The sequence below is a fragment of the Leptosomus discolor genome, chromosome Z (genome assembly GCF_034619465.1).
Source record: "Leptosomus discolor isolate bLepDis1 chromosome Z, bLepDis1.hap2, whole genome shotgun sequence".
Classification (NCBI taxonomy): Eukaryota; Metazoa; Chordata; class Aves; order Leptosomiformes; family Leptosomidae; genus Leptosomus; species Leptosomus discolor.
This window is the reverse complement of record NC_141419.1, coordinates 65,380,119-65,441,066: the sequence shown is the minus strand read 5'-3', so window position 1 is coordinate 65,441,066 and position 60,948 is coordinate 65,380,119. Positions and strand designations below refer to the sequence as shown.

Here is a 60,948-nt window from a genome sequence, read left to right as displayed (position 1 = left end):
TTCACCATTCTTGCACTTTGTGGGATGATCCATCCCACTTTTCACCTGCCACTCTTCATTTCCAAAGTGGTGTCGTTTGCATGCAGCTGGCACAGAGATCTGGCAGCTTATGAGATAAAAGGTGCTTTCTAGCTAGAAAATATTAACCTTACTTTCGACCGAAAAAAATTTCTTCAGCTATGTATACCAAGGTATAGATGTGACGATAAAGAACAAATGGGGGTTTTGTGTGAGTTACCCAAGGCTAATGCTTCTGATAAATAATGTAATGCCTTAAATTTTTTTAGCCAATGCTTGCCAAAACACATCCATATTATATAAATGTTTTTCGGATATATTACAGTCTATTGTCTATTGTCTGACCATTCCCGCAGTTTGTGGCAAGACGGAAGGAAGCAGAGGAATGTCACCAGCATTCGCAAGCTTCATGGAATAGCACTGTCCCCTCCCCAGCGTGCTAAGAGGACAGCCCCATGACACTGAGCGGGTGGGCTCCCTCTCCCCAAACTGCTGAACCATGGGCTGGCAGCCTGCTCTCTCAGGCAGACCAGGAGAAGACAATCCCTCCGGGCCCAGTGCCCCCTCCCCAGATGGGGAAGAGATGTATATGGAATGGAAAGTGGGGCTACTGACCCCAGAAATAGGGCTGGAGAGGGTCATTGTTGAGCACACGTGAGAAAAGAGCTGCCTGAACATCAGCTCTGCCAAAAATGCCCTGCCTGGTTTGCTCTGGGCAGAGTCTCCCCTGACGTTAGAGACGAAGTTGATTTCCCCCCAGCTTGGTTCTGCCCCAGGACAAGCAGAACTTGCAATCATTTCCCAAAGCTGCAGAGAAGGCTCAGTCAAGGAAAGATGAAGATGGTGTAGAAAGAGCTAGATGATCTTCACCACCAGCCTCTGTGACCCACAGGCATACATGGCTTTCCTACCTTCTTCACTCCATTGTTTCTACTAATTAGACACATCTTCCCACAGGGAGGATCAGCCAACATACCTGGACAAAATATTTGCATTATTCTACATTAGATTTAACAATCATGTTGAGAACTCAGCAAATGTGCATTAAAGGCAGCTAAAAGCAAAATGCTACCAACCAGATCCCACATCCTAAGTACCCTCCAACTCTAACGCTCTTCTCACCTGCCCACAACGATGACTCAAAGGCTGTGCAGATTGCTGTCAGCAACAGCCTCACAGGTCTTGTCGGATGCCTTGTCACACATGTTATTTTTATCACCTCCTTCTCTACCGAAGATCTGAGTCCTTCTTATGAAATTTTATACTGGAATAGTCAGGAAAAATTTGCCACATCACTATTCCCTCCCTCTCCCTTTACCAAATCACTGATGAACCGATCATTGAAAAACACAGAAGCAAACCCAGATCCTTAAGATCTTGGCAGATTACCTCCCCTACTTGCTTTTATGATCTTCCCTATTGTTAAATTTCCAATGCATTCAGTTTAGGGAACTGGCTCATTTATTTCCTTGTTTTGTGAACAGACATCTGTTGAGTCCTCCCACAAGCAACACAGCAGTTTGGGATTTAAACTGTTCAGCAGTGGACACCAAAAGTTCCAGGCAGGCACTCATTGCCCATCACCACTGCCTAAAGTATGACAGGATTTGGTGGATCCTACCTCTCTCATTAGCACTCCATGGCGGGCTCCGCCTCTACCTGCAGGGGGACTGGACTGGGAAGACGAGCGAGCAGGGCAGGCGAACAGTGAGTTTCTTGCACTGCACACCTCCCATTGCAAACAAGCCTGCTTTCCACCATTTCAAGCCCAATGGAGCCACAGCTTTCAACACAGTGAAGGATCGTTAGCATTCAGCATCGCGGAGCATCTTCCTCCCACCACCAGTTTAAAGTGGCAGATTTTGCTGTCCCACAACAGCTTAGTCCTGGGTTAATTTAGGTACTAAACCTAGGCACATTCTGACATGAGATTAAATGTCCCTGACACCCCCAGATCCCAAACCTCATGCTCACACAAACCTCATGCAGGTGTTCTCCACTCTTCCATTCAATCAGCTGATGACAAAACCCACCCACACTAGAGACCCCTTTTCTGTAACAAATGTCTCCTACAGATGCTGTGTAGACAAGTACCAGAACTACTAATGAAAAATACAAAATAAAGACACAGCACTATAAATTTGGGTCAATTTTTCATTGACTTATTAGTGCAGTTTCCTGGACACTAGCCTGGAAATGAACAAAGAACAGCTGCTGCCTTCACAGACACCTTGCTGAAAGCAGCAGGCCACCCTACCCATCTCTGAAAAGACTGTCCTACACAGACCCTCAGGTTTACTGAAACACTGCGCAGTCATGGCAGGCTGCAGGATAAGCAGAGTCAATTTTTGTGTACTGCTTTCTGGATTGCTTTAAGCTACATTTCCAGCCCAAGAGTTGTTACGCTGCACTGCACTTACTTCCACATGGATATATCCTTTTACCAACTCCAGATAGGGCACATGGAATCACAGGGCTGCTGCAAACCATCCATAGAATCATAGAATCATTAGGTTGGAGGAGACCTTTAAGATCATCAAGTCTAACCGTCAACCTAATACCACCATGCTCACTAAACCATGTCCCAAAGTGCCACATCCACACATTTTTTGAACACCTCCAGGGACAGTGACTCCACCACTTCCCTGGGCAGCCTGTTCCAATGTTTGACCACTCCTTCAGTAAAGAAATTTTTCCTAATGTCCAATCTAAACCTCCCCTGGCTCAACTTGAGGCCATTTCCTCACACCCTGTCATTTGTTACTTGGGAGAAGAGATCGACGCCCACCTCACTACAATCTCCTTTCAGATAGTTGTAGAGAGCAACAAGGTCTTCCCTCAGTCTCCTCTTCTCCAGACTAAACAACCACAGGCTGAAAAGAGACCATGCCATCTAAATTTATACCTAAATCCTTACTATTCCCCTGCAAGTATATTTCTAATCACACTGTGAATTATGAAACTAATTTTTAAGGCTGCTTTTTTAATGTTTTCTTTGAAACCAGGGTGACAATGACAGTTAGGACAGCTATAACAAGAGTAACACTTTCATGCTGAAAATATCATGTTCATGATATTCTATGAAAGATGCATTATCCTACAAAGAGCTATTAGCAATATCTACCTCTTTTGAAAAGCAACTGTTTGTAAGTGGTGGTACTTAAATCTTGTTTCTTTGATAAACTAAAGCAGCAATGTACCTTTAAAAATTTAAGAGAAACAGCTCTGCATAAACTATACTAGTACTATACTATACTAGTACTGCAAGATCCTTGGCCAATACCCACAAGATTGGGATGAAAGAGGGCTCAGAGTTTTTACACACACTGGCTAAAACATGACCTCAGTCCAATCCTGTCTCAATGTAGCTCCAAAGATCTAGCGCATTGCACATTGCGTTACCTTGGGCTTTGTCCCAAACTCTTTGTGTTGTCCTGTTCACTGTCCTGCTGTCAGGATTTCACAGCATTCTTCCAACTCAGACCTTTCTGATATCTGATTCATGGCTGATTGCAGATTTTTTTTTCCTTTTTTTACCACACCATTCACCTGATGTGGTTTAGGATAACAAGCTCAGTTTAGAGTAACAAGCTCATTAATACTACTTTCACGTGACAGCGGTCAGTATGCCCTGACTCTTGAAACAATCACTAAGCACTTCCAACACAGTACATAAAAAGATAATTTGCCTAAATGCCCTCCTTGTCCAGTATCTATTCACATCAAAAGACTAGCTGGGATATGCAGTACAAAGCTGGATGGAAAGCTCATTGCTTTTTGTCCTGTACCCTGATGAAAAGCTCCCTTGAGTTTATTTGCAAAAGCTTGAGAACTAAGGGCTAGAGTCAATAAAAATTTCTTCCTGGTTTCAGCTTCACAGAGGCCTGTGCAAGCCCCAGCAACACAGAAAGCACACATGGCCTCACATGAAAGCAAACACAAGTTTGACTTGGACCTCGCTCCTACTGAAGTTTCGCCAATGACTTTGTTGTTGAGCCTACACTTACACTGGCAGGCTGCACCGCCAAAAACTTCACCAAAGACCCATCTCGTTAAAAATCCAATTTTCCATGTTTCAGGAAAGACTTCAAGGGAAGGACTGCCTCTTAAGGAGGAAGAAAGCTGAGAAATGTGTTCATGTGTGCACTTTCAAGACTACAACTGTTCTCTTCACAATGTACTTCTGGATTATATTTCGCATTTAAAGAGTGACTTGACATTAGATATACCCCAGATTGTTTATTTGTGTTAGCATGAAATGAGACTGGGCAGAAGACAGGCAAAAGAGCTTATTTAAACATTAGGCAAAAGAGAGCCTCTTTTTTGAAGGGTTATTTTGTTCAACAAATTTGTTTTGGATTTCAGGCAGAGAAGGAGGACAAGTTCTGGGAAGCCAGACAGCACATGTTTGTAACTTGTTCATTTTTCTTTCTGTCTTCCTTTTGAGGTTAACTTGAATTACAGTGTCTCAGAAAATCAAGAGTGGAGGAAACTCCAAGAATCAAGAACAAGCTCGTTTTAGTGCCTAATGCTGCTTCTTCCAGATTTCTCCATGGCTTTTTAATTAAACTCTGTTTAAGCTCGCATCCCAGGAAGATTTTACTTCCCACATCTTTTGTAGCTCTCAACTATTCTGCAGTCTTCAATATTTAGTTGTTTGTAGACACTCCAAACAAAAAAGAATATGTTTTATCCACTAAAATAAACTACTGCCATGTTTAAATGTTGTTTAAAGGTTGTTTCTGGCAGGACTCTGACAGATCAACCCCAAGTTAAGCCTCACTTCTGCAAGTTGCAAGGAACCATGCAGAAGTTTTGCATAAGCAGCAACATAAAGCTCTCTGAAAGCTGTGGCAAAAAAGGGCACAGCGCAACTGCCACAGTCATTAGCTGCAGCAATAACTCTGCAGTTTTCTTCAGCTATTATTTTTCTCTGCAATTTTCACACCACCTACCTTTCGACTGAAAATGAGTTTTTAAAAAGCCTCCTTTACCACAAACTGACCTTCCAGAACTTCAGCACAACCATTCTGAGTACTTGCACATCTCCAATCATCCAAGTATTGCAATGCCTTTTTCTCACCTCACTCTCTATGGTCTTCCTTGTTTGATGTGAACAACTGAGACACAGGTAAGTGACATGCCCCAAGTCCTAAACAGAAGCAAAAGTCTGCAGTTCCTGGACTAGAGATGCTATAGCAGGACTACCCAACCTCTCGCAAAGCATACATAAGGGAAAGACAGGATTGAAAGCTGCCAGGAAAAGATAAATTACCACAATCAGAAAAGATGTGCATAGCCTTAATCACAGGACTCTTGTAACTGTCTCAAATAGGCAACACTTAACATTTAACTTTCACTTTTATCTATCAATAACTATAAAATTATTTCCTGTAGATCAAACATCAGAACAGGCACACTCGCCTCAAAACACTTTCAAATACAAACATTCTGCCCACCAAAAACCAAAAACAAATGCACACTAAAAAAAGAGTGAAATCTGTGACCGCAGTAAGAAGAAAACTAACCATTTTACAGACCTAACACAAATGGCACAAAGGCAGGACTCCAGACAGCAGGACCATGCTTTTTCCTATATTAAAAACCCCACCTTTTTAAGTCTTACCAACCGCTGTAAGGAATCTAATTAAAAAAGAACAAAACATCAACATTGAAACCAGCTTTTTCTGCAGATTACAGTGCAGGAAGATCGTTATGTTCTCTTCCTTAAAACTGATCTGTGGTTAAACTGGGATTTCTGTGGAACCATGAAAATCAAAGGGCAGACTCTACTAAAAATGTTTTATAGCTGCCTGGTCACATACAGTGAACTGCCAAAAATTTGGCGTCAGTATTTTTATCTCTAGAAGTGGCTTGCAGAACTATTTCACTGCTAGCAGAGCAAACAGAATAGATTAGACAGACATCACTAGGTCACTGGCACTGTAACTAGGAGAGCAGGGAAAATATTTTGAAAAATTAACATCGTCCTGTCTTCCTGAAGTTTAGGAGAAAAAAAAAAAAAAGTATTTCCTTGGAAGAAAAACTGGGGGTTTGATTTTCCTTATTGGAAAAAAGAAACTTTTGCAGCTTTATAAATGGCCTTGTGAACATTTTCTTTCCAAACCAGCTAGGCAAAACAGGAAGGAATTAGAAATGTCTAAAGACACATGCCCAGCTAACATTGTCACATGCCCAACAGTAACAGCATTCAGCTCCTAGACTCTCTCCCAAGATGTACCGGGTTGCTGACTCTGAGGATGACAATGACTGGCAATAATACTTATGCTTAATATTGAAAGGAAAAAAAAAATGCTTTTTTGTTGCTTTCCATTTTGTTTCTTTCATTCATTCTCCCCAACTCTCAATTTTTTCAGTGTGTTTTCATTCAATGAAAAAAAAAAAAAAAAATGTATTGTAAACACAAAACAGAGCTCTCACAATTTCCAGGGGAGACACAGAGAGGAGGAAGAAGACTGGCAGGTGTGACTAGCACTGAACTCAAGAGTCTCCACACAACCCCTTGTTCAGTCTAGTCTAGCATCCTGTTGTACCCCCCAGTTTCCTCCTATTCCTTCAATTCTTTAATATGGCAAACCCAAAAACCATCACCTGTAGTTTATATGGCTTCTTATGGGGCCATCCAATAATAATGTATTTCTATAAACACATTAGCAACAAAAGGAGAGCTAGGGAGAATCTCCAGCCCTTATTAGATGAGGTTGACATGGGAAGGATGAGGACCATAGTGACAAAGGAAGGATGAGGAAAAGGCTGAGGTACTTAATCATAGAACGGTTCAGGTTGGAAGTGACCTGAAAGATCATCTAGTCCAACCTGCCTTCTTTGACTTAGTGTTTAATAGTAAGACCAGATGTTCCCCAGGTACACAGCCCCCTGAGCTGGAAGACGGGGACAGGGAGCAGAATGAAGCCCCCATAATCCAAGGGGAAATGTTAGTGACTTGAGACACTACTTAGACACATACAAGTCTAAGGGACCAGACGGGATCCACCGAAGGGTACTGAGGGAGCTGGCGGAAGTGCTCACCAAGCCGCCTTCCATGATTTATCAGCAGTCCTGGCTAACCGGGGAGGTCCCAGTTGACTGGAGGTTAGCAAATGTGACACCCATCTATAAGAAGGGCCAGAAGGAGGATCTGGGGAACTACAGACCTGTCAGTCTGACCTTGCTGCCAGAGCTGGTTATGGGGCAGATCATCTTGAGTGCCATCACGCAGCACATACAGGACAACCAGGTGATCAGATGCAGTCAGCATGGGTTTACGAAACGCAGGTCCTGCTTGACTAACTGGATCTCCTTCTATGACAAGGTGACCCACTTAGTGGATGAGGGAAACACTGTGGATGTTGTGTACCTAGACTCTAGTTAAGTCTTTGACACTGTTCCCCACAGCATCTTCCTGGAGAGACTGGCTGCTCATGGCTTGGATGGGTGTGCTCCTCGCTGTGTGAAAAACTGGCTGGATGGCTGGGCCCAAAGTGTTGTGGTGAATGGAGGTAAATCCAGTTGGTAGCCAGTCGCAAGTGGTGTTCCCCAGGGCTCAGTTATCTGGGCCAATTCTGTTTCACATATTTATCAATGACCTAGACAAGGGGATCAAGTGGTCCCTCAGTAAGTTTGCAGACGACACCAAGCTGGGTGAGAGTATTGATCTGCTCAAGGGTAGGAAGGATCTACAGAGGGATCTGGACAAGCTGGACTGATGGGCCAAAGCCAACTGTATGAGCTTCAACAAGGCCAAGTGCCGGGGTCCTGCACTTGAGTCACAACAACCCCATGCAGCGCTACAGGCTTGAGGAGGAGTGGCTGGAAAGCTGCCCAGAGAAAAAGGACCTGGGGGTGCTGGTCGACAGCCGGCTGAACATGAGCCGGCAGTGTGCCCAGGTGGCCAAGTAGGCCAACAGCATCCTGGCCTGGATCAGCAATAGTGTGGCCAGCAGGAGCAGGGAGGTGATCGTGCCCCTGTACTGGGCACTGGTGAGGCCGCACCTCGAATACTGTGTGTGGTTTTGGGCCCCTCACTACAAGAAGGCCATTGAGGTGCTGGAGCGTGTCCAGAGGAGGGCAACGAAGATGGTGAGGGGTCTGGAGAACAGGTCTGATGAGGAGCAGCTGAGGGAACTGGCGTTGTTTAGCCTGGAGAAAAGGAGGCTGTAGCAAGGTGAGGGTCAGTCTCTTCTCCCAAATAACAAGCGACAGGACATGAGAAAATGGCCTTAAGTTGGCCCAGGGGAGGTTTAGATTGGACCTGGAAATTTCTTCACTGAAAGGGCTGTCAAGCTTTGGAACAGGCTGCCCGGGGAAATGGTGGAGCCACCATCCCTGGAGGTATTTAAAAGACATGTAAATGTGGTGCTTAGGGACATGGTTTAGTGGTGGACTTGGCAGTGCTAGGTTAAGGGTTGGACTTGATAATCTTAAAGGTCTTTTCCAACTTAAATGATTCTATGATTCCATGATTCCCACTCCAACATTCACAGGGGCAGGACCCTAGTGACTCTCCAGTGATCCTAGAGGAGAAGAAGACTCTTGCACAAAAAATTGAACTATAATTCTCAAAATTGAACTACAAGACTCAAATGGTGCCTAAGGCAGCCAGGTCCCAACTCAAAGATGAAGACGACAAAGAGCAAGGAGAGTTGGTACCCTTTTAGCATCCTACCGACTGTTGCAAGCACTCCTGCAAAGCTACTCCCAAAACTTCGTTGTGTGTGGGGCAAGAGCCAGAATGGTCAATACCTTTGAAAGGTGAGGCTGGGGAAGAAAACAGAGAGCAGGAACAGCAGAGCCCTTCCAGGAGCCACCCGTTCTTTAAAAGGTCCCTTCCAACCTAAAATATTCCATGATGAGATTAATTTTTAGTAAAGGTTTCTAAAAGCAAGAACCACGTGGAAAAAAAAGTGACAAGTGGGAGAATTTGTACCCATTCAAAAAGCACTCACATTCTTACTCTTAGAAGTCCTCTTTGATTTACGCATCCAAATTCCCAGTGAGATTCCAGAGTTTGCTCATTTCTATTCATTCTTCTTCACTCAATCCCCTCCACTGGTTTCCCTCTTCCTCTCCCCCACTGACAACCATTTCCATTTCTCTCTTTACCCCCTACTATGCGCTTTTCCTGCCAAAAACATTCCCATTTAACAACATTGCCAAGCAAACCATTTTTTAAAAAGTAGTTTAAAACAATCCAGGGTAATAAAACTATGGTATTTAGCCATACGGTTATATGTGTCAGGTTAGAATATATACTGAATTTTACATTCAAACAAACAAATAAAACCAGCTTAAGTTAAGTTATAGATTTCTGGATGTCACCAAACTATTTCCACCCTCCTTCGTCTCTCCCCACTTCCACCTTTTATTGCACACCCAATAGCCCACTCACTCCCCAGCCTGCACTTCAGCCCCTTCAGACCTCACACATGGTGCTGACTGGAAGGGTTTCAGCCAACTCGAGTATGCAACTGGGAGATGGGCAAGGAGAGCCCATGGTGCAGCTGGCAGCAAGTTCATGTTCCAGTCCTTACATAAAGGAAACACATTCTCAATTACAGTGACTTACTTATAAAACAAGTAAAACCAATTTTGCTGAAGCTTCTCTGCAACTTCTTAAATGTACTACAAGGTAATCAGAATTTAGGAAAGAGCCAGAGGGTTGATTCTTTTTCAGATAAGAGGTACAACAGGGAATTTTTCTTAGTTTAATATAAACTAAGCCTGTGCTCAGGACAAAAAGTATTTATATACGTGTATATGTACACATATATGTATATCTAACCATTTATATTCATATTTGTAATTCTACTTTATAAATACATAAGATGCCTAAGAAAATATATTTAAATCAAATTTTACACACCTAAATCTTGTTCCAAGTTATATGCAAATTCACCATTTTTTTTACCCAAAAGCTCCTCTAAGAATCTATACTCTACCAGTCCTAACAGTATGAAACATGGCAGAAGTCAGTTGCTTGTTGCCTGCAGAGGACTCAGGATCTGCTGCAGCTGCCTATCCAAGCATCAGAGAGGAGACTGAGCTGGTCTTAAGCCAGAGGGCCTGGCTCCTGTTCCAGCTGTCATAAGCAGCACTGTGCAAATGATGCCTTAGAAGGAAAAGGCATTTCAGGGGTCAGAAAAAGAAGTATCAGCTATAATTTCAGGGTGGAGAACGTCCACTGTCAGCTTTTAAGCTACCTTATGTTTCCTCCAGATGGTATTACTGGAGCAGAGACTGGAACAGATGTGGCTTCAGATTAGCAAACCACAATCACTCCCTAATGGCTCCACATCCTTCTATGCTGAGATATAGTTCACTGCTTTGGTCTTGCCTGATGAAAATGATTAGGTCATATGGGCACAAACATCTCATGCATATGCACTGCATTTTTGAGCAAGGCAAAGACTGCTATGCTGTCCTATGTTTAAAAGCACAGAAGTCAGGAAAACTCTGAATACTAATATCTTTGCTACTACTCCCAATTCCCTTATGCAGTTCCCATATTCCTTGGATGGGAGAGCGAGACAAACATGATTAAATGGTTGAAGCACAGGCATTTGGCATAACAATTACTAGAAAAACGGATAACTAGATGATGATTTTAGTGACAGGTTATTAAAATAGTCTATCAACTTCTTATCTTACAACTGTGTCTCTGAGTTTACATCAGCTCATTTCCCTCTATGATATACCACCCCCATTCATGCATGTATATTCCCTCCCTTTTCATAAACACAGTGCGATTCTTCATTTCGCAGCTGCCAAAGTTTGCATATGGGCTGCCTGAATGCCACCACTTGGGCTGTTCTTTCTGAGCTCAGCACTGGACCACGAGCAAGTGATGCCAGCCTGGCAGTCTCTGCCTGGCACAGCAGCTGCCACTAGCAGAGCTACTTGTCTTTTTCCACCTTGCTGTGCTTTGCACGAGCCCATGTTTGCACACATGTTCTTGGAGCTTCCCCCAAACTTGAAGATACTCACCTTTCCATTTGAGTTTCAGTCTCTAAATGTACTGTCTAGTGCAACTGGCTATATTCTCCTAACAGCCCCATAACTCACTGCTGTGGCACCTAAACATTTCTCCATCCTTCATTTAATCTTCAGTCATATATGTTGTCTCTATCAGAAATTATTTTTTATTATGGTTGTTCCTACAACAGTTAATATACTACTGAAAAATTATAGGGTATCATGATACTGTTGGATACACCATCTACCTATACTAGAGATGCTTTGGTTCCCTCTTTGACATAGGTATAACTGACCAATCTTTTGCCAGGCTAGGCTGCCAGATCAATGACCTTCACCCCTTTTAAAGAAACTGCCTTGTGTGTATTTGGCACCACAGTATACACCAATAGCTTTTGGGAAGTCAAAATGGTTAATTATTTCTTACCTATGCCCAACAAGACATGATCTTCATACTCTTCAGAAGGTACCACTGAGTCTCTGAAAGGCTAGAAACAGAAAACTTGAGCTGTATCTTTGAAGACAAATAGTTGCATTTGCACTTAGTTACAAGCTGTGCTACAGGCTTTCAGAATTCAGTGCAAACACTATCAAGCAGCACAAGTCACTTAATTTTAGCCATTTTAATAAATGCAACAGATACGGCATGCCTGCCACTCCCACACTCTAAGATATGAACATGAACCCTATGGACTCAAACTCTAAACATAACTGGAGACCTAACCTATCTCACTTTCCATTCAAACTCCAATTTTCAGCTTGCTCTTCTCATACAAAGTTTAGCTATGCCCTGACTAGCCAATACACAGCGTTTTGGAGGACAGAGCACTATATTGCTAAGATGCCTCCTTCTCTAATGCCTGAGCTGTTCACACCTGTAGAAATATCATGTGTCAGTTCATTCTTTATATACTCAACTATGGCCTTTCTACTACACCAAAACAAGACCAGAACCTTTTGCCCCCAGCAAGACTCATGAGTAGCAATATTCTGCCCCAACATGTATTTTCATAGACTCCAAAATATGTGCATGCTGCAGAGACATAATTCTAGATGACACAGGTCACAACAGCAACATGTGAATCCCAAACAAATGGTCAAGCTTCTGCATAACTGGCAATTAAAAAAATAACTTAAGTGGTCATCACTTCTATAACAATAACCAAACAAAAGTGTCAGCCCAAAAACATTCCACTAAATTCAAATGTTATTTAAAAAAATCAATAGTCATTGGCTATTGAGAAGATATCACCTTTTCCAGATTTGCCAGACTTTACCAGATTTTGTTTCTGTTAACCTAAATAGTTATTTTAGCTACACACCCCATTGAGCTAATAATCAAGCTCCTGCTTTAAAAGATGATAAAAAACCATTAAGATTTTCTGTTTTGTAAACAGATACATATAAATAAAAAGCAGAATGTAAGACTAGAGATCAAATACAACTGACTAACCACAAATATTTGACTCTCACAAATATTGGTGCCCCCCCAAAAGCCGTTAGATATCTCCACATAGAAGACAACGGGAATTGCCAGATTTTTTACAGCAAGCATTTCTCCCAGTTAAGTCCAGTTAAGGACTCACCGTCACTCACAAGGTCTCTCTCTGAGACTAACTCCTCAGATGTAAGAAATCATGCCATCTCAAGAACGGAGCTTGTGCAAGACAGGTTGGGCTCCCCCGAGACTGACAGCTGAGCTGCAAGCTCCCTGAAGACACTGAGGTTCACCATAAACACAAGAGCTTTCTGGTCCAGAATCAGAGCTTGCTTCTCCAGCCCAGCTTTCCGACCCACAATCACATAACAGGTTCCTTCGAATAATAATCATCTACATACGTAACTACTCCCACAGGATAGGAACGTGCAGGAAATGTTGTCTGGCCGGCATTAGTCACCTTATTTATTTGTTAGCTCTGGAAGGTGCTCAGATAGCCAAGCAGAGGTTGCTGCTTCCCAACCTAAATGAATATTAGCTATTTCTATAAGGAGAAATCTGTACCTTCGTATCATCCTGTGACAATTCATCAGATGCCAAGTTCACTGGACCTGTAAAAGCAAAGATTCCTGCCTTTAATAACAAGCAAATTCAGTTGGGGTCTGCTTTGGCTTCTGCTGCTGGTCTCTCCTTTTTCAAATAGGAAGGGAGACACAAGGGGCAGGCAAACAGGCAGGCGCGCCAGAACAACGGACATGGGCAGCCCACGCACCTCCCCACAGCGGCGTTCCTGTGGGCAGCGTGCGAGCTGGATGCACAACAAGTGCTATGTTATTGTCACAGTTATGTTCAGGGTAGGCAAGCATGGCGATTTGTCAGCCAGCTGCTGAACCCCCACATGCTCAGAAAATCAACAATTCTAGCACCATGCCTCACAACAACTCTGCAGAGCAGCTGGGCTCTGCAATTCTTCTGCACAGCTTCATGCACTTTCTGAAATTAGATCTTGCATTTTCACCCCAAAAAGTAAAAAATAACTTCATTTCTGTCACTTTTTTTTTTAATGGTCTCTTTCCAGGGCTGTGGGGAAACACACAGCACAGGCAAAACAAGGACAACTTGCAAGTCTTGCCCAAACACAGCCTCAAGGACTACTGTGGAACAGTAAAGAGGAGTAATCTGGCTACAAGAATGCAAGTGAACATCAGCATCACCCAGGCTTCCAGGAACGTTATTATTTAGTAAATATATTCTAAATAATAATAATTATATAGCCAGAGTTATACTGGAAAACACGTTTCATTTTCTACTGAATCTTTCAACTGAAGGTTCACATCTGTTCTCAGATTCACAAATCTCTCTCCATTCTCCAGCTTCAACAAATAAACTATGACTCAGCAGCCAGTATAGGGTGGTTTGGGGGACTTCCTTGAGGAATGTGGGATCTGGGGACCTCTGTCCTTTCTTGGCATTGCACAAAGTTGATACTCAAGTTTTTTAAAAAATTACCTGTACCAATATATCTTTGGAAAAACAATTCAAAAACAGCTGCCTATTATCTAAATCACACAATCTTCAGCAACAAGAACCCTACCTAACTGCAGATCTCTGCGAGATTAAATTCTGGGATGAAATTCTGGGATGCAATTACGGGCCCACTGCAATCAGGTCTCTGACCTCAGTAATCCCCCAAACACTGGCTGGAGTTAGGACCGGCTCCACGATGATCAGTCTTGATTGTTAATATTTAATGAATCCACCTTCTTTAATTAACATTCTGCAGCAGTCACACATATCCCTCCCCTTGCACTTTAACAGAGTGCAATCACAGCACAAAATCACTAGTGCCATCAAACAAAGCATCCCAGGCATCACCTTTCAGCTAGAAGGAACAAACTATTTATTCTGTACCTGTAACTGCAGAAATTTACTTTAAAAGCTTCAGTGGGAAGATTTTTTTTCACAGTATTGCTGTGCAATTGTCATTATTATTATTATCGAGCTTCACAGTTCTCAGAAGCAAAAAGCTGTTTGCTCTGTATCTAATATCCTGTAGAAACAAGTGGCTTACACTCCAGATAACAGTATTCAGTCAATTCATGGGCATGGAATTCCAAGGTCAGAAAACAGAAAAAAAAGCACAAACTACTGAATTAGCCAAAATACCATCTATTTCACCTTTTGGTCTGCATCCTCACTGGATAATGTATCACTCCATGTATTTGAATTTAATTAAGTTGCTACGGGAGACTCACTGCTAAGCTAGTAGCATCACCTTACACTGACCCACTGCTTTCATATGACTGCATTTCACAAGAAGCAACATACTGCTATAGCAACCTCTACTCAATAATAGCTCAAGGCTTCTGATAGCATTGTGTTTTAAAGGTCTGTTAATCTTGACTTTAGGCCCACTCAGAAGTTAGTAGTTACTACTTCTTGGAACAGCAGCAGTTTTAAAATCTGAGGGGGATTCTTTCATGACATGAATACCCCAAATTAATGTCCTGAGCTTAGCAGCCACTTTATAAAGGAGTTCACTGAATGCAACTGAGAATGTAGTAAAAAGTACTTTATCAATCATTTCATATCATTTCTGCTTCTAGCAACAATAATTTTCACTCAATCTTTAAAAAAGTGCTTTTGGTCTCCTGAATGCTGGCGAAAGGAGCGTGTAAGACAGGCTACTAGACACCAGTAACAATCATTCATGATTTTTCAGTATCTGGATTTGGTGGCGGTTAGCAAAAGTGGCCAAGGAAAAGAGGTCTCGTTTATAGAAGTATGGTTACCAATGACAGTATCAAAACCCAAGAAGATTAAAAACTTTGCTGCCCCTCAGTGTACAAACAATAGTTACAGGCTCCTCATGTCTACGGCTAGATAACACAGAGTGTAAAACATGCAAGCATGATTACTACAATTTGTTTGTACAGGTCCTTGATGCTACCAAAACATGACATACATTCCTGCTGCTGAGATGAAACATTTAAAAAAAAAAAAAAAAAACAACAAACAAACAACAGGAACAAAGTAACTCTTACGCATAAAGGCATAAAAGTATAGCTTCCACTGAAATCAAAAATAGGTAGGTGTGCTTGTGCCAATATTCATGCCAAACGTGCCTGGCATAAAGAGACGATGAGAAGCTTTACAACCAGAACGCAAAATGAGACTAGACATCCTGAACTGGTGATTCTCTCTCCGACCAATCAATATCCACTGATGTTCATTACCTGCAAGTCAGCCTGAATTAAAACTGCTTCTAGTGAAAAATATCAAAGTAATGATCACCTAGAAGTTGTATTGCCCAAGTTACTGCCACATATAGTGCTACCAATCCAGGCCATTCACCTTCTGTCTCTGAGGAGCAGCATAAAGATCACACTGGTCAGAGTACGGCACTCAGATGAATACCCAGTCAATGCATTTGTACACTGCATCATCAAAGCAATTCACAAACCTCACATGGTAAATTGCCACTTACACTTACAGTAACAGATGCATAGTTTGCAACTGCTAACAACCGCTTATCATTTCTCTGAAAATTTACCTTCTCATGGCAGAAAACTTGTTGCCTGAATGCTGCTGAAAAAGTTGGGTATAAAATTCCTTTTCCAGCACTAATAATGGCAGCCTACATGTTTAAACATGAACTACATGACGACTGTGTCCCCATTTAATCCATTCACTTGAACTTACTAGGTGATGCCACTTGGAACGGCAGTCCCATTCCTTTCCCTCGGTCTGGTCGTGATCCTGTTGGCAGTTTATGCAAGTGCTCACATTTCAGCTGGCCTCAGTAGGGCCACCTCCAGCACAGCCACTAAGCAAGACCCAGCCTCTTGCAGAGCTCACAGTTTTCAGGATATTGCTTCATCCAAATATGCAGTGCCAGCCACATAAGCAAATGGTCAACCGATGAAAACTTTTAATTAATTCCTAACAACCATATGTAAATGCCCAAAGTGTTGTACTCCTGATGCTGAAGAATGACTTTTTTTGTGATTTTCTTTTAAGCTCTAAGAGATTTTTGCTCCAAGGTACAGAGTGATGTATTTTGGTAATGAAAAAGTGTTCTCATCAGCAAGCACAGTCCCACAATCCTTACAGAGGTAAACCGCTCACCAAAATATTGAATGTCTAATTGAAACACATGGGAATCTTGCCACATTATAAAGTCTGGGCTGGATCCCAAAACTATTAATACAAAACGTTACTCTGCTCCTATCTTTATTAACATGAGTTATTTGGCTTTACTGGTATTTGCAGGCTGAGCATTCATTCAGTTAAACACTGCCCTCTCCTGGAACCTTCTGACATTTTTTGGCACTTAGAGTAAGATCAGCTAAGGCTTTTCCAGTCACTGTGAATGCAATAGTATTTTGTGAACAATTTCAATCTGACACTGGAAAACCGATGCTCTGTAGGGAGTACCATGATTTACACAACTCTCATAGTGTATGACTTGCATATTCCACTGTTGTCTACTTACAGGTCTCTAACGTCATATGAAACATATGATCTTCCCAAATAAGTAAACAGTGTATGAATCTGTGCCAACTTTCCAGAGCTTTTAAAGACTGCAACATCAGAGAATAAAAAACTGTACCTTCTACAGAGCTTGTTGTACGGCAAGGCATTTTTGGACCATCCACTGTCTCAAATTGGTTTGAATTAATACTCTATAAAAAAAATTAAAATGACAGTAACTGTATTTGATGCCCATGACATTTATCTGAAAACTTAAGAACAATATCAAAGACTAGCAAGCAAATAGGTTATAATCATTAATATAATGATTGACAGAGATTCCACAGAGTATTTTATCAGCTACCCTCCAGACAAAACCAATAGCAATTCCTCAAGAGAGAAATGGGTAAAATATATCAAACTACAGAGAAACATTACCTCCTGCTTACAATACACAAGGGATCTAAAGGATCAGACTTAGCATTTGTACATCATCGTTTATAATCTCCTGCTCTATGAGAAAAGCATCACAGCCACTTTGCACAATGTCTCTGTTCAGAAGTCTAGTTAACCTTCAAAGCATCCCTACAAAGCGAGCAATTTTGACAGACAGGAAATAGAAAAAGCCTAACCCATGACCAAACACTGACCATGCAGTAAACTCAGCCTGGAAGGTGGCAGTCACTCCCTCCCCACATCCGTGGTCCCTGGCCAAGCTGACCCCTTGGCTCAGACACACACATCAACTATATCACTCCTGCTCAAAAGGAAGAGGGGGCTAAGATCCAGTTCTTATTTTAGCAATTACCTTCAAAGATTATAAGGAAAGAGGGGGGAGGGGTGGGGCGGGGAACAGAATGTCTCCTTTTGCATAGTTTCATTTACAACTCACTTGCTCCTAGTCTTTCCCTCTACTTAGGTTGCCTCTGTATTTGCCATCTACCAGCGCAGCTGATAGAGAAATGGTGTGGTAACCTGAATACAAAATAAAAAGTCAGGGATGACTCCAGGCTGAATATTGCAGCCAAACCAATTTGAAAGTCACTCAGCTGTCCAGCTAGCTATATCCCCCACCTTGGTAGGGCTAGTTGCATTGTTCTCTGCTCATCTGTTGGTATGTGAGACACTTTCCTACTCCCACAGGTACCAGGCAGAAAGAAGTCAACTCCTTGGGAACTACTAAATCTGTCCACCACCAGGCAATAAAATTACTTAAATTATCATAAATTATCTTAATAATTTTGGATTATTACCCAGGTTTGGCCTTTTCTTTTTTATTACCCTGACACCACTTCACATGTGTCCATTAGTCCTCGGATTTCTTTTCTCTTGTAGAGGACCTCTCCCCTGCACTGGCTGTGCTACCTCCAGCAACTGAGACAGCCAAACAGATCACCTCCACACACTGCTTAGGGCTCTGTTGGAGGTGCACAACAAACCACACAACCTCACTGATGGGCGCTGCTACCACAACAGTGATTTCTGCCCCAAGGAGGTTGCAGAATTCAAGTAATTCCACACTCTTCCTCATCATCTTCACAAATCTCTCCTCTGTATTGCCTAGCACAGCCACAAAACCTGCGGGTTTATATTTTTTGAACTGCAGAGCCCCTGAAGGTTTCCAGTGAAGGCATGGCTTCTGTATGGGTACCTCCAGCTTATCAACAGCTTGTTTGTTTTAACTTTTCCATTACTCTTTTTGACCTGTAAGGAACAGTCAAGGACTAAAAGAACCCACAGACCAGGGACTGAAGAACATACTTGAGAAAGATCGTGATTTGAATAAATGCAAAAATAGTTTATGCTGCTCCCCAAGTCATCCATTTCACACACAAATTCAACACTGCATGCCACCATATGTGAGACAAGCTCCCTCTCTTTAGTCCAGGTCTTTCTGACCCAAGTCTAAAATACAAACATGGTCATTTATGCAGTCTCAGGACACAATAAACTAGATGTACAGATTTTGCTGTAGATGAGCCGAATACTCCAGTACAGCAATAAATTCTACCTCTATTTCAAAAAGACTATGTATCGTAAAATCTCTAATGTCCTCCTTATGCTTTGGATCCAACTAAGGGCTGCAAGTTCTTGTTTACAACAGAAACAAAATTAATTTTACTTTACCTTTTGGACATAACACATAGTCTGAACATGACAGTTTGATCATCACCTCACATACAGTTCAGGAGGGTATCTGGTGTATAGGAAATGAACTAAACCATGTGATCCACTCAATTATTCTGGTTTATTTCTGCTTTATTAAGAGTAGTGCAACACTGATGCTGGGCAGGAGGGGAGGGGAATAGGATTCCTACAACAGAGGTTCTAGACTGCTGCAACTAGATGAATTAGCAAAAGGGGAACCCACAAGTGAAGTGTAGTAGGCTTCTTCCTGAAAATACCAAGTGCAGAATTTTGCAGCTTTTAAGAGTCTTTGAGAGTCAGGCAAACATCTAACATACCACACTTTCTTTTTCCATTTCAAAGACTAAACTAAGAACAAGGATTTGATGAGTGCAAGAAAAAGCCAATTATATAAATAACAATGCATTCCTCATTACAGTCTTCATTTTGCTGTTGGGTTTACTATTGTTTCCATGGAAAAGCCACACACAAATTGTAGGTATTCTGCAAGCTACAAACACAGAATAACTTCTTTTTATTGGAACAAATCAAAATCTAGGCAGTGTAGTTACACAAGATTATAAATAAGGACTATACAATGCATCACACATTAAGTTTTTGTGTTAAACACAACACAGGGATCACGTTCTACATGAAAAAAACCCATGCAGAACGCAATAAAGGAAAATCAGCACACAAATAAGGAAACTTTAAGTTAAGCATGGAAAAGAAAACCTGAATTTTAAGATGAGAAAAAGAGAAAAGCCTATTTTTAGTGTGGTTTTTGTTCACTAGTTTTATACAGTCTCAATCTAAAAACATAAGTGAGCACCTACATTGCTATTAAAGAACTTGTGCTTTCAAGTGTTCTCCTTACTTCACTGAAACTGAGAGATGTCCTGAAGAGTATCACAATACTGCTCCGGACACCTTACAGCAAAATAAGACCCACTACACCAGAACTAAATTCTATAGCAAAAGTAGTCTGTACCCTGTATTTCTTTGGTAAATACTAGTCTGGTGGTTCTCTTGCTAAAAGGCTCCCAGGTACCACACTACTAGACAAAACAATGGAACTAAATTAAGTATTTCAAAGTAACAGTGTGACTACAATGGCAATGCAATTAAAGACACAGAGATTTTAGGGAAAGACATTCACTGTACAGTCCACAATGATTCAAAACCAACTTGGGAAGTAAATAAGGCTGTGACGAAGTTCACAACATCTCTTATCCTCCAGCCTCATACGCACAATGTGCTACACTTACACAAAGCAGAAGTCCACAACAACAATCCTGCAGTTAACGCTGGCCGCTAGTGACACAGGCAGCTTAAGCTAAAAAGCTAGTCAAGAAAAACAAATCCAGCCTGAAGAGTCTATATCTGGAAATTCGTGAAGAAAATCTGTGACAATGCCCTGAGCTAGACAGTTACCTACCTGGTAAAGAAGAGGTCTGTCCCAGAAGTATTTTCTGAAGAGGTTAATGTCCGACTCCAGCAAGTGCTGTGCAGTGTGGCTAAATGTCAGCGTCAGAGCTCCCGATGAATGAACAAACTGCACGCAAGCACTCTTGCTGATCTTCACTCTTGAAATGTCAAGCAAGTGACTGCCCTGGAAACTGGAACGACATGCTCTTTAAACCAAAGCGGATGCTCCGCGCACAGGTAGAATGAAAGCACAGCCACAGTGAGCTTCCTGCTAGCCTTCGGCACAGCCTGTCAGGACCCCAATGCACCTGCTGCAAAAAGCGGAAAATCTGAAACATCCACCGAAAACACACCTGCGCAAACAAATACTTACCAAAGACTCCACTGAGGCCTAAGAACACACAGCTACTTCTAGCCATCAGTGGGGAAAAAAACAATGGCAGCTATAGGTGGTTACTCACTAGTAAAATTAGCCAGAAACAGCAAGCTGTGACAATACCTATTTCTCCTTATGGCTGTACATTAGCAATAGTACCTTTTCCTGCTAATGTTGCCATATATAGCAGCAGGACACAACATGCAGCTAGCAGGTTTGTTATCCCATGACAGTGAAAAGCAGAAAGTATCTCAAGGGAATAGAGCATTGTTTGGACGTTACAAACAAATGAGACATTCATAACATAATGTACTGTACCGGTGTGGTAAGTGGGTTTTTTTCCAAACTGAAGCATGGGTAAGTTTCACATAAACTATACACTGCATGAAGCCAGAACCAAAAAAGCCACATACCAAAATAAAAATGTAACCCAATTCTTACATATTTCTATTTGCAAAGAGAAGCCAACAGTGAGAAGGCATCTGATGCTGAACATTTGGTACCCCAAGAGACGTACACGCACACACACCACGCAGCTCCTCAGGTCCGTACAGAGGAAACTCCAGACAGCTGAAACGTGCCAGAAAGCACTTGTCCTTTAAGTCATTTGTCAGTGTGGCAGCTCTCTGGCAAAACACAGTAATAGCTGCAGCACTGCTGACTCTCCCTTATTCTTTCAGATCTGAGCCTTACAAAGGTCACAAGTCTGCTGAGGTTTTGTGAAAGTCATAGAATCACAGAATCACAAGATTGGAAGAGACCTCTAAGATCATCAAGTCCAACCATCAACCTCATGCCACCATGTCCACTAAACCCTATCTCAAAGTGCCACATCAACACATTTTTCTAACACCTCCAGGGACAGTGACTCCACCACTTCCCTGGGCAGCAATCAGCCTCCTCTTCTCCAGACTAGACAACCCCAGTTCCCTCAGCTGCTGATCATCAGACCTGTTCTCCAGAACCCTCACCAGCTTCGTTGCCCTTCTCTGGACACGCTCCAGCACCTCAATATCCTTCTTGTAGTGAAGGACCCAAAACCGCACACAGTATTCGAGGTGCGGCCTCACCAGTGCCCAGTACAGGGGCACGATCACCTCCCTGCTCCTGCTGGCCACACTATTGCTGATCCAGGCCAGGATGCTCTTGGCCTTCTTGGCCACCTGGGCACACTGCCGGCTCATGTTCAGCCGGCTGTCGACCAGCACCCCCAGGTCCTTTTCCTCTGGGCAGCTTTCCAGCCGCTCATCCCCAAGCCTGTAGCGCTGCATTGGGTTGTTGTGACCCAATTCCAGGACCTGGCACTTGGCCTTGTTGAACCTCATACAATTGACCTCAGCCCAGGTCCTATGGTTCTGTTTATATCTAAATATCTCTAAATATATTTTTTAAGAGAGATCTTTACTTGTTGTTAATGTGTCAGGATTCAGCTGCAATAGTGCTGGGAGAGGTACCTGATGGTGCAACTGTTCCTCTGTCACATAACTGACTATTAATTGACTTGCAAATGTAACGACGGACGCAAAGCATAAACTTCCTTTAATTGTAATACAAGTTCACCCCTTAAAATTGGAATAATGTCAATAAACAACAGAAACCAACACAAAATAGGCAAGTCTTGAGAAAAACAACAGTACTCCCCACACCACTTAAGTGATAGGAGTTTTTCAAAGAAAGCAGCAACTGTTATACTCACTTTGTGAAGACCTCAACAAGTTTGGAGTGCCCATTTTGTAAAGCCAAATCTAATGGTGTTGCTCCATCCTCATTAGGTAATGCTAATGCTGATGAGCCTCCAGGCTGGGCTGCTAAGAACTGGGAAAGCTTAACCAAGCCCAATTTCATCACAAGGTGGAGAAGTGTTTCTTTACGTTTAGGCTCTGAAAAAACACAGCAAACAAACAAAATCCTGAGTAATAAAACCAGGCATTTTACTTGCTAGAAGGCATCAAATGAAACTTGTTATCAACTGCAGAAATATCACCACTCAGGTTGAGATCATCAAAAGTACTTTGGCAGAATCCAAACTAGGATATCCAAATACCATCTAATTTCAGCAGTCAAAGAAAACAGCTTGAATTAGACAATCTCAGTATTTCTGTCTTTCTTTGTATATAGCATAGCATTCAGCACAAAAGATGCCCTAAGATACTGCAGAAGATAGTTAAGAGGCAATTTCCCAGCTGCTTTGCATTGCCTCAGCAACACAAAACACCTGGGAAAAAGAAAGAAGAAGGAAAGAGAAAGGGGAAAGGGGGAAAGGAGGAAAGGGGTGATTTTTTCAAGGCAGGTTGCTTATCAGCATGGTAAGAGATCCTCAGCAGCACAGCAAGACATTAGCTAACACACATGTGGGTAATACATACAGGATAATTCTTGTGTTTCTCTTTTCAGAAAGGTGACCTCACCTGCCAACACTTCCTCTTCCACTTTTTAGCACATAATCATCAAGCCCAATGAGATGAAGCTTAAAATAAAAGAGTATACAATGATGACTTGGTCGCTAGATGTGGATTTTCCACTCAAGCCCTTCCCTGGCCTCTATTTAAACAAGGGTTTATCTGTCCACATAAATTCTCAAACACAAAGCCTCTGAAATTCAAAGCAAATAAATAGAATTAAGCTCAAGTGCCACTCAATCTGTTCCATACACTTTTTGTATGAAGTTAAAGGGTACTTTCACAAGGGTCAAGTATTTAAGGGCAGTTACTCTACAGCTCTCAGAACAACTAGCTGAAATCTGTTAGGTGTCAGTGATTTATGACATTCCATTGAAATTTATCATCCTGATTCCACAGACTTTTTCTTCCCTGTTACCCAACCAGTTCGGAATATGTATTGAAAATTAGACACTCCAGTGCTAAAGGAAACGTGAAGCTCCTGAAGCATATGTAGGTATGTGCACACATTTGTGTAAATAATACAGTTAAAATCCACAGCAAATTGCTGTCAAATTTCCTCTCTGCATCCATATTTACAAGCTAAAACTGTCTGTTGGAAAGCAATCCCCCAGCAGAGAGAGCAGTTATGTAGCCAAAAACGTAATAAACACGTTTTTCAGAAACACGCATTGAGCAAAGGTATCATGTAGTTACACACAAATACAGTGGCTCACGGCCGACTCCTATTCAGTTTAAGTGCTCCCTCTGAAAGTGTCAGCAACACTTATTTATAGAATCATAAGAAAAAAATAACAACTTTGAAGAGTTCTCAAGAGGTCTCTAGTCCACTCCTTGCCTTAAGGCAGGATCAGCTAAACCTAAATTGCTCCTGACAGGTGTTTGTCTCATCTGTTCTAAAAACCTTCCAACGATGAGAGGTTTTCATAACCTCCATAGCAATTTACACAAGGGATAATTTTACCCTCACAATCACAAAGATTTGAAATGCCTAACCTGCCTCACCCTTTCTCAGTACAAGCCTGCTGCTTCTTGTCCCATACGAAATGGGCACGAAAAACACTTCATTCCTTTCCCCTCGCAGCTTCCTTTTACAGAATTTTAGGCTGCTGTCAGGTCTCAGTTAAGTACATCCTCTCCGGACAGCTTAACAGAAGAGTTGCCTCCTGCAAAGCTGGACCTTTTGGAACGTCCTTTCAGAGCTGGAGGCCAAAATCATTAGCCTCCTTTGAAAATGTTGGACTTGAAGTGTTATAATAATAAAAAAACTTGTATCTCCCCATCTCATAAAGCCAGAATGGCAAGGAACCTAAGGAACTTGCTTTACCGCTCCACAGAGAAAACTACTGAGTGATCTGCACTGGTGATCAGTTTTTGCTCTGAATATTTGGCGGTTACCCATCCAGACTTTTTACCTTTCCATTTCAAATGTAATCAAAACTTTAAGAGAGAGTCAAATCACAGAAAAACAGATCAAGCTTCCTTTAATAAATGAAACAAATTCCGGACATCAGAGTAAAAGGGAGCTTCAGGACACAAGACTCTAGTACTGTAACAGCCAGCAAACCTGCACGTAGCATCTGAAGCCTTTATTGCACTGCAGTTCTAACAGAAGCAGACACATTAACAAGATGCAGGAGGGAGTCTTTAACCCAGAATATCACTAAACATATACACAATATGTACCTAAGTATTTCTAGAACACACATAGAAAAAGTCACGTCATTATTTTTTAAAAAATTAATCTTCAAAATTCCCTCTTACTTGTGGCTAGCCAACACGTAATCTGGTGCATTAGCCTTCCCATGCAACACTTACTTTCTCCCTAGGTTTGGGGCAAATACGATTTCTTTGTCTCCCCATTTCAGATTCGAGGCAAAAATGTGTACAGCTGGACACAGGATCTGCTGCAGGATCCTAGGCCACAGAGGAAAGTAGTAAACTACGGGTTTTTTCCTCAAAGGTCTGCAAAATAATTCTCATTTCAGTCTTCGGAGACAAAGATCATTGCTGCATTTTAGTTACCAACATTAATCACTAATGACATCAATTATAGTGTTTACATATCTATTAAGCAAGATGGCATATATATTTCCAAGTTTTCAAGCACATGCAACATTTAAGTCCACTGAATCTAACTCAAGCATTTGCAGAACTGCTTTGCTAAAGGGCAATACAGAACTACAGAATGGCTTGGGTCAGAAGGCACCTGTAAAGATCACCTAGTCCAACCCTCCTGCCATGGGCAGGGACATCTTTCACTAGATCTGCTTGCCCAAAGCCCCATCCAACCTGACTTTGAACAATTCCAGTAACAGGACAGCCGCAACTTCTCTGGGCAATCTGTTCCAGTGTTCCACAATCCTCATCATAAAAAAAATTTCTTCCTTATATCCAATCTAAATATAGTCTCTTCCAGTTTAAAATCTTTGCTCCTTGTTCTGTTGCTACAGGCCCTGGTAAAAAGTCTTTCTCCATCTTTCTTATAAGCCCCCTTTATATATTGAAAGGCTGCAATAAGGTCTCCCCAGAGACTTCTCTTTCCAGGCTCATAGAATAGGTGCTCCAGCCCTCTGATGATTTTCATGGCCCTCCTCTGAACCTGCTCCAACAGGTCCATGTCTTCCTTGTGCTGGGGATCCCAGAGCTGCATGCAGTACTCCAGGTGGGGTCTCGAGAGCAAAACCCAGAGTGAGTGAGTGGCGGGCTAAAGTCAGCCCATAGGGAATATGGAGGCATGAGGATCTGACTCCAACACACAGCTTCAAAGCCCAACCAAGCACTACTCATCAAACATCTTGGTCTACCTGGATCTGAGACCGTCTTCTATGGAAGAACATCTAAATGAGCAGGGCTCAGACTTCCTAAAACCCATGCAGAGATGGCTGATATGCCACTTCAAAAATGGGAGACCTCAGTTCAACTTCCTCCTCAGTCAGATGAGATTTGAACTGACACACATCTTCAAACTTCCTCTGATTACTCATCTGGTGGAAGCATGGCTTGTCCACTCCATTGCAGAGTATTTGAAATGTGTCATGGTTCAGACGGAAATCCAAGGGATGTGGTGCAGAAGACCAAGAAAACAGCAGACTAACTACAACACAACAATCAGCTGGTAGAAGCCTCTGCTGTTTGGCCACAGATGAGTTTCTCATTATATCGTCATCAGATGTGAAAAACAATGCTGGGAGCCCAGGTGTCTCACTTGCTCAGAGGATGCCCTTATCATTCAGATACAGTACAAAAATGCGTGCCAGTATCTTCCCTCTCCCTAAGTATGTTTCTGAACAGAGAGTGATAACATCATCTTTGCTTTGCACTGGCCCTAGTTCTATTTCTGTACTTCAGAGAGTCTTCCCACAGCAAGGACTTTAGCAGACTTTAGGCTATGCCATGAGCCTGGACCCCAGCAGAACACCACTGGATGCCAGGCACCAGCACTCCCTTGTCTGGCATGTTTATGTGTCATCAGATAGTTCGAGTTTAGATGCCCAGGAATTGCTGTGGTCCAAAACATAGGCCCTGAACGAACATTATGTATTCCCAGGTCAAAATGCTCACTAAAAAATGAGCTTTCAGAATTATGCCTGGGTCTGGAGTACTTAAATCCTGTTAAAGCCCCACTTTAGACATCAAAGTGGGTTCTTTGGATGCTTCCAACTAGACAATTTTTTCTATATACAGTGTTAATAAGCAGCCAGCACATAAGTCCATCTGATTAAAACACATGCAAATATATCAACCAGTATTAAGCACACTAAGCAACTGATCAGGTACTAACCACACCCCAACCCTCAGATTAAAACCACAGAAACAAAAATGCAAACTTTGAACTCCATCCTATGATTAAAACTTTGGCCTGGGGCCACTGGGTTTCAACATATATTGTAACACTGTAAAAAAGACAGATAAACTTGCTCTGGACAAGATAAGATTAGGACTTTCGCACTCAGCAAAAAGGGAGACCCTAGGAAGGCTTCCCTAACAAGGGATAGCCTACCTTCTGCTCTGACACTGCTGCAAACAAAGTACCCTTCTGGCAGCCAAATCTTAAAAACAATGCAGTATGAATAAGTCTGCTACAAAAGAACCTAGTTTTAAAAACAACTAATAAACAATAATCAAACTTCACAGTCTTGAAACACCATCTACAATAACAACTTCTAGTAACTGATTTTTATCTATCCAACCTAACAATCTTTATCTAACCTTAAGCTAAATTTGTTCATGGCTAGGTTGAATGCACATGGTAGCAGAAACACCCAGCAGCTCCACTGGCTGTTTTCAGCCCCGATGCACTTAGAAACAACACTCACATTCCTCCTCATCCTTCACCTCTACAGACTATGTCTTTGCTGGGCTACCCGCCTCTCATTACTCCCACCTGGCTTGCCCAGGAGTGAGCAGAACCTGATGGCACAAAGCAATTACTAATAGCTTCACAATACTAAAATCTGAAATAGAAACAGTAAAGCTGAAAAGGTAAATACATTCTTTCTATAGAAGAAAAGTGGTTTTCACCATGAAGATGGTCAAACACTGGGACAGGCCACCCAGAGGTTACAAACCGGCCATCCCTGGAGGTGCTCAAAACCTGACCCTGAGCAACGCAATCCAGTTTTGAAGCCAGCCCTGCTCCAAGTGGAGGGCAGGACCAGGTCACCTCCAGGGACCCCTTCCATTCAAATTCTGCTGCAGTTCTATTCCAGGATCAGCAATAACAAAAATTTAAAAAAAAAAAAAAAAGATATAATGACAGATAATAAGCTTTTTAAATAGACCTGCCTAAAAAGAAAATATTTGTACTAAAAAAAAAAGAAAAAGGTGACGTTCTGAAACAACTGGGTTTTAGCATTATTCCTCTTAAGAACAATTTCCACTTCCAGTTCTCCTCTTTCACCACCTCCTCTTATAGTTCCTCATTGTCATAGAATAAATGGCATTTTCCTACACTTTTCACTTTCTTTTCCCCTTCCCTTGAAGAAGATTTCAAATGTGGCAAAATGGCGGGGGGGACATAAACAAAAAGAATTACAAAGAAAATCATCAAGAAATAAAAAACCCCATGTTGTGAAAAAACAACATAGTTAATTCAGCTGCATTCAGTGGCAAACAGGAAAATAAGGAAAAAATGAAAACACCAGGCTTCTTCAACATATTCATATTTAAATAGTATAAAATACCATTTTTCATCAAGACATAAAACAAACAGTTCCTAAGATTTGAAAGACACACTGCTGGCTGATTCATACAGGGTCAGCTACTGCAAGGCAGGAGGTGCTGTAAAAGATACGCATTACCATGATGTTGTTTTGCATTGCATCCCAATTCTCCAGCCAAAACACTCTGTTTGACTTACACAGAGCTGAGCCAAACACAGTCTGTTTTAAACATCAAATAAATCCTTTTGTTCTTCCTTGCACCTGAATCCTTTCCTATGTCCAAAACAATAAACTAAAAACAAATATTTCTCTGACAGAAATGACTAAGCCCTTTCTGGTCTATGAATTTCATTCATTTCCTGAAAGGAGACTAAAAACCTCAAACTTGTGACTCACCCCTGTGAAAAGCAGGGGGAGACATCAAAACTGGCTGACAAATTCCAGTTTTTCCTGGCTTCGTACTTTTATGCATTACTGTTCATTTTTTCATTTCTCTGTTAGGTATGAGATTGTTTGTAAAGCCATCTTCGGTGCCTCCCGCTGCTGCAAAAACACACAAGTGGTTTTGTGAATAGACAGTGGCTGTGATGGATGAGGTCAGGTACGTGGCAGCCCAACTGAGGCCAGAGCTGTGGTGACACCTCCCCTTTCCACTTACCAAATATCTTGAACATCACCCTTTTCTTTATATAATTTCCCTATTCATCGTAACTTTATCAACTAACACCCAGAGGCTGGCATCAACGCTGCAGAAGAAAAGGGGGAGATGGGGGAAGGTTAAGCTCCATCGCAAAGGTGGACTTTAAGGAGTCTTGCCCCAGCAGTTTTAGCAGCAGAAGGGTAAGAGAAGGCTCCTATCCACCAGCCCCATGCAGTAAAGGCTGCGCGTGGTGCCACCACCTACACCGTCAGGTGAAGTCTCAGTTGACTTTACTGTTCGGGTGACCCCAACAAACACGCAAAACACTACAAGAGACGGTTTCTGTTAGTGGAGGGATCTTCCTCATTCTTTTGTACTGCAAACAAGCACCCTCTTGAGCAGTTTGGTTTACGACACTTGTTTACTGAATGCCACCAGAGTTCTTAACACCAGGCAGTGACATTCTCAGCCAGAAACCAAGAAGGGCTCTCCAGCCCTGTGCCAACTCACGATTGGGGTCAGGGTCAGACCATAACTTCATACCTGGTCTCTCCAGCAGCAGAGCAGGCTCCTGAGCCCCACTGCTTATATACTGCCTTAAATAGGAAACTTAAATCTGTTGTATCTCTTCCAGTACTTGCTCTACTGTCACTTTGCACATCACCATCTTCTTCAAGTGCTTAAGCCTTTTCCCGAAAAGCCCCTTCATGGTCAGGGAGATCTCAAATGTCTCCTCTCTGCTATTATTACCACTGACCAGATGATGAGGACCGTATACTTGCTGGGGACCTGCAGGTTGAAGCATGCTTGCCAATATCCTGCCCCATGCTGCAGGTTTCTTGGTCAGCAGCAGGCACTGGAAAACACTCCTCTGCTTGCCCAGGCTAGCATCCTCCTCCCTCTGACCCATGCACCTTCCAAAGGGACAAACTCCTACTGGGCCAAAGCTTTGTTAGTTTCTCTAACCCCCTAAACTGTCTGACAAAAAAAAAATGTTACCTTTCCTCACAACTCTCACCACACCTAGAAATATTTATCCACTCTTCCCAGTGTTTTCCTAATTCCATGGAGAACAGGCACTCTGGCCCCCTCTCCCTTTCCTCCCACAGGAATAAAGAAATCTAAAATTCCATCTGAGGAAAAGACACAGACAGAATTTTCTTTAATTTAGATCAAAAACACAACACGCATCAGCCAGGTTTGAACTGGTGTGGTTTAGCAGGAATATGTTTAACACATTAAACGAGTAACAGGATTTACAAAGAAAAGGGCAGGGAGAGTGCAATAAAGTAAAAAATTACACAGAAAATGGAAGAATGTTCCCCAAAGGCAAACTATAAAGCAGCGAGGTTTGGTACTTCAGTTCACTCCAGAAGATCTATTCCTAGAAAACAATTATGAAGCATTTATGAAACAAAACAAAAATTCTCCTTCACAACAGGTAACTAAGTAAGTATAGACACTGTTTCCTTCCCTATGATCCACACCTAATTTTCATAATTCAGGCTGTAATTTAATTGCTTCTACTAATAGCCTTAAACCTAAAAGAGCACTCTTCCTCTTGAAAATAACTGTAAATAGTGGCAAAGCTGTCAACAACTGTTCTTGTTTTATTACCAGCACAGTTAAGCTACCCAGACAACCTGAACTCACTCTCCCAGCAATGCCCTTAAAACAACCCGAAACAGACACCCTCGGCCTCCTGTATGTAAGGCAGACCCCTTGCAAGGTCCACACACCTGTGCTCCTGCTCTCCCTCCAACACCCAAGAGACGTAAGCCTGTGTGTCAAGAAGAAAAAAGTTGCAGTGAAGATGCTGAATCTATGTTTGATGGTCCTCGGGGTGCCGCCAGTCCTAAAAGACTGCCCTAACCTGACGGCACTAAGAGAGGAAAGGTTACTTGGAAGCATTTTTCTCATCCAGATTAAACCACCCCATCTTTCTTTCTTCTTTTTTTTTGGTAAACCGAAAAACTGTGGGAAGATTCTTTTATTTTTTTTTTAGCAGCTCTAACAAATTACTTGGCTTAATATTTAATACTGATTATCTCCATAAATTGAATAATCCAATTTTCAGAAGGAAAATACCCTTTATGAAGGTGCAATCAACAAGAAAAACAGCTTATCCCTCCTCCTCCTCCCTACCACTCCTTCCCCCTTCTTCAAACCCACCAACAAGTAAGAGTCTAAGCACAGCACCCCTATTGGGTTCCCAGTTTCCACTAGCAGCAAACTGCTTACAGGCCAAGTGATCTCAACATCTGACCAGTCTGTGTGAGTGAGCAGCTTCTGACATGGCTTGTTATGAGTGAGGATTATCAAAAGGTTCATGCTTTCTTGTTTGTTTTGTTAAACTCAAAATAACGTGGCTAACAAGTCCTGACCTGTGCAATTGCACTAAATTCCTGAATTATTTGCAATGCTCTCTAGACAATCCAGGCTCTCTCTTTATCCAATGCTTTTTATACCTTATAAAGGGAATACAAACACTTTTTCCAAATACCAAAACTCCTATGAATAAATTATTCTTCTATCTTTCCATCAACACGTATGTCTCTAAATCCTCATAAAAAAGAATGAGGTCCAAAAGCACCATATGGTGCAATAATTTTCTACAGCAATGTGTCACTCAAAAGTAAATTTTTTCCAATAAAAATAGCCCAGCAGCTCTGAAAACTGACAGGATCTCACAAGGATGAGGTTATAACTAGTGATGGATGATAGGACCCACATCTTTCACAACACCACTACTAAAAAGAACACCCCAATACTGTCAAGTATCAAGACACCATCAGACCTCTGGGGCAAGGAGTTGCAGGGAGAGCAGGTAGGGAAAGAAGGATTTACCCTCTTTCTAAATCCTCATAAATTCCCTGTTTCTCATCCATTCTGATCTTTCAGAGCATGGGGAAGAAATAGAGTGGAAGTGATGGAAGACGAAGAACTTTCTCCTCCTCTTCTCATCTGTGCTGAGATCTGAAGCCCTCCCGCCCCAGTCCATCCCCTTCCTTTCCTTCCCCTGCATGCACAGGGCTCCCTCAGCCACATGCAACCATCAGCTGTGCTTGGCCTCTTGGCTTTGGGGACAAAAGCCCAGTTGGCTTTGCCCAAGGATCTCTCAGCATTGGTGGTACCCTGACGATGCTTCTGGGTCAGGCTTCAACTGGTTTTGATGAAAAGTTTATTCAGGTCTGTGAACAAAACTACAGCTGATTTCTTCAGACTTTGAACCAAGGTCTGCTCTGCTAAGATTCAACTGCCATTCCAGCAGTTGAGTAATGTGAGCAAATATTTACTACACACCCAAATGAATCAAGTAACAGCTTTTTTTTATTATTTTCTCTCCTGTCTAGCCAATATTTGAATGACTCTAGGTATTTGTTTTCACATTTCTTCAAAGAGCTGTATACAACAAACGGACAAAATCCATCCTTTTCCTGAGGAAGGCAGTAGCAGATTTCAAGCTATCTGTCATTAATAATTAGAAAGATTTAAGACAGGAAAAAAGCCCTCACCAAAGTAATGGGCTAACTGTTGTGTTTTCACTTACCAAAAGCTTGCATGAATCTGTCTTTCAGTTTGGCTCATACGGAAACTGCCTGTCCTCCAATTTTTAGCAATTTAAAGTACTAAGAGGAAAATAGCCAAAAGTACCAAATTTTCAATGAAAAACATGTGAAGCCATCAACACTGTTTCCAACCTCAGCTGTAAATCAGCTGGGTCTGCAAAAAAAATTATACTCTTCAAGAAAAACCTAACTAAAGTTTTCTCTTTGCAACGAAACCTGAAACCAGGAAAATTTCACCTGATTTTGTTACAAAATTTTTCAAGAGCATATCCTAACGTAAAGTTTCATGTATATTTTCATCCCAATTCTGCTACAATAGGAAAAAAACCCACAAAACTTGTTTAATTTTATTCTCCCCAAAGAATGATCATAGATATAAATACAGCATAAACACTGACGGAACCGTGATAAAAATTATGTTTACTCTGTACATCAGAATTCCTACAGTAACACATTCTTCTGTTTTATGACAGTCTCATTATTGTCTGCATAATTAAACTATCTCACTTCATTGGAATCATGCCAGCAATACTTCACTGCTACAATTCTTGCTTTTTTTAAACAGACAGCTCTTTAATCTTCTAAACGCAGAGTCTATTTATAAATGAACTGCATTCACAGTGAGTCAAGGCACAAAAAACTTCTGGAGAGACTGAGTTACAGTAACCATCATTATCTTTTTTTAAACCTTTGGGCACCAACCAAATCCCTGATTACCCCTCTCATACCTGAACAATTTTTCATCTCACTCACAAAATGAAGCACAAGGCTTGAGAACCTGGGACAAAATGGTGAGATACTCTGCTCTGAACAGTGTACCAAACCACTCTTAAAAGCTTTCCAACTTAAAATAAAATTTTACCACCTTCTGAGCAGCTTCCAAGGATGTTCCAGGTCAACGGCAATTCTTCATGAGCAACAGCCATCATCAAGTCATTATCCAGGGACTGCAGATCTTTTATCCTTAGCCCAAACTTATCCAGCAACATCTTGTGACTAGCAGCAGTAACACATTCTGCATGATCAACCAGAAAGTGAGACAACTTGCAAGACAGATTCTCTCTGTAAGTGATGGGACAGCTGCCGAGGATCACCGGTGAGTATCCCCTTGTGTACATTAACACGGAAACAGAAACTGTTTCTTGGCATCCATGGCCTGTAATTATAATGCAAATTATTCACTAACATTACCTATGTTCAGAAATCACATTAGTTTTTCCTCATTTCCCCCTGCCTCCTCTAAGAGCTGTGGTTACGCACCTAGAACTATTTTATTCTTCCGTCTAATTACCCCTATTACACATAGGGCATCCACCACCCATTTCTCGTGATCAACTTGGATTCAAATAGATTGTGAACTGCCAGTCCTCCCACTTGTACCAACATAACTAATTCTAGAACCAGTCTTTCTAGGTGAAGGTTCTTTAACCACAATGGAAAGAAGAGGTAACCACATCGGGATGAAATCCCACAAATCAAAAGCTTGAAGGTTCTTTGGTAAGAACTAAGAAAAATGAGATGCTCACGACAAGAGTGGCAGAGTAGCCTGCAACACAAACTCTGAGTGATATATCTATTTATTAATATCCATTTTGTACCTATCTAGTGTCTCCATGTAGGCAAAAACCCAGAAGCTTTTAACTAATGCATACTTCATGCTTTTGGCAGACTTGATTAAATGCTGTATCAACTCTCTAACACTTGGAACTCTTCAAGTCCAAAAGGGTTTGTCTCTCAAACCTCTTAAAACACTTTGTGCATTCTTCATCCTCCCTTGCCATCTAAGTGAAGGTGGATGTCATATACCGAAAAAAGGTGCAAGCTGTTCCTCTCACTGGAGAGCTAACCATGACATGGGTGCAAATTTAAATTTTTCAAAATATCCCTGAATAACTACAACGATATATGCAATCTAATAACTGCAGAAGGAAGCATGCACTTACTGCATCTGCAGTTGTTTTTAAAGTGCTCTGTATTCCCTTATATTGGCCACTACAAAACAGTACTAAAAACATCAGGGCTGTATTTTAACCCCACACTTTATTTACATCTGTTCATGGCTCCTGTTGTGAACAGGCAGAGGATTAAGCGTGGCCTGTAGCCTCCTGTTTTTATTCCTAGCCCAGAAGCAATCACTTAATAATGTCACTCCAGGCTTCACAAAAAAAAAAAAAAAAAAAAGACTTTGCTATCCTGGAAGTATAATATTTTCCCCATTGTAATCCATGGCAATCATTATTTACCACTTACAGGATCAAAGGAATCACCATGTAACGGCAGCAAACTTTCCCTTTTTATATTCAACAGTTATTTTCATACTCTAAATCTCCTTTAGAAAATAACAAGAGGATCACACTGCACAGGTACATCATGTCTATAGCCACCTACTCACACAAATTAAAAGGTCACAAAGCACACAATAAAGGTGACGAGCAGGGTTTATGTTACACCCATGAGCGGGACAATGCCAAGGCAGAGAACCAACTGTGAGGGGACACAAATCCCCCATTTGCAGTGAGCCACCCATGGGATGGTTTGCCTGACACCTCTGCACTGTATACAGCTCCAGCAGAGTTCCAGGCATCGCACACCTCCACCACGGGGGCTTGCAAGCCAGGCTAACTGCTGCACCCAGGGAAGGCTCACATAAAATCGTCACTTTTGCAGGTGTTAGGATGCCCAGAGGCAAACAGTTGTGGCATAGAATTAATCAATACTAAAAATTATGCCATCCCTGAAGACTGCACTTTAATGCAAGCCCAGTAACACTGTCTACACCTGATACTGTGCTGGTGTGGATTGCTACAAAAGGCAGGATCACCTATGGTAAGTGAAACTCAGCCTGGATCCTAAAGCCATCATTCAATTCCTGCATTTCCTCCATTACAGAGCCACAAAACAGAGTTACACCAAATTGTCCAGTTCTGCCCAGCTTATAAATGGGGGTGGGGTATAGCGAAGAGATGAAAAATGTAAACAGGAGTTAATGCTCACCTGGAACAATGGACTGAAGAGCATCGTCACTAATTCGCTCAGCAAACATTATGTGCCTCTTCAGGGATCCATCATAAACGAAGTAAAACTCTGCGTCCTCTGGGAGGTAAATGTCTTTGTCAAATTTTGCACATATAGTCACCTGTCCCTGAAAAATGAAAGTGCTTTCAGAAACATCCAGTAAATTTCTCATCTCCAACAAACCCATTGTCACATACTTCAGATGCAAGTTTACTATAACCTTTTCAAATCTACTACACAGAGGCTGTGATTCAATTGACAAATCTGTAGTTTTCTACTTCCATTTAGAAAATACCACTGGTTTTCTGCCTGCACAAGCAAAGGTGATTTTAAAAACTGCCTTTTAACTTACGTCTTTCAACTAAATTCTTTCATCCCGACCCACACAAATATAACTGATCTTTTATTTTAAAATAAGTTAATTAGAATAAGAGAGTAAGTGAACCCAAGTATTTCGCTATAACAAAAGCGTGCTTTGTGTTAAAAAAAAATGAAAAATTCAAAAATGCTTGAAGTGATCTTGGACTCAGTTTACAAAACAAAAGCACTGATGTAATTCTACAACTGACTATGCTGGTTTGAACGAATACTAGTTCCCAGATATCAGCCTGTGGGTTTCTTTATAGTAAATAGAAAGCAACCAGCCAAGAAAAATCTGTCATACAATAGCTTCAAAAAAAGAACAGGAAAGGGATCTGAGAAGCAGCAAACAATAACAAATGTCTGACATGTTTGAGGGAGGAAACTGAGATGAAGTTGCATTTCCTCAAAGAGGAGGACAGTGTGCTCTACCACCATCCCTGGCTGCCACACTTGTTCTAAATAAGCTAGAATTGCCCCAACACCTGGCAGCAATGGTGTTTTCTGGAAAATGCGCTGCAGAAGAACTTCTCAGCCATTCACACGTCCAAACGATGCCTGCCCTGCCTCTTATTCAAAAGTTACCACAGCTCTGACTCCGTTGGCTCCACAAACAAGTCTGGTAAAAACCTGCACCAAAGCATGACATGGTAGCACAGAAATTTCCATGGCTGAAAAACCACAGTTAGGCCCCTGACCATCCTGACAAGCATTTGCCTCCTTCCGCTGTTCATTATACAGCAAACACACACTTTACTGCAACGAGCCTCTTGCTGCACCACACAACATCACATCTTTGCCTGCCTTCCCCAAGGACATCTTTCTCGTCACTCATAACAATGCAAATCCTGCATTTGTTTTCCTCTTAAATACAGGCGGGTCTATTGAACCAGGGGGGGAAGAGGCAAAGGCTAGTTTCAGGCACAAAATCTTCCTTAGATAGGATTGTTCCTAGATGTATACAACATTAGGAGTCCAGACAGAGCAAACATGCCTGTCATTCCCAGAAACTGGTAACACATCTCCTTTTAGTATCCTGAAGTGTTAATTATGACTGCCAAGTGGCTTCTCCTGTTTCTCTCTGGATTTTGCACTGTTATATCCAGAATGTACTATTATTGTTAATTTGTCTTTTTTTTTTTTTTTTTTTTTTTACACCTTTTTATGTTAGTTGTCAATAGCCCTTTTTGTCTGTTAAGTAATACTACGGATGGCTGTTTTGGGGAGATAAGAACGGGTTAAGTCCCTGAAGACACTCCACACACTGCTGCAGTGGGTGCTTAGCTGACAGCAGCCTGGTGCACAGGAGCACAGCAGAATTTCTTCACACGGACACATGTGGTCACAACTCCCAAACCACCTTTACAACTTCTGGACCCCTAAGGCTGAGGGACTACAAAGCCAGTCAGTTTTCACATTTTCTTTGCACTGACTAGGTGAAATAAAGGAGATATTCTGTGGCAATATTGTTCATTTCATAAGCCCACTCTTGGGGGAAAAAAAAAAAAAAAAAGCTCTAATTATAGCCATTGGCTTATACTTCTCCTTTTTTCAAAAAAGTAATTTAGACTCAGTAAGGAAAGGGAAACATCTTAAGCTGATCACACTGCATAATGTACAGACATGAGGGAGAATTTCACAACTCCTTGTCTTATAATAGGTGAAGGAAAAAAGTAAGAGGGGAAAAGATGGAATGGAAAGCTTACGTGTATATGATGAAAAGCAAGTTTTTCATGACCTGGTCCTTACAACTCTCCATAAGAAGAAATTGCTTGTACTTTAAGCAAAGACTTTACAGAAAGAAGGCAAACTGGCAGCTAGCTTGTATCTGGCCAAACAATTAAATTACTCATTTGGAAATCCCAAGCAATCCAAAAAGAGGGTTAAACTCTGTATTACTAGAGAAAGTAACTTTCACAGGAGAATAATAAGCTACACCTTTTTTAAGGCTGGATAGTTACCAGACCTGGCTTCAGAAACAGTTATTTCACAAAGGACAGGCTCCTATCATCATCTCCAGCACTTCCCATTAGTCACCACATCCATCCTGTCTTCACATGTTCTTGTTTTCCTACTGCTTAATTCCATCACCTTCTCCCTCGCTGCCACTACTAAAACACGTAGCAGTTTGCTGTTCAGGCCACCACAAATGCATTTTGCTCTAGCTTCAACATACCTTTTTTCTTCTTACCTACTTGTCTCCAAATTACCCTTGGTGCAGTTTTGTCACCTCCCCTTTTCACCACCTGAAAACCTCTTACAGTTGCACCCTACTGCTGCTGGAATTCACTCCTACACTTTCAGCCCTTCCCATGCCTCCACACTTGCACAACACTTGTCCCATGCAGCCATGGCCCATGCCAGCCACGCTGCCTCTCACAGGACAACTCCTCTCACACCACACATCAGCCCTTCTGCCCCCCTCATCCTCTCCTCTGAGCTACAGCCTTCACCCTGGCTTCAGATCTACACATGGCAGAGCCTATCTTAGCCTGTGTTTGGGAAGGCATACTTACTGTACTTTGGAGACACCTTAATACCAACCTCCAAGCTTTGATCTTTATAGAGTAAGATATGCTAGACAACCTTTGGAAAAGACACAGAAAAAATTAAATAATTTGTGCTAAACAGAACGCCATGGCTGTTCTAAATGTACCAAATACTACATTTAAACCTGAATATTTAAGCACCACTTCCTTCAGCACAGTCTTCCCTTAGCACAGAATTACATCTATTTAATGCCAGGTTTGAATGTAAAGCAATACTTCCAATAAACGCATTATGGATCTATATACTGCTAAAGAAATGGAATTCATAGGACAGTGAAACCAGAAAGAACCTCATACTATGTTTGATCAATTCCTTTCCTACATTTGCAAAATCTTTTTTTTTTTAGATTTTAATATAGTTACTGTACAGTTAATATAATTATTAGACAATATGTTGCATATGTAGCTTCCATCTGCCTACATCCTCATATATATATATGCACTAATAAAAAAAAAAAGATGCTGTAATGCAGCTAGACAATATCACAAACAGATGTAATTCTGATGGAGATAGCTGCACCCACAATCCATTTGCACTGCTGGCACAAATGTTTATTTGGCAGAACAGCCTTTCCCACTCTTATGACTTACCTTGCACTTCCCTCCAAACATTGCTGGCAGAGGCCCGTTCATTACACACATGAAAACAAAAATACCACTGAACTCTGAGGATGCTTTTATGGCTGCCGCGAGAGGTGTCCCTGTCTATGGCTATGCACACATCAAGGGTGCCTTCCTGATTCATTTCATAGCTGTGAAGCAAACTGCAGTGAGACAGCACTGTAATTAGCACGCTGTTCATTTCCTCTGTGTGAAGCCAACTTTGTTACAAGAACTATTTAATTATATTTTTTTCTTCAAATAAAGACCACCTGCAGTCCCTTCTAGAAAATTCCTGTGTAGAAAATTACTTGGAGAAAAGGATGCATGTTGTGAGCCTCCTCCAGACTCTGCAACTGGAAAAGGCAGAAGGATTCTTCCAGCTCCTGAGCCAGACCAAAATGCAGCCTTTCAGGCTGGAGAAGGAGGAAGAGGAGATGACAGAAAAGTCTGCCAGCTTATTTAGTTCTTTGCAGAGTTCTCTGCACTCTGGTTTTGGATGTATGACCTTGCCTTTAGCTGCATTTAAACATGGATCACCCACGGGCATTGACTTTACCATGCTACCACGCTATCAGCTCTGCACACAGGCAATCCACTGTTGTACTGAAAGCAGCCAATCTTACTAGCAACGACTGTACATTTCTTCCACAGCTTTGACCAACACATTGAAGAGCTTTGGGCCAAAACTTCTGCCAGGGATGATACACCCCAGCATTTGTCACATGAAGGTCTAGGGAAGGGATTGATGCAGAGAACTTCATTAGAAGAAGAAAAAGGAAAAAAATTAGGGTGTCCCATGCCATATAAGAACAGCCTGGAAAGACTAATACTCAAAGTGTTGAAAAATATATACATTGTAAATAAAACAAAATTTCAGTGCCACAACTACTTTGGTCAAACACTGGAACAGGCTTCCTAGAGAGGTGGTCAATGCCACAGGCCTGTCAGTGCTTAAGAGGCATTTGGACAATGCCCTTAACAATATGCTTTAACTTTCAGTAAGCCCTGAAGTGGTCAGGCAGTTGGACTAGATGATCGTTGGATGTCCCTTCCAACTGAAACTAGTCTAGTCTAGTCTAGTCTACTCCACCCTACCCTGGATTATTATGTTTCGTAGCAATTGTTAAAGCTTAGTGTTAGAAAAGTGAAACAGAGCTTCAGAAACGTGTACAAACTTGATCTCTATCAGCTTCTTTGCACACAAAAGAATAAGCTCACCTAGGCAGAGACCCAGAAGCCATACATTGGTTCTTTAAGAAAAGGGTTTATTTCATTAGCTTAAATCTGAGGGATAATTTCTGTCTTTCCATCATACCCATTCCCTGCAAAGGCACTTACTTCCTGGCTCCCTCAAGCAAGGCCAGTCCAGCCCAGGGAGCAGGTTGCAGCAGGAACTACCTGAATAGATCCTTTCTCTGCAGACAAATGAACTTGGAGAGCAATAGAAGTGGGAGCAACTCCAGCTTCGTCCTCCTCCTCTCTTTCTAGCAAGGCACACAGGAAGGAGGGAAATGGGCTGGATCGTGCAATGAGATTCAGTAATGTATTCCTCCATCAAAACAAAGCCTCTCTGCTTCACAAAGCCCTCCCAGAGCTTTTTGGGAGACGCTACCTCTTCTGTACCAGAGCTGCCACTTGGCAGAGCCTCAGTGCTCAATCCAGGCTCTCAGTCAAAACATAGATCCACTAGATTATCACAACAATTAAATACTGTAGGGAAACAACAGTGAAATATATTTCCAGAAGCTCCATGAGAAATTCATACTCACAGAAAACATTTGTTCAGCATCCCTCTCAGCACATCTGGGAAAAGCACTTCTCCGCTGCTTCCCACCCAATTCTGCAAGGCATAACCAAATCACCTTCTCAAGTCTGCAAAAAACATCTGACACTGCCCTATCACCAAAGCATGAAGAGACTAAAATTACGGTTATCAGCATTTAAAAGTAAGTAATTAAGCCCTAATTCATGTATCCGTACAAAAGAACACAAACAACAGAAAAAAATTATATATGCACTACCTGAAATGGGGACACTGTGCTCCTACAGAGCGATGCTTGTTCTGAGCTCGTTCCGGACACTGAAGCTGGAAACACATCCCAACTGGTGTATTTCTTCTGCATTTCTAAATATAGAGCAAATTTAGGCTTAACACTTACTCTCTAGGTACAAAAACCCAAACCAGGTAAGTCACACAGGCGCCTCATCTTTGGAAAACTGGCCAGGTGTCCTGAATACAGGGCAGCTGTGAGAGCATGGACCCAGAGGACTTCGCTGGGCGAGATTCCTGACAATCCACCAGTTGCTAGGTATCTTTCACACAATTTTCACAAGTTCAATTTGTCTAATGACAGATTAACCTCCTTCCCACTCTTTCCTCTCCCTAACAAGATTATTTATGTCCTCAGAAACTTGGAAAAATGTAACAGGGAGTTACAGGTTTATTTTTATGTGCAGTGTGCCTAAGCACACTATTCTCAGGGTCCATGTGGATCTCAGATCATTCAATCTCCATTTAATCAAAGGGGAAGGATGTCATTTCACCATCTCAGCAAATAAATACAGCCCCTGGTCACAGCTGGTTTCACAGGTAGACGCTGAGGAAGGTCCTTGCCCTTCAGTTCACACAGTGTTGATTCAGGACTTGTAAAGGAAGCAAATTTTAAAGTCAAAGGGCACTTACTGAGACCAGCCAGCCATTATCTTTCTTAGATTTATTACTGAGTTGCTCAAAACAAGTACTCAACTCGGCCAAATGACAGGGGCATACAGGAACTGGAGATCCATAAGTCTATGGGATCTGATGAGAAGCATCCCAGAGTCCTGAGAGAACTGGCTGATGTAGTCACCAAGCCACTCTCTATGACATTTGAAAAGTCATGGCAGTCAGGTGAAGTCCCCAGTGACTGGAAAAAAGGAAAGATACCCACTTTTAAAAAGGGTAGAAAGGAGGACCCTGGGAACTACTGACCTGTCAGCCTCACCTCTGGGCCTGGGAACATCATGAAACAGATCCTCCCACAAAGCTGTGCTAAGGCACATGGAGGACAGGGAGGTGATTCGAGACAGCCAGCACGGCTTCACCAAGGGCCAGTCCTGCCTGACCAGCCTAGTAGCCTTGTATGACGGAGTGACTACAGCAATGGACAAGGGAAGAGCTTTGGATGTTGTCTGTCTGGACTTCCGTAAGACCTCTGACATGGTCCCCCACAACATCCTTCTCTCTAAATTGGGGAGATATGGATTTGATGGATGGACTGTTCGGTGGATGAGGAATTGGTTGAATGGTCACATCCAGAGGGTAGTGGTCAACAGCTCGATGTCCGGATGGAGATCGGTGACAAGTGGTGTCCCTCAGGGGTCCTCAGGGGGACCAGTGCTGTTTAATATCTTCATTAATGACACAGACAGTAGGATCGAGTGAACCCTCAGCAAGTTTGCAGATGACATCAAGCTGAGTGGTGTCATCTGAGGGACAGGTTGCCATCCAGAGGGACCTGGACAAGCTTGAGAAGTGAGCCCATGTGAACATCATGAAGTTCAACAAAGCTAAGTCCAAAGTCCTGCATCTGGGTCAGGGAAATACCCAGTACCACTACAGGCTGGGGGATGAAGGGATTGAGAGGAGCCTGGCAGAAAAGGACTCGGAGGACACTGGTGGCTAAAGAATTGGACATGAGCCAACAGTGTGCACTCGCAGCCCAGAAAGCCAACTGTATCCTGGGCTGCATCAAGAGAAGTGTGGCCAGCAGGTCGAGGGAGGGGATTCTCCCCCTCTGCTCTGCTCTGGTAAGGCCCCACCTGCGGTGCTGCGTTCAGCTCTGGGGCCCCCAGCGTAAGAAAGACATGGACCTGCTTGAGCGGGTCCAGAAGAGGCCTGCAAAGATGATCATGAGGCAGGAGCACCTCCCCTGTGAGGCAGGCTGAGAGAGTTGGGGTTGTTCACCCTAGAGAAGAGAAATCTCTGGGGAGACCTTATTGCAGCATTTCAGTACTTAAAGGGGGCCTCTAAGAAAGACAGGGACAATCTTTTTAGCAGGGCCTGTAGCGACAGGACAATGATTTTAAACTAAAAGAGGATAGATTTAGACAGGATATAAGGAAGGCATTTTTTACAATGACGGTGGTGAAACACTGGCACGGGTTGCCCAGAGAGGTAGTAGAAGCCCCATCCCTGGAAACATTCAAGGCCAGGTTGGACAGGGCTCAGAGCAACCTGATCTAATTAGAGATCCCTCAAATACCACCCAGGCCTGTAACAGCAGAGAATTTCAGGTAGTCACATCAACATCTCCAATTGCAAAAAGATGCTAGAAATTGTACAGAAGATGAACATGGGAGAAATCCTTGGTCCATTGAAGCCAGGAGGCATTTTGCCACCGATTTAATGAGAGTCAAAATTAACCTTGCAATACTTGAAATAAAAACCAAAAAAGCATGCAGGAGGACTGGGGAGAGGAGGTTTCAGCTATAGGAGCATTAGAAGAGATACCAACTCAACTCTAAACACGTCAGTCCTGTGGCTGAGCAAGTCTTTGGCAGCTTTGACCTCTCTGGGATCCATACAGGAAAGTATTACCTTCTATTACCAGTGAAAACACTGCCCTGGCACTGGTGCCAAGGAGGAGATTAGGAACGTTTGTGTTTTTAACAGGATTTATAGGTCTATGCACTCTTTCAATGTAACCAAACAGGTTTTTCAGACGTATGTTTTCCTTTGGTTTCTTTAAGGCACTCGAGAGCTAACAAAGTTGGGCACATAGCAGCAGAGTCCCCTGAGCCCCATGTCCTGGGTAGAGAGCATCAAAGACCAGATTCCTCACAGCCTCGGGAGAAGAGCTCCCATCTCCAGCCACTCTCTGACCCTCTTCTGCATCCCAGCGAGGCGCTGGGGCTGGCTTCCCGTGAGGATAAGAGGGGAAGGGAGATAGCAAACCCTTATGGCTTAGGCATGGCAGCATCCAGGCAGGCAGGCCAGACTGAAGGGATGACTATGGCAGTTCCAGCTTGCTTGATCCCTACTCTGCTACAAGTCACCCCATACCCTAATAAATAACTGGCCCTTAACCTGAACCAATCTTCTTCCATTTGTATTCACTTAGGTAACACGATCTTCTGCATCAGCAACCTGCTCCAGCAAAACAGGTGCAATGGAAAAAGACCTTTAGTGGGCTTCCAGATCCAGACCATCACGCTCGCTAACACTTAAACTTCAACAATTGGTGCCTATCCTTGCATACACAGCCTGGATAAATCTATTTTCCCAACAGTCTTTTACCTTAAAAATAGTACATTCCAAAGTATGCTAAAGATGTTTTTACCAAACTGTATCAGCAACATAAGAGCTTGAGAAACAATGTTTTATCCAGCATTTTCAAGGACATTATCTGTGACTACAATGGTACAAAAAGACATCACATTTGTAACCACATTCTCTAAGAAAAGTATCTATGTCCAGGGGTAAAAAAATTGCTTCTTTGTTCCCAAAATGCAAGTCCCAGCATCTCAAAGTAAATGTGAATCCCCAAGTATTGCTAGCAATAATGGAGCTTTTTTCCTCCACGTAAGCTGCCACTAGCCACTATAAGTTAACATAAATATTTCTTCACTGTTCAAAAGACTCATTTCAGAAAATCTTTGTATTTTAAGGTGAACTGTTTAGACATATTTTACAGTGAACTGTTTAGACGTATTTTACTTGTGGTTAGACAAGAAAAGTGGCAAGTTATTTTCCCTGAGCAGCCATACAGTTCTAATGACCTTTGCTGCAACTTAGCTGTAATACAAACAATCCTACACAGAAGATGCTAAAACAGCAGTAGGGAAATTGTAAATAATTACAAACCAACCACACTCAAATCATTAATAACAAGGACAAAGTTATAAACACGCCTTTCTAACGTTCAGTGATATTTTTATAGTGGCTATCAGACAGTTCTTCTCGACAGACTGCAGTAAACATTGTCATGGACTTATTTAAGAAACCATGTGCCCTATTTGAATGGAATGTGATGGGATTCAAGGGTAAACACACAATGAAACAGCAATTACACCCAGGGAAAAAGTAACCAGAAGGCCACGCTAAATAATTCAGTGCACCCTCCATTTCTGTACAGCTGTTTTCATCCACAAGCTGAACTCTAGCCTGCTGATGACTTCAAAGCTGGATTATATTTTTGTGTTTGTTTTGAAGAAGCGGAGAGATGAAGGGTTGTGTTCTATTTTCTTGTGTTTTAATAGGAGATCAGCCTTTAACCTTGTGGGTTTTCAGTCAAGCTTATTGTCATACTCCTCCCTCAGTGACAAACCGAAGTACATCTGCTGTATTGGGTGTTTCTGAAATTGCATACAATGTCATTTTACCAAAGCTGATGCCTCAAAATAAGCTACACCTTCTGCCTCCTCACTAGCCTCAACACAGGCTCACTCTCTTCACAGTCACAGGCAGAAGAACAAGTTTTTTCTTCAGAACTGCAAGATTTTGACCCAGGAAAAGGAATTAGAATCCAACAGGATAAAAAAAAAAAAAAAAACGCAGGCATCTATTTACTCCTTATTTACTGCAAAACCAAATACAATTCCTCTAAAAAGAAGAAACCAAATAACAGGTTACGACATACACACATCTGCAAGTCTCTATGCCGCTCTGCCCTGCCAACTTGCCTCTAATGTTATCCACTTTAAAAATAAACACTTATTTCACATTGATGTGTTTCATTCAGGGCCCATGCAATACACCCAGATGCTTCCCAGGTCCTTATTTTCTATAGCATCATCTTATCACAAAAAAATTGCTCTCTTTAGTCCTGTCTCTACCCTTGCACCTTCTCAGTCAGCCTTTTGCTTTTCATTTAGCTTCTGTCAGCTCTTCCAGCTGACATTGCTTTCATCCCTGCTGCAAAACACCAATCCCCCAAAAAACATCAAGCACAAACACAGCAGGAGCTTATGGTTCACCAAGGTTGTGAGGGAAGCCTGGCACAATTTTAGGCCACAAACAAAATGCAGAGCATGAGGCAAGGAGGCAGTCAAAAAAAGCATAACGCTGTGATGCAGGTGTCACGTAAAGCTTTCACGCTGCACTGCTGTACCAGTAGTATACATGGTGACGGCAGGGCAAATGAACAGCTAGGGTACTAAAGGGATTAACTTGTAACGGAAGATCAAAAGGCATATAACTTGAACAACCAGCCATTTCAGAAATACATTAGTGCCAAACCCAGAAGTTCAGACACTTTATATGACCACAAGTAGGTGGCTGCAGGAATTCAGCCAAGAGTGAGAAACCCCCCAATGACTCTGTGAATCATAAAGATTAACAGAATGAAAGCATCCACTAATTTCTTCCTCAGCACAGGCTGGCAACACTGATCGCTCATTTAAAGGTACAGCTGGCAGCAAGACCATCTACACATCACCATGAGCAACACCCAGCCACACTAACCTGACCCATGCCAGACATCAGCACACAATCTCATTTTTGTTGAATTAGTGAGAGCACACAATACAGAGCTTATATGCCAGCTTTGTGCGTCTTATACCTGCTGTATGTCAGCAGCAGGAAGACAGACAGTATCTGATCTAGGTGCTGGTGCAGAATTAATCTACCAACGTTTTCAAACAATCTGAGCCAGAGAGCAAGTTTATAGCAAATCAGCACTTTGCATCACACGGCTGCTATTTTCTTTCAACTTGTCACCAGCAGTGTCAAAGCTGTGTTTAGTACACCATCAAACTATGACAACAGGTAAGGTGGAGAAAGTTTTCAGTCTCCGAAATGGCAAAGTAATCAATACTTGCGGAGAATGGGACATCTTCTAATTCTGGAACTGCAGGCTAGAAATAAAAATAGCATGATCGCCTTTATCAGAAAAAAGAAAAAAAAAAAAGTGAAGATTAAAAAATATAATCTTTTCAAGCATTACACAAACATGTATTAACATTCTTGCTGGTCTGTCATTAAAAGTATCATTCAGTGTTTTGCTGTCAATGGCAACACAATTTATATTGGTTCATAAAATACAGAAGAATCAAGAAGCTTGGGAATGAGTTGTTCACGTACACAGGTCAGAAAACTTCTGCAATAAGGCATTTTAATAGAATATGCTGACATGTAACTGTTAAAATAAAAAAAAAAGAAGATACCTCTTTCAGTTGACTTGATTTAAAATACATCAATCAGATTACTTGTTACTTTGATGTCCTATGTGACATCAGGGCTCTACTGGTGCAGACACTACACAAATACACGTAAGCACAAAGTCTCTGCCCAGGAAAATCCCAATCTAAGGAATGAACAGGAAAACAAAAAAAAAAATTGAGAAAAAATAATACACCATGGGAGCAAAAAAAAAATATCTGACTGCTGATGGATATGCTTTGAAGTACCTGCTCTTTTCCTTCGTATCTTTTAAAATAGACTCCATTCTTTCACATATATTTCCTCATTCTCATTCTGGCAGCAAGTCTCCATGCAGACACAGGCCAGCCTGTGCACACACTTCTGTGTGCCCTCATGCAAGCTGCCCACAACAGACCTGATCAGGCTCCACAGGGTTCAACAACAAAACACTCATGATGCCAGCCAGCACTGGATCAGGCTGGCGAATACAGATCCGTGCATTAGCAAATGCATGCTGGAAGTTCAACAAACATTTACATTTTAAACCACATTTGTCTTTTGTGTTTTGAAATCACCATCTAAACAAGACTATGGTTTCAGGCTGGTTGAACACACAAACTGGCATAGGATATGGCCAACCCTACCACAACAGCAAAAAACAAGAAAGCATAGGATGGGCAAGATGGGCTAGAAACTGACTTCTTTCCACAAAGTGCTGGCTAGAAGAGACTGAACACATGGCAAGAGCAGAAAATCCAAAAGCTGTATGCCACCATGATAAACTCTATCCCCTTCCTCCCCTCTTCCCACCTCAACTCCTTAGTTCAGCATGGAGGAACTGGGAAGGCACACACCTTGGCAAGGCTGACGATCAATTACTCACTCTGGGATCAATATGTAAGTCCTACTGCCACTTCCTACTCATATCATGCAAAAGCATGCTGGAATTGTATTATCAGTTTGAACTTCACTTCAGTCATTTAGAAAACAGAGTCATTGTTGAATTATTTCTGTTAATTCTGTTTCCCAATTCTCATGCATATGAAACTCATGCACGAAGGTAACAATTACAGCTTATTTGTCCCTCTAACTCTAACTAGGCATATAAATAATGTCCTTTAGAAGAAAACATTTAGAAATTCTTCCTGCCAAACAAGATGATTCACAACTTTTTACCTGTCTCACCAAGTTTTCAGAGTCCCTCTCCCTATGAACCTCTGAACATTTTCCAGCAGATGTGCTCAAATTACGCCCAGACACACTGCTAGAGTACAAATAAAACCCTGTTCATTCAATCACTTTTCGCATGGGCCTCAGTGCAGAACTGAAAACTTCAGAAGTGTTCAAGATTACGTGAATATCAGAGTGCACTTTACCGTTGCCTTCAGCTGGAGCAACATCAACCAACACAAAGCACTTTGGAAACCTCTCGCCTTCGAGGTAAAAACAGCCCAGACAACTAGAAATGGCGGACAGAGTACCGAATTAATCCAATCCCTGGATATGTATTAAAATCCTCTTTTCAAACTAAACTTTCTACTACCCTTTGCTTTCTGATCTTTTCAACAGGACTTTGACTCCTAATTTGAAACTTTTGTCTTTAATTTCCTCCACTGTAGAACAGCCATGTATATTCTAAAACTGGTCTGGAAGTAATTTATGCAAGTGTTCATTATGAAACTCTGTAATGATTTTTCCCCTTCCGTGCCACTGCTGTCAAGGGTGCAGATGGTACAATAGTACCAAGCTACTTCAACGGGGCAGAATGAAAGCCAGCAAAGGGGCAAGGCAGATGGCCCCTGGCAGCCTGCTAGACAGAGTTCCCTTGCTCCATTCCTTGTCCAGTGCCTTACTGGTTTATGTCTTTTTTTTTTTTTACTGGATAAGGAAATGAGCTTATTTGTGAAGTAAAACATTTTAGAATTAATTCTGTTTCACCACATTTCTCACCTACAAAAATCCAGGTAGTTAAATTGTCCACCAGTACAGCAGGCTTTCCTTTGAAGAACCTTAACGATCAGTCCAGGAATTTGCTGTTGTTGTCTGTGTCTCTTAGGCACAAAATGTGTTCCTTATTTCACTTTCTCTTCTCTGTTCTTTACTCAAATACCTTCTATGACCAAGGTACCTGTCAATAAGCAGTTGTGATTTTAACTGGGTCTCACGGAATTATGCCAGCTCATCCTTGAGGGACCACAAGACCACAGATTAAGAAAACTGTGAAGATGCTAATGAACCCAGCTGTAGTCCAGGTGTTTGCCCAAAAACTCCTGGAGGGAAGGTATACCCTTTGAAAAGGTAACAAAAGATCAAAAGAACATCAAAATTATTACTTACCAACAGAAGGAAATAAAACAGCAAGGATCGAAGGGATAATTAATTGAGGCTGTAATACAGACATGCCTTCGTAGGCATAGGCTACAGGTATATTGCATGTGATAAAAAAGCTGCCAGGCTGTCTTGCCCACACCAGCACTTAATTTCCAATTTTGCACTCCTATTCTCTCTTAAGAGAGCCAGCCTCTTGGGCTAGCAGTTAATGTGGAGGCAGCAGGGAAGCTGCACCGTCTACTCAACTTATTCAAAGCAAGCCCACCTGGAAGGCCAGCCATGGCCACCAGGCTGCACTTGCTCCTCCTCCTTCACTCCTACTGAGGCCGAGCTCCAACTGTGCAACGGTGAAGGGAAATGCTGGTGTGGATGGTGCCCAGGTTTGCTCACACATATGAACCAGCATATGAATTCAGGACACGCTGCCTCCAGTGCTCCAAACCCTCATGGGAACAGCCTTTGGCCTCAGTACCTCCCACTTCATTGCAGGATGAGGGGACGAAGGTTCTCTGGCTCCCATTTATTCTCAGAAGAGAGACAGCTGTGAATGCAAACTTGATGCACCTCCCTTTCTCTGCATGCTGCCTCATCCTAGCATCCTAGGTTAGGATCTGAGAAACCTGGACAGGAGTGTGTTTCACACCTTTCTTACATTTTAGCCACATTGCTGCACTTACATCACCTTAGATCTTCTTTGCAAATGAAGTAAAACATCTCCAGACTACAAAAGAGAATTGTGAGGAACAGTGCACTACAGAGATCACCAGGCACTGACGTTATTACAGTGATGGAAAACACAGGCTCCTAAGATAGAAAGCATTAAGACAATATCACATTGCCCAGAGCATATCACCAACCCAAACAAACAAATAACTAGACAAGCAAAGAACAGGTGTGATCATGCAAACTCTGTAAAGGCCACTAAGAGGAAACATACTGGACAGAAAAATGTCGAGGAAAAAGAAAACCTAGAAAACCTGACATGCTTGGCACTCTGCAGACCCAGCCCAGGCAAAGAACATCACCAAACTTATCGAAGGCAGGAGAGTCTCCAGGCACTTGGATGCTTCATGGCTATGAGCAGCCCACTGCTACATCCTACTCTCAGCCCTCCCCAACCCAGTCAGAGGAAAACCTGCTGAACCCTCACCGTTTACATGAACATTTAAACACATCGGTATTAAACAGTGAACACATAAGCACCCCTCCCCTCCTTGGCACCTATGCTTCACCAAAGATGCTGTAACAGTGTTAGAAACTAAAAACAACCCCAAACAAGAACAAAACAGCAGAAACACTTAAGAGGGAGAGACTTGATGTAGCAGAATACAAGAGAAGTTAAGTTTTGACCTCAAGCACTTTTAGCCAACTCCAGTGGTCATAGGCAGGAGCACATGATACCTTAGAAAGTGCATTTCAAGAAGAGCAAACAACATAAGGACCAAGTGAAAGTTCTCTTTTCCAGGAGATCTTGAGCCCCGAAGCTGGGAGCCCATGTTTCTGTCTCTTCACAGATTGTTAATCCGTTGCAAAGACAGAATCAACACATAACCTCCAGCATCATCTCCTCAGGAGATGAGGCCCCTCTGATGTCTACAGGGAACTGCTCTGCATCTCAGCATCTCTTTATTTCTCTCTGCTGCTCCCATGGGAAACATTCATCAGCCTCTCAGCAGAGAATAATTTACAAACTTCTGAGATCACTTATTTTCTGCTCATGAGAGCTGACTACTCCCACGGTGTATTTGCCCTACGGCAGTAAGATATTTCTTTGCCAATGTCAAAGATCAATGTTGGTAATCAATAACATTTCTTTAAAACAAACAAACAAAAAAAAAAAAACAAACAAAACCTAGTCACCTATTACTAAAGAACGAGGAAGAATTTTCCATGAGAGAGATTTGAGATTTGTTTTTTCATGCTAGAAGCCAGTTTCAATAGGAGGAACAGCTGCCATACATAAATTCTTTAATATCTGAAAAGTGCTTCATCAAATATTTTGCCTTTTCTCTTTCACAGATAGTCTTTCTTCCATCTACAACAAAACCAGAGGCTGCCTGAGGATGGCATAGTCTTATTCCATATACTGTGTTTCGTACGCTATGAAGAGTTTGCTGCTCTTCTTGCAGAAAAAAAATGGATAAATATAATTTTATTTGTATCAGTTAAAAAAGTATAATTTAGGTGGGCAAAAGCTGTTTAAATTCAAGTTCTGCTTACTTAAACAATGTATTATTAGCACTGAAAGAAGAGACAACATGTATGATGTTTCAGTTTATCCCCCACTAGTGAATCCTGAAAATTAGACTGGCTTATAAAGCCACTAATTTTATGATGCGGTTAACAGTATTTTTCTGTCTAGAAGCTGGAAACAGGCTCCTCAAATTAACTGAAAAGCATGTGCTTCAAATATTTAATTTTCTGTTTCATTACCATTTGTTTTTTAAACCATGACATTTATGTGTGTTGTAATTAGATTTTAATGTATTACTGCCACAAAAATTAGATATAAAGAGAAGTGTATCAAAATAATGCATTTCTGAAATGAAGTAATTTCATAAAGTATTTTTTAATTATATTTCACAAAAAACTATATTACCTAGCAAGGTCCTTGAGCTTTCTGAATGCATTCCCTCTTACATAACAAAAAAAAAACAGCCATCACTTGGCCCACAAGATTGCTCATACTACTGTAGATTTGCAAAGAAATTCAGTACTGACGTGTGACAGTCTGAAGTAACAGCACTGTATGGATGCATCCTCCAGCTGTGTAACAGCTGCTCACATACAGCAAGTCAACAAAATATCCTGTATATAATCTTTAAAAATGTGTATTATAAACACAGAACTGCAGTTATTCTCAGATAATTTGGCATGAAGTACAAGCCTCTCAGACAGACATTCTTGGAATAAAGAAGAGCGTAAAATCCACTTGATATAGATGTTAAGCATGTCTAAATACAGTGTGAAAAGCATCCTAATTTTGGTCCCAGGATACAGCAGATCTCTCTTTCTCTCAAAGAACAAAAAACTGTGCTTTCATAGGGGCTGGAAAAAAGAGATTAATTCCTACCTTTTGACCACTTCCATTTTTCCTGTGGAAAATAATGTGTTATAACTGTAACATTTTAAAGTTGCATGTGAACAGTATGCAATTGTCACGACAAAGTATTCTGTAGTTCCACCGTGCCCTTTAAAAGTGACTGGAACACATCACAGAAATACCTGAACTCACTGCAGTGCAACTATTTGTCATGCTCATTCACTCTTCCCAAGAGATGCTTTCTCTATCCCAGCTTATGGATTCAACAGATTTTAGGCAAGCTCAGCTAGCCAGAGAACTGTCTAAGGAACTGCAAAATCAGAAAGGACTTTCACGTCCAATTAAAATGCTTATTTGATTGTGTTCTCCAGCGAAGTCATGCAAATAAAGCAGAAGCAGTTGGAAGGAGTTTCCAGAACTGATGAAGTAATTGGACTCAACTAAGAGAAACAAAATGCCTTGACCCAAGTACTTTTTCAAGAGAGAGAGACCTCTTTGATTTTCCCAGACACACAGAGAATACTCAGATTAGGAGCAATATTGTGACGGGCAAGACTCTGAAGCTACAACACTTTCAGACACTATAACTCAACAGAGCAACTGCATCAACCTCAGATGATCAGTATAAGATCTGTCAAGACTTCACCAAATTTTAGATGGAGGTTGAGAGACAACCTTGAATCTTTCTCAGCCACCTTACTGTGTTCATGTAGCCCCTTGGCATTCCCTGCCGAAGCCCTGAAAGCTTTACATACACTTGTTCGTACATACACAAAATATAGGAGGCTGTTAAAAAATTACCACAGTCCCACTTTCTGGGAAACTCACCCCAGGTGCTCCCACTGCAAGTGTCTGGAAGTCCATGTTTCACCACTATCCTCAGGCTTGCTGGAACACTGGGGACCCAGAAGAAAGATACCACCTCTACCTGTTTACCCCACAAGAAGTGACCACCTAAAGGCAATCCAAACCACTCTCATTAGGTTTCCCACAAGTTAGGAGACACCTCTGGGATTTACCCACCTGGGCTGGTGAGAAGCTGCAGGCCACAATCAGCAAGTTACCAAGCTCAGGTCCAGTAGAGGCTCTCGCTTGTGCAAAGCTTAGGGCGAACATTCCCAACTAAAATCACATTCTCACATCTATCACTCTACAAGTGACTAATACACCCCAAGACCTCTCTGCCTGCACATGAGTCCCTAGTTCATAAGAGACGTATTGCTATTAGTCCCCAAATGCACGTTTTTTTTTATCATGCTCTTATTACCTGGAGTAAATAAAAGGTGGGAAAATTCAATCTTCCCATGTAACAACTGAATCCTCCTGAGTACTAACCAGCATCTCCCAGTACTCTGATGTCCACAGATTTACACAGATTTCACAAGCCTACATCTGGCTCTCAGGATAATAATCAAAATATCAAGCAGAACTGGCCTTAAGTATGATCCTTGAGGAGTATCAATTGTAATATCTTTCTCTCTACCCTAATCACTGTTCTTGCAGCATCCATATATCCTTCTCACTTTATATTAATCTCCCCTTTCTTTAACTTCCATAAGAATTTCCTGTGACACACAGTACTAAATGTTTCATTTTCAACAACTTTGATTAAGTCCATTGCACTGCCCTTGTCCAAGTGGTCAGTTATCTTATCGTGGGAAGATATCAGTTCAGTCTGACGCAGCCGCCTATGATAAAGCCATGTCAAATTTTATCCATTAGCACCACGTCCTTGACTATCCTTTCTGTCAAAATTTGTTTTTAAAACCTTGCACCACTCAACCAACATCACATGAGCAGGCTTCACAATCCCTCCCCCACCCCGCTGCCTTTAAAGATACTGCACATAATTTTTATAAGCCTGAGGTTCCCACTCCCAAGCCAACAAATACAACGAAAACTCATGATGGTGCATTATCTTATGTTCCTTCAATACACCAGGGTACAGATACATTGTACATTTCCATCCCCATCTCATCACAATAAGCAGATAACAGTTTTGTTTCTGCCTTTGTTTCACCTTTTACTACTCTTTCAAAAACCACTCAGAGCACTCCCACTATCCTCCTAGACACCAACATTCATGTACCCCTGCTACTACCATTCCGCAAACTACAGCAACAAGCCAAAAAAGACAACCATGGCTTATCAATAATAATGACTAGACTGTCCAAGTTTTAATCCTCATACTCACATCCCACTGAAGGCATCAAGTACATTAAGTTTATCTAATGCATGTCCTCACTCCTGTTATTACCTGGTTTTGAACTCTGAGCTCATCTATTTTAAGTAATCACCTCCATTTTGCAGAAAAAGTCTCATTTGATTACAACTTAAACTTACTCATTTTTTGACATAACATAGAATTTCCTGCTTTGAGGAAGTGGAGAAAATTATAATTTTGAATTTTATACAGAAAAAAAACAGCTGTAAATTACAGGAAAGAGAGAGTGAGGGGTGTCTTTTCACAGGCAGTAACTCTGTTTTTGAAAACTGCAATCGAGAAGGAGAAGAAAATAATTATTATAAAGGGGAAATAATTTTAAACTTACTTCAGAGAAGAGAGCCACAGTACTGAAAACCATCTACCCATACATGCCTGCATCAGACAGGAACATTCAGCAGCCTGCGGTTTCAGACAACCAGTGAATGGTTTTTGGTTTCATTCACCCTGCTTTTGAATGAGCCATTACCCAAAAGAAAGCGACTCTCTGGGCAGAAGCCTAGTGTTGTAGAACTTACATAAAGAGGTACTTCAGCGCAGCTCAACTCCATTGTCACAGCATCTAGAAACAGAATAAACCAGTGGAATTATTACACACCCATCAGGAGGTATTGATATCTTCACACCCCATGTATGTCTGCAAACTAATTTGACATCTTCCAGAATTAGGAGGAAAAAAAGATATTAAACTTATCACCTATCCAGCTGCCCCAGATTTTCCCAGAATGAGGAAATGCCAGTATAATGATGACCGTGTAAGGCTGGAGGAGGGGTGGCTGGTCTCAGTTAGCATGCTGTGTGCTTTTCACACAATAGACATAGTAAACAAAACAGGTCAAGCTGAACCCAGCCGCTGAGACATTCATAGTTGCAGCAAATGAAACAGTGGGAACTGCAGCATTTCTTATCTCCAGAGGCAAAAAATGGCATCTGACCTCAAGATGTAGTCGTAGCAACTTTTACTCCACATCAATATCTCAAGTGTCTGGTGCTGGTTTTTTAGCACCTTCATAGAAGATAGCCCCAAGACAGGTTGCCTTAATTACCCTAAACAGCAAGCTACTGATACAAGATACAAGTCATCACTGGAATTACTGTAATTACACTCATCATAACAACTCTGCCTTCTATTATTATATTTCATGCTCACTACATCCTCAAAATTCATACTCTAAAAATAATACTCCTGTCAAATGAGAAAAGCATACCAGAAGCAACTCCACATGTTTATAACAGCAAGGTGGGCTCAACGACTATGCACACGTCTTCTACTCACTGAAACAGGCTATAAGAAAAGAGTCTGTCTTAAAAGGAGGCTGTCTTAGCTCAGATGTGGCCTTGTTTTTACAGCTGAACAGTCTCCAAGAACAACACAGTTGTGCAGCTCATTGCTTGTTAATGCATAGGTATAGCCCGCTGTGAGTCAGATAGGATTTGAGAAGTTCCCTGCCTACAAACTGCAGAAATCAAATGCACAGTTTCAATCAAAACCAAAAATGACCCACGCACCACCCACTCCTTTTAAACCACAAGTTTGTTAATACTTATCTCCTGGTGTCCATCAATTCATCCACATTCACAAGTGACTACATTCTTGCAGTTTGACTTCAGTAGAATTTTAAAAGAGAAGGCAAAACCCTTTACCAAATCACTGGCCACAAATTTTCAGCCAAAAAACCCCCCACTTTTTCATATTGTAAGAAAAGGGTATCAAGGCAAACACTAATCCAGCCAGCCTAGTCAGCAGCGGGACTCAGACAGAAGCATTTCTTATTTTCTATGGAGGAAAGAGGTATCCCGCAGCTGACTCCAAGGCCTCTTGCTTTGACAGACAGAGACAAAGCTCTGCAGTTTCCAGCAACAGCATCCTGAGCCCAACCTTAAGAGTAGCAGCATGGGAAGCACAGTCCCGTTTGTATAGAAGAAAACACGGTTACAAGAGAATGTAAGAAATGTAACATTAATTCCACAAGGAGTATTTTAAGGTGGAGCTTTTCACAAGCGTCACCTTACAGAAAGGATGAAGCACATTAACTTCTATCCCAGATTTGTCACCAACTCACAATTACTGACATAGATTATGTACATACAGGGCATCACCTCATGGTTGGCTGACACAAGAGACATGCCAGCCAGCTGCTGTATAAAATCCCTCCACCTGCAACATTTCTACTTCTTTAAAGGAACACATCCAAACCAAACTCCACCATCTCCTCTGCAAGAAAATATAAGCACATTCAAATCATTATGCCATGCCAACAGAATAAGACCTACTCCAGGTTACTCCTGTCTTGATCTCCAGAGCCTCAAGAAACAGATCTCACTATCTTCCTCTTCTGCAAGGATGAGAAAGGCAGGTATCCAGTCTAGTCTACCTCTTCTACTGCAAGTGTGCACAAGAAAGCATAATTTAGCCCTTCCATTGGGGGATTATCATTGCATCACCAGTACAATAAAATTCTTTTGTATTGGATAATATAAACACAACTCACTGGAGCGACATTGCCATCCTGCCTTCAGTTTGCTTCACCCTTTGCTTGTGTCACACTGTGGATCCCCTTGGAGTTTGTGCGTTCAGAAATACGAAGCGCGTAGCTCAATACAGATCCTGAGTGGATAATAACCTGAAGATTTAGCAATCAACATTTTCCATGCAGCACTGACTAGAACCATGCTGAAATACAATCAGTACTTTTTGATGTGTGCTCCCCTGACAAACCAGCTTATAATGGCGTTTCCTGGATACAAAGGTGTACCTAACTGTGTTCTTTTTGCATCCTGCAGAAGAACCAATAAATGTCAACACACAGCACTAAGCAACTTCTTCTGCTTTTCTCACACTCTCAAGACTGTTGGTTGTTTAGAAGAAAGTTTTACATGAATGGCTCACGTCTTTCCTCCATCTGGGCTTACAGTAACTCAGCCTGGCTCCTGGAAGTGGCTGGGAGGGGCAGGAAGAAGAAGTGGATGCACGTAGGGAGGAAATACTCAGCTCTGGCTATGGAGTAGCTCTTGTGCAACCTCTGTTTCAGAGCGAGGGACTGAAGGAGACACTATCACATGCACCCTACTGCTCACCTCCTCTATTCGGCAAAGAGCTGCTCAGTTCCTCAAAAATCAGTGTCCCCAGTGCCCAGAAGGTGCCATGTAGACAATCACTTTTGAGTGCTGAGGAGGAGCTGTACTCTGCACAGCAACGGGAGGGTCAAGCTGCCTGAGATCATGAATACACATCATTTCACACAGCAACACCTGATCTCTTCCTCTGACATCTGTGCCTCTGACACAGAAACCAGCAGGATGGGCATCTAACAGACAAACAGGTCCAGTTTCAGGCACTGCCCACAAATACTGAGCTCACCAACATCAGCAGTAGCAGGATTCATCTATACATAGAAAAAAACCCTTTTCGGCATCCAGTTTAGCAGTAAATTTAATGGAAGCATTTATTGTGATGTGCTGCAAACTGCAGAGACTTGCAGCATACATTTCAGTCAAGTAGAGGTAAATACACAAAAAATAACAAAAAATCTTGAAAATAATTTTATTTAACTTTTTTCCCAATCTACAATCTCCCCTTAAAGCTAATGTCAAATGCTACTGCCAGTCTCCTGACCATCAGCAAGTATTTCAGGTTTTATCAAAGATGCAAGACACTTCAATAACCCCTCCAACACTTTTGCTCACCCAGTATTTTATTGAATGGTTGCCAATTATAGTATTCTCATATACAAATTTCTTTCAATATTCGAATTTTCTCATTTTATAGCATGGTTTCCCCAACTATCAAGACATCTTAGAAGGCTCACAATAACAAAATAAACTGATGGAAAATAAAAACATCAGGTATTGACTCAACTGCATTTTAATGGAAGAGACATCAGTTATCAAACTTTTTTACTCTGTACACACTAAAGAAATTAGATAAGTGAACATGTTATCTAAATCTCAGCAGAAAGGCATTTCTACTGGTTGACAAGGTGACCCTTCAGCCAACACTGTGACTACTGTTTGGCTGTCCTAGCACCTACTGTGTATTATCTGCATTTTCCTAAACACAAAAGGACACTTCCTGATGCTACAGCAACCTGGCTTACAACTCACAACTGGACTCTCTCCTCTCCCCTGTAAACAAAGCATATAATTGCAGAAGAAAGATACAGAGAAAGTGAAGACATGATGCTGCCTTATGATCCAGCAGCCATTCGTATGGAATTCACTTAACTCAGGGCTTTGCTCTGCCATAAAGAGTCTCCGTGGCTCATTAAGCAGCACCAGTTTGTCAAAACTGTCAAGCTACATAAATAAATTCCCAATGATGCTTCACGGGTGCCTTGGAATTCAATTCTTCCTTTTTTAATTACATTTCTTTTTGGTGATGGTCACACTGAAATTCACATCTATAAAACACTGAGAATTACAGTCTTACTACCACCATCAAGCCAAGCACATTAAGTCTTTATTTCTGATCAGCTGGAGCAACAGGAAAGCAAGGGTGCATCCTGCCTAGAGGCCACTGCAAGGTAGGCAGGAAGCGCCAGAGCATCATTTGTGATGCTTTAAAATCTAACATCTTTATCTAAGCAAAATGTCCTGTGCATTGTAAAAGTATAGCAGCGCACACATATTAAGAGGTCTTCTACCTAACTGTCTTCCACTGGATGACAGTGTTAGATGTCACCATTATCACTGCTTTATTATTTTTCACCATGCTATTGTCTGTAGGAGGTAGGTGCTACATCAACCCACAGGACAGCCTCTAAGATGGATGCGAATTACTGTACATACTGTGTTTATACTTCTCAGATCCTAATACTCTTCAAAACCAGTGAGATTCCAGTGTGGTGCTCACAGTCCAGCCAGTTTCCATTAATAATGTTCATCCCACTGCTTCCTCTCAACAAGCACAGCAACTGAACTAAACTGTGTTTTCTAATTTACAGATTCCATCTGAGTTACATTACATGTGTATACCTAAACATTTACTCACAGCTTCACAAGCACCAGGAACTGTGCTGCACAGTGATCAGGTCTGTGGTACGGAACATTCTTTTACATGCAGATCCTTGCCCTGGACCTGATTAAAAGACCTTGGGAGAATTACATGAAAGGAAAAAAGTAGCAAGCTGAAGTTGTCCTACATTCCCAAAGTCAGTTTTACACCCTTACAGCCAAGGCTTTTGACACCGTCTTCTATTTTTACACTTGGCTCTTCTGAACATATAGAGCACAGGGGATAGAAAAGGGGCAAAGCAAATCCTTCGCTAGCAGCTTCACAGGACATTCATTTACCACCTTCCAACAGTATTCAAACTGAGAGGTAAAATAAACCCTTGTGTATTAAATTTGCAACGAAGCGGCTTGTGCTAGTGTTGATTACTTCACCACACATTAGTTGCTCTTGAAGCAAGTGAACAGAAAAAATGCAGCCGAACACATTTAAAATAGGCCTTTTACACAATTTGGGACAAAAAGAAACCTAAATCTTCATTAAAAAAAATTATTCCATTCTTGGCTACCGTATTTCTTTAATTGGTTAAAGCCACAGCCATTTTGTGCTCCTTAGCAGGGAAAATATTTAGAGTCTCCAAAAAAGAATCCCATTTTTTAACCTTTTAAAAATAGATCTGTGTTTTAAAACACAAAAACAACTCTAGAGAAATGCCTCTTAGACAGAACCGTGCTCCTGAGGTTGGCAAAATGTATTCTTTATGCATTCCTGTATTAACATTCTTAATGTAGCATTTTCATTTCAACTAGCAATAACATAGGGCTCTAGATTTTAGAAATCTTGGAAATGTAAAACGTGCATTATATATTACTGAAAGACAAAAATAAAACCAAATGCATGCATAAGGTCACTAAAACAAAATGTTTGATATCATTGACAGACATCTGTCTCACTTCCCTTATTCCTTTTATCTGTCTCACTTCCTTATTCTCTGTCCATTTTGACAGAGAAAGTAGCTTTCTAGTGATGGAACTTTTAATGGCATTTAGAATTTACTACTCCCTAGTTCAGGTACTGTGAAGCCACTAGAGCAGAGCAAATGCAAACTCTTTTGAAAGGAGCCCA

General features: G+C 41.7%; 1 protein-coding gene across 1 annotated transcript; it reads right to left on the bottom strand.

The window, feature by feature from the left end:
* Positions 1-19,845: 19,845 nt before the first annotated feature.
* Positions 19,846-35,827, bottom strand: LOC147413304 (rho guanine nucleotide exchange factor 28-like). Its single transcript, XM_086480114.1, has 5 exons — positions 35,620-35,827; positions 33,488-33,781; positions 22,549-22,732; positions 20,487-20,667; positions 19,846-19,860 (listed from the first exon to the last, which is right to left on the bottom strand). The coding sequence occupies exons 1-5, from the start codon at positions 35,825-35,827 to the stop codon at positions 19,846-19,848; spliced, it is 882 nt and encodes a 293-aa protein (XP_086336240.1).
* Positions 35,828-60,948: the final 25,121 nt, after the last annotated feature.

Excerpts from the sequence above, each read along its gene's own strand:
- LOC147413304 (XM_086480114.1), bottom strand. The coding sequence starts at position 35,827 with ATGGGTTTGTTGGAGATGAGAAATTTACTGGATGTTTCTGAAAGCACT. Across the intron at positions 33,782-35,619 it reads TCTTCAGTCCATTGTTCCAG|GCCATGGATGCCAAGAAACA; the intron begins GTGAGCATTAAC and ends TTATAATTACAG. Across the intron at positions 22,733-33,487 it reads TGGAAGCTGCTCAGAAGGTG|AGCCTAAACGTAAAGAAACA; the intron begins GTAAAATTTTAT and ends GTGTTTTTTCAG.